The sequence below is a fragment of the Filicampus tigris genome, chromosome 2 (genome assembly GCF_054856515.1).
Source record: "Filicampus tigris isolate MCC_2025a chromosome 2, RoL_Ftig_1.0, whole genome shotgun sequence".
NCBI classification, from domain to species: Eukaryota; Metazoa; Chordata; class Actinopteri; order Syngnathiformes; family Syngnathidae; genus Filicampus; species Filicampus tigris.
In genome coordinates this window covers 9490331-9562419 of record NC_141218.1, presented here as the reverse complement: position 1 = coordinate 9562419, position 72089 = coordinate 9490331, and the positions used below count along the sequence as shown (strand labels likewise).

At 39.8% G+C, this 72089-nt stretch overlaps 4 protein-coding genes across 10 annotated transcripts in view; 1 reads left to right on the top strand and 3 right to left on the bottom strand.

Annotated features, from left to right (window-relative positions):
- The window catches only part of LOC147151305 (UDP-N-acetylglucosamine transferase subunit ALG13), a 5952-nt gene extending 4930 nt beyond the window's left edge, over positions 1-1022 (bottom strand). For both annotated transcript variants that reach the window (XM_086024219.1, XM_086024220.1), the window contains exon 1: positions 797-1022. In XM_086024219.1, coding sequence (XP_085880345.1) covers positions 797-877 — 81 coding nt within the window. In that variant the 5' untranslated portion in view covers positions 878-1022. The remainder of the gene's footprint in view (positions 1-796) is intronic.
- A 591-nt stretch (positions 1023-1613) lies between these two features.
- rap2c (RAP2C, member of RAS oncogene family) lies at positions 1614-9324 on the bottom strand. The gene is made up of 3 exons (XM_086018329.1): positions 8182-9324; positions 6922-7207; positions 1614-3041 (listed from the first exon to the last, which is right to left on the bottom strand). Exons 1-2 carry the CDS (start codon positions 8452-8454, stop codon positions 6929-6931), a joined length of 552 nt encoding a protein of 183 aa, XP_085874455.1. The 5' UTR covers positions 8455-9324; the 3' UTR covers positions 1614-3041; positions 6922-6928.
- A 9852-nt stretch (positions 9325-19176) lies between these two features.
- Positions 19177-41766, bottom strand: mbnl3 (muscleblind-like splicing regulator 3). 6 transcript variants are annotated; one of them, XM_086024053.1, is made up of 7 exons: positions 41544-41766; positions 37227-37249; positions 36529-37130; positions 26538-26702; positions 25123-25326; positions 24826-25050; positions 22958-23106 (listed from the first exon to the last, which is right to left on the bottom strand). In XM_086024053.1, exons 3-7 carry the CDS (start codon positions 36700-36702, stop codon positions 23080-23082), a joined length of 795 nt encoding a protein of 264 aa, XP_085880179.1. In that variant the 5' UTR covers positions 36703-37130; positions 37227-37249; positions 41544-41766; the 3' UTR covers positions 22958-23079. The 6 variants fall into 6 exon arrangements, 4 of the variants coding, with proteins under 4 accessions (XP_085880180.1, XP_085880182.1, XP_085880183.1 ...); XR_015085761.1 differs by lacking the exons at positions 22958-23106; positions 41544-41766 and adding exons at positions 21415-21456; positions 22812-22912 and having other exon boundaries at positions 36529-37563; XR_015085762.1 differs by lacking the exons at positions 22958-23106; positions 41544-41766 and adding exons at positions 21435-21453; positions 22812-22912 and having other exon boundaries at positions 36529-37563.
- A 2858-nt stretch (positions 41767-44624) lies between these two features.
- Positions 44625-48401, top strand: atox1 (antioxidant 1 copper chaperone). The gene is made up of 4 exons (XM_086024618.1): positions 44625-44739; positions 46203-46278; positions 46921-47051; positions 48067-48401. The coding sequence occupies exons 1-3, from the start codon at positions 44734-44736 to the stop codon at positions 47043-47045; spliced, it is 207 nt and encodes a 68-aa protein (XP_085880744.1). The 5' UTR covers positions 44625-44733; the 3' UTR covers positions 47046-47051; positions 48067-48401.
- Positions 48402-72089: the final 23688 nt, after the last annotated feature.

Here is a 72089-nt window from a genome sequence, read left to right as displayed (position 1 = left end):
ACCCCAGCATAGTCGCAGAATTTTCATAATAGACAAAGCCATGTCTAATATAAAACTACAGCTTGATTTGGCATTATCTTGTGGCATCTTTAGGGAATAGATGTTTATTTTTTGTTTTATTTTGGTCCTCCTTAGTTTGTCCAAACAGGTTCGTTACTTTTTTTTCCACTCAGCCATAAGGTGAGTTAAAAAAAAAACACTGACAGCCGTTACATGGAGGAATGTAAATTTGGGAGCATTAAAAGTACAACAGATTACCATTCACTTCCTTATTTAAGAGAACGGTTTGATGTTATCAGCTACGAACGATTAACAGAAAATACAGTCTTGTGCCAGCTTCTGGCGTTGAAAATTCTTTGTCTAACCTGAATAAACAAACACTTAAGTGTACTTTTTTTTTTAAGTTATCATTAGCTAATTTAGCTTTTGTTGTTGTATTGTTTTTAATCACGCAGCTGCCTGTTGTCAGTTCGGTCCTGTTTAACAACCCCGTCAGAAATTTGCGTTGTCCACTAGTGACTTTATTTTCCTCATGGGAAACTAGTTTGTGTGCAGAGAAGTTCATTTGTCCATTGCGCCAAGTTATAAAAACATTTTTTTCATGATATCATCTGAGAATATGTCTCACACGTACCTGTACTTCTACTTAAGTACGGGGTGAAAGTACTTATCCCACTTGTGATTAGTCCTAGTTAAACCTGCAAAAATACACTTAATGTATTGAATATTGCACTGTTCATGTAACATACGTTCTCAATAAATGACCATTGGGTCTACAGTCGCCAGGTGAAATCACCTTAACCGCATCGGCGGACGTGATTTCCTCGATGAGATCGTCAAAGCTTGTAGTACCCACGGTAACAAACACAGTCTTCATCGCAGCTCACGCTGATTTGCTCATTCCAACACCTTATCTTTCCTGCCTTTTATATCTCAAACAGTCACCGAAGCAGGGCTCATCTCACTGCGCACATCTGGCAGTCACTTCCGGATATGCCTGACGTCACAATTTAAAATCTAGAACAATGTGCTGCCTCAAATGGTTGGAGGCTAAACTGCAACGTTTTGAATACGAAGTTGAATCCAATTTCATTGCTAATTAGGATGGAAAGCAGGTTGTGCATTTACGAGAGGCACAGATGTCAACAGGTTCAGTTTTGCATAACTAGTAAAAAAGTTGCCCTACTAGTGATGATGGAGCATACTAGTACACTGACCTGATATTGAATATCCTTTACACGGAGGATACTGAGTGACATACTGAGTAGGCAGAATTTTACTACCGCTGCAGAGGTTTATAGTAAGTTTTAATAGTATATTACTAGGCCAAAACTGTCACGAGCAGTGGTAAAGAACATTATAAGCATAGTAATTCTAGTAGTTCGGCGAGTTGTCTTAATAAGGACAACCGCCCTGAGAAGGAAGATCTGAGCCTAGATTCGAACAGTAAACCTCGACTGTGAAGTTGATGTACTGCGCTGTTTTGTTCTCGCGAATATTTTCACTGTATGCCAACGTTATCATCTGAGGGTGTAGGCAGATTTACAAAAAATAAATGTAAAACTAATTTAAAAATGATGCATGTTAGTGGAAGAAGAAACAAGACACCAGGATGCACCAGAAATTATTTTAAGGCTCTGTTAAATTCTCATTGTAATATAAAAACAAACACAATATATACCTTTGTAGCCGTATGTCACCAAAGCAGAAAACTAGTATAAAATTAACTGTTTAAAACTGGATACTCACATCGTTAGTTTTTAATAAATATGATACTATCAAAAAAGAAAAAACAGAAAGCAATGTTAAATCCAATTAACACGCTGTAGCTTTTTTTTTAAACAACAAATGGCCAAGTTGAAACGCTGAAAAGACTAAATGTATATGTGGACGTGCGCGCTTGCTTCGGTCCCTCCGCAATCCTTCCATCGCTGCCGAGACGTCGGGAGAAAAGCACACAATGAAGACGTATGTCCATGTGATCCATGCGCTCGTGTATCCAAGGCTGTGTAGAATTTGTTCAAAAAGTGGATCCTTTTACCACCTCAAAATGATCGCTTTAAACATTTTCAATATTAGGCATGTGGATTTGAACATGTGACAATGGCCTTTACTGCAAAAAAGAGGAGTTGGTTCAATACAGTCGAACATCATGTCAGTGTCAACATTTCCTGAAACTAAAAAAAAAAAGGAACATCTAAAAAAAAATAAAAAATAAAATGAGCAGTGTACAGGAAGCGCAACTTATGTGTGCATGCTTAAAATTCAAAACATTTCCACAAGATGGAATACTTCAAACTCCGAAAAAACGGTGAAGTACGGAAACACATTTTGAGCATTCCCCCCATATCCTTCATACCCAGCTAAAGGTCCATGTACGAGTACACAATTAAACCTTACTATTAAACTACTGCACTTTTAACACTTCTAGGCCCAGTGGAAGGCAGTAGTTGTTCTCCTAGTGTACCGAATAGTCACTAGTAAGGACAAAGAGTATACAGTACTAGTACAGGGACCTCAAGGATATAAAAAAATATGCTAAAACGGTTTTATGTAAAGCCATAATAAATGCCCAAACAGCTTTCCATAGTGGTGTAATACAAGTCTTAATAATAAGAAAGTATAGAACGGTGATTAAAGCAGCTTTAAAAAGGAGCTGCGACCTCACAAACACTCTTGTTGTTTATTACACTTATGGGGTAGAGGTGTTCAGACTAAAAGGAAGGAGGGGAAGGGGATTTAGGGTGTGGTTCTGGGGTTACGGCGAGGCGAAATTCAAGAGTAGTTGACTCCGTGTCAAGTCTCTCTGCGTCCCTTTCAAGGCTCTTCAAGTGGTGGCAGAAACCAAACGTCCCCCTGACAGTCGGGATATCAAAAATAGGGGCCACGTCTCGGCTGGCAGACGCGCGTGCAATAAGACGCTCTGGAACCATCAAAGTTAGCAGGGCGGCCATGTTGTGCGGGGGAGGGCGCAAGTCGGGATAAACCCCTCACCCCCGTCCCCTCCCTCTTGCTCCTGCTGATCCCGGCAAACACTGCAACTGGAAAGAAACACACAACACCACCTTAGTGCTACTTGCGAAAACACACCATTTAGCATGTTTGAAAAGCATGTTTGCTCACACATTTTAATTAAATTTAAATATATTACAAAACACTTCTTAAGTGCAAGTACAGTGGGCCTTGACATACTTGTACAGTTAAAATTTTCCTGTGACAGTGGAACTCTCTGAAAACATCTTTCCCCATTGAAATGAATGTAAATGCCATTAGTCCATACTAGATTCTCAAAGAAACCCCTGCATGTAAAATATAAATATATATATATATATATATATATATATATATATATATCTCTCTCTCTCTCTCTCTCTCTCTCTCTCTCTCTCTCAGTCAAATTGCTTAACTAGTTATGTGGCCCAGCACAACTGATTGTGAAGTCACTGGGCAGATTAGATTCACACGGCAACACTGAGGCTGAAATATGATTGGACCAAAATACTAAAAAAATAATCTAGCCACACAGACATAACTGGATGCAGCATAGACAAACTAAACTCTACCAAATAAAGAAAATAAACCGTTGGGAAGAAATTAATACAATTTCCTGTAATAAATATCGGAATTGATGTTGATTATGCTTTGGTTTCAGAAAAGTGATGGCTGGCGTTCTGCAACAATGACATACTAACTTCCTGTTGTGGAACATAAATTCTCATTCAGGATGTGGCGTTTTCCTCTGTACAGTCTGTCTCGCTCTTTCGCTCGAACCGCCGAGTGGTATTGTTTATGGCTCGTCCTCGTTGAACATCCAGCTTAAATGTCGCTGCCCACTCATCCTTCACGCTACATCTCCTGTCGCTTATAGACACACGACGTTGTGCTGCCGCAGTCACCAGACTGTCTCATTTCTACTTTTGATAAAGAGCAAAGGTAACATCCTTGTTTTTTTTTTTTAAATACAGTGAACCTACACATTCACAGTTTGGCCAAAGCCATGTCTAATATAAAAGTATTGCTTTGGCACCATCTTGTAGCCAAGGAACTATGTTGAAGTGAGAGGAGTTCTAATCAGGCCATATTCTAGTGGAATAACAATTGACGCAAAATTTTAGAGTTGACAGTTCACCTAATATTAAGGATGCTGCAATATTGATCATGTACGTTTGTACTTGACGAACATGTAAAACGGCTCCAATACTGTGACACTGATACTCTACTAGCCTGACATTTCTCTTCTGGTCAGGTGGAATAGGAGCCATGTGGAGATACTTTTAGGTAGGGGTGGGCGATATGACGATATTAGATTGTTAAGCGGTTCAACGTGTTCACGATCTCATAAAGCCGAAAGATCGTTTGATGGTCTACATGGCATATTCCATACAGTTTAGCTCTATGGCGGCGCAAAGCCGCTAACGCGTACACCCAACCATCCCAATCACAGCACGCATAGTGCACCGTACGTGACACCCCCCGCCTCCCTGTTTGTTTGTACAGCGGGAAGCTAGAGCGGAAAGTCACCACGAAGCAGAGTCGGTCCTGAAAAGAAACTCCACATCAACAATGTCGATTTGGTTTGTCTTTTCCTCGGAGGAGAAAGCGGAAACCAGTTATTTGCAAAGTTTGCAGAGACTCGGTTCGGATGTCAGCGCCGACAGCCAAAGCAAACGGAGATCAGACACATGGTAGCCAGAGGCAGCCGCTAGCTCCCAAGCTAACGCAACCCACGGTAACACACACGGTAACACGGTCATTTATTAACTAACTTAAGGGCACTCCATTTAAAAAAACAAGCAAGCAGTGTAAAGAAGTAACTGAGGCAGTGACTTCTTACCTTGCTGAAGACATGACTCCCATTAAAACAGCGGAAAACGAGGGGTTTAAAAGACTCTTCAAAGTACGAGACCCGCGTTACGAGCTGTGTTTTTATGTTTACGTTATGTTTACATTCACTGTACATTGATAAAAATTGTCACTATTCAAATTAAAACCTGTTCAGAAAGCTTAGCTGTCCTAAAATGTCATTTTTTTTCTTTTAGAGTTTTATATACATTTTAAATATGTTTTATGTTTAACATGAGGAAAATGGTCAGACGTGCAAATTAGTCAAAAAAAAAAAAAACAATGTAAAAAAAAGAATCATGATAAAATCCTGATTGTGATTTTATTTTTTTTAAATCGTGATATGATATTTTTGCCATATCGCCCACCCCTACTTTTAGGTAAACAAGGAAAAGGTATGGTCCATACCTCAATCGTTGATACATTCTCTGTATTTCTTTTGAGGCTAAATAAAGCAACTTTTGTCTGTCTCTCAAAATGTCTTTATTTTGCCTGCAAAAACTGCATTTTGTAGTGTAGTGAATATTCCAACTTTTTTTTACAAGTTGAAATGGTAAACTGCCACTTATGCCTTGACTAATTGTATTCACATCATGGTTTTTCCTGGCTCAAATTGAGGCAGAGGTTGTGCCATCCTGACCATGCGCCATGATGTGCATGTATTCCGTAAATTAAATTGACTCACATTCTTTTACAGGGAACATACTTTAAAAGTTCCAATAAGAATGACTATTATCACGTTAAAGCATTCATTCATCAAAACTAGAGCACAATTTTAAAAGTGTCACTGCAAAGAGTCACATTACCAATATGAGTGTACATAAACTGCCCCATCCCGCCCCCTCACGCCCTAGCTCTCTTGCATATTTTTGACAAACTCCGCTTCTTTGTTTTAGCTTATGAAGTGTTCAAAGGTCTTTGTCTGTGTCTACTTTTCTACCTGACCTTTCAAAGAGAACAACTTGTGCTTGCAAAAAAAATCCTGGTTGATGTTTGCATGGAGGGAATTGAAGTAGCGCTGAAGGTGTGAAGCCTAGCTCAAATGATGCCAAACATATGAAGCCGAATGACCCTACAGAAAACCCCCCAGCATAGAACGGCATATGAGCTCACAAGATATGCTAGTTTTGCTGTGCATTTGTGCTTGTGTTGCTGTTTTGTTTTTGTTGTTTTTAGTGGGGTTGGTATTGCATTCAACAAAAACTGTGTTAAAACATCCTGTGTTGTACTTCATATTTTTGTTCTGTTCTGATTTTTTCCCCTCCCATTTTGAAAGTGAACTTGGTAGGCAACACTACTCAACATTTTTTCCCTCCATCCCATTTGCGGTGAAGTGCATGCGTGAGATGCACGTACCTAGTACCTCACATGCCGAATGTCATCTGCTCAATCGCCGAGTTCGGACAAGCTCTTTATCATCCGGGCAACACTGTGCCCATATTTGGAAGTGCTGACGTAGCAGCCGACCAGGAAGTAAAAAATGAGGCTTTTCCCACTGGTTTACAAAATGTATCTTTCATTGTTACAAAATAAAGCCTAGTCTTTACTCATTTTAAAAAGGAAACTCAAGAGGGGACAAGATGCACTTCATTTATCAAGGCTTCCTCTATTGTCCTCATGCCGTTACTTGTAAATAAGTCGCCAGCCCCTCTCCTACTGGAAACGTTTTCTGACGTCACGACGGCACCGCCGTAAAGTAGAATGTTTCAATCCGAGGGGATTTGCCGTTGTGACAGACGTCCGAGTACGTGCAGCGCCGCCCCACAAGGCTCAATTCTGTGGTGCTGCCCCTCACTACATACACAATGAATGGGATTGACAATGGGTTTTGGAACGTGAGAGGAAGCCGTACTGGACCGGTTGCCACCCAATCACGAGATACATAAAGAAAGACCATTCATACTTGGACAATTCAGAGTGTTCAATAAAACTAAAATACAGATTTTGGGAAGGGGAGGATGCCAGAGTAATTCAGAAAGGCTGGACCAGTGATTCAAACAGAACCCCAGAACTGTGAGGTGGATGTGCCAATCACCCCTCCACCGTCCAACGGGGATGTGCCCGCATGAGTATACGTACCTCTTGTTCACTGTACCACACAGGCGGTGCAGCACTGCTCCTGCTTCTCAGGCAGCGTGGAATAGTTCATCTGGCGCACGATCTCGGCGAACAGCTCGTCCACCATGGTCTTGCTCTTGGCCGAGGTCTCAATGAAGGGGCAGCCCCACTCTTGGGCCAGGGCGCGGCCGTCCGAGCCCGCCACCTCGCGCTCCGACTCCAGGTCCACCTTGTTGCCCACCAGGATCAGCGGCACCTTCTCGAAGCGCTTCACTCGCACTATTTGGTCTCGCATGGGTCGGATGTCCTCAAAGAGGAGAAGGAGGAAATAAATATTGTATTGGGGAAATTTTGGACAATATAAAAAGAGAATACACAGCAGAAAGGAAGAGCAAGCATGAACATATTTATGCAGAAATCAGTAAAAACCTGTAATTGACCCTTGCCATTTCATTTTTTTTAATCAAGAAGTGTGTTTGAAACATTCAAGTACATTTATAAGAGTAAATGTGTTTTAAGCATGTGAATGGGGTAAAACAAAATTTTTCATCTGGTCATTTATCATGCATTTTCACCTACCTGAAATGTATCCTCCACAATAAACAGTGATTCACTGTACAGTCAAATACAAAATGGTTGCATTCGTAACCAGTAACACAATTTGTCGGGGCACTTTGAGCATAATTAGCAGAGATGGGCACATTACCCTTTTTGACGGTCTGTCCTCCGTCCGTGACCAGGGTACCCTTCCGTCCTCGCTCCCTCCGTCCTTACTCATAAAAATAATCGTCCTATGCCTGTGCAATGTTACTGCATGGAAGGCATAGGAAAAGTGTTGAGCACACAGTTAATTAATCTGTGGTATTGCAGAAGAGAACAGTGGTCTTGCTTTTTAAAAGAACCCAACAACACGTAAGTCAGTACTTGACCCGGTTAGGGACGAATAGAGGGACGGACGAAAACCCACTTCCGTCCTTTTTAAAAGACTTTTCATCCTCTGTCCAGAAAATGGGCATCCATCCGGGATGGACAGACGGACCGTTCCGTCCCTGGGACGGCATGCCTATCTCTGATAGTAAGTACATTGGAGGTAGGACTATGTCTGGTGGTGCTCTTTAGGTTGACATAGTAGTCTATTTCCACGTTTTGATGGTCTCTCTATCTTGCGGTTTTTCACCAATCATGAATGGGCCTGAATGTATAACCGCGATAAACGGGGGTTAATTGTATTGAATTTTAAGTGAAGGTACTGGGTGTAAAAATCTGCTGTTTTTTTCTTACCTGGAAAGACTGCTGGTTAACCAGGCTGTAGACCAGGATGAATCCCTGTCCGTTCTTGATGTACAAGTCCCGCATGGAGGCGAATTGTTCCGTGCCAGCCGTGTCCAGGATCTCCAACACGGACGGCGACGAGTCCACCTCGATCTCTTTCCTGTAAAAGTCCTCGATGGTGGGGTCGTACTTCTCGATGAAGGTGCCGGTGACGAACTGGACGGTCAGCGCCGACTTGCCGACGCCGCCGCTGCCCAGCACGACCACTTTGTACTCCTTCATTGATGGTGGACTGAGGCGAAGCTAACTTGGAGCGGCTAACGGATTAGCTTCACGGCGCCCCGAAACATTTACGGGCCTTTTCTTATCTCCAAAGCCAGGCCGAGACAACGATACAAAACGCCGTCTACTTGCTGGTATAATCAACTCGACATAGTTGCCAAAAGCCCAGGTTGAAAAACTCGGCGAGTAAAGTGTGAGAAAGTTGCTATTCACTCCGCCTGTTGGTTAGCTCGACGGTGGCTAAATCTCCGCGGTCCCATACCCGAGCTCGTCAAGGGTCCGACCCGGTTACGAAGAGGCACTGTCGGGGAACGTGTCGTCGAGTGACGCACGCGGCGTACCGCATACTATTTCGCCGTCACCATTCGGACGCAAACAGCGCGCTGGCGGCGGTGCCCCTCGCCCTTGTGGGTCCGTCTGTCCGGCGACCGGGGCCTGCTTGTGTTTCCGGGGCTGCCTTCCACCTTTGACGGACTCCGTATGTGCTCTCGACGGACGCGCTCCCGGCCGATTTAGCAATGGGGAGCTAACACGGCGACCCCGGGAGGCAGTCGACGACACACCGGGTTACGATTTAGAGCGGAAAGCCATGCATCCGTCCATTGCGTTCATCCTCATGAGGTCGGCGGGCAAGCTGGAGCCGATCCCGGCTGACTCTGGGCCGGAGGCGGGGTACACCCTGGGGTGGTCGGCAGCCAATCAGGGCGCATCAATCATTTCCACTTAACAGAGACACCCCGACGTTGTGCAGGGGTCACCAACCTGTTTGTTGGCAGAGTGCTACCACACAGCGCTAGTTTTGCGTTCTACTATTTCTAGGATCAACAAATCATAGCTATAATGATGGAGGAATAACTACACACAACGTGCCTCTCTGACAGAGCAGAATAATTAAGAATTGTTTTTTTTCAACAAGGCAACAAAGACTCAAAGGAACACTGTTATGCATGCAACACAAGTACGAGGGATGTTTTAAGCATAAGATAAACTAAAAGGGATAAGGGATTTTTGATCATTTATTTTTCAACATAGCCCCCCTCAAGGGATGAACACTTGCACCAACGGCGCTGAAGCGCTTTTATCTCGGTATAGAAGAACTCTTTTGTTTGGGACTTAAGAAACCCCTCAACTGCAGCTAAGACATCATCAACACTGGCATAATGCCGACCAGCCAAGGCTTTTTTTTTTCATTTGGGGGGGAAAAGATGCAGCTTGGTGTCTGGCGAATAAGGTGAATGGGGAACAAGTTTGAATTTGCCCGAATTTCTGTTTTCTCTGTTTTTCACAGAATCGTTGACTCTATTAAAAAATCTGCAAAAAATGTAAGAAGCATGTTGGAGTCTTAAAATTTGGCGGCACAGTTTTTACATTTCTCCTCCTCTAAGCAAGCTAAAGTGATGCATCACTAAAATAAGCAAATTTCCCATTAATGTAGGATGTTTCATAAGAATGGAAATGATCAGAATGTATGCTGGACTAAAGACAGTGAAAATATGATTGTTTAAAAAAAAAGTAGTTAAGTGTTGCATTTTACCCCAGCTACGGGGTAAACAAAAGCCCAGATTTCAAGGGGGTAAAGTGATCCTGCTAGGGGTAAAATGACCCACTTATGTTTTCCACGATGAATCAACACCAAACAACACTTGATGTAAGTCAGAATCTTGAAAACTAGTTTGAGAACCACTAATTATGGAAATAACATTGGAATAATGTAAAATCATGGAGACTGGTCGATTCAAACCATTATTACCTAAACATATGAAGGTGACTGAACAAAAACACATACAACAAAATGTCATTCAAATTGTATTATTTACCTTTCAAAAGACAGAAAGAACTATTTTCACTGTTGGGGTCAGAACTCAGTACCCTTAGAGCCATTTATGGTCTGCAAATCAGTGCAAAGCACAAACTGGAACAAGTAGAGCATCAAGATTATTCCAGTGGCAGGCTGCAGCCCAGGATGATAAAATGTTGCCTTTTGGGAAGATTAGCCTTTAGTCAACTTATTGTACAAAATCATATGATCTCTTGCACACCCTGACTTACCTGCACACTGTGTCTCTTTCCAATTGGCAGGGATAAAGACGTTGTTTTTTTCCCTCCCTGCATATTCAAATGCAAGTTGACCGCACTTAGCTGGAGAGAGGACATGGAACTGTTCAGCAAATTCTTTTGGGTGTTTGGAAAGTTCTTCCTCCATCTCATCTGTTATAATTCTCTTTGCCTGAGCCACTGCGCCTCAGACTACTGATTTAACTTTCCCTTTCTCCTTTTTCTTTATACATCTTTGGAGGCGTGACTTTTCAATATTTCGATCCCTTGACGCTGCTATAAAGACTTCTTTCCTTCCTTGACCTCTGTGGTTGCAATTTTCATCTCTTCAAGGGAGGTTTTGCCCAAGATGTCTTCCTGTTGTATTTCCTTGGCATGATGGCTTTTTAAAACTGTTTTTGACATGAAAAAACAAACATTAACCTATATATGAAAAGGGGTAAAGTGCCTCTTGCTTTGGCCCATAGCACTTGTCTCACTTAAACCCACCACCACCATACAACTTCTCTTCACAATTCAGGCTAATCTTTAGGTAGCATTGTCACATGATTTTATAATTTGATAATTCAACAATATGTGGGATATACGTTTTTCCACTTGAGTCAAATAGATTTAGCGCAACAGTTGATTAAGTTGAAAGCAATAAAAGTACTTTTACAACCCCAAAATATATTTTTGGACAAAACACATGCTTACCTCAGCACAAGCCAGTCATCCGTTTGAAGACATTTCTATTCTTTGGCTTTTGATCCGATCTGAGACTGACCGTTTTCGGCTGTTTTTCGGTGTCTATTGTCTAGTGTTTTGTGTTAATTTATTGCTTTCACTTGTTATATTATGGCTATTTTGTTGTTGTATGTAAAGTGCTTTGTTACAGCTGTAGCTGTTGTGAAATGCGCTATATAAATACAATTGTATTGATTACTGACGACAAGCCTCAACATTCAAATGTGCTGAAAGGCAATTTTGCTACTTTGGCGCTTAAAGGGTTTTCATAATTAATACACATCACACCACAGGATAATCACCTAGTATAATCTTTTTGAGACATCCCAGAATCAGGCATTTGCTGATTTTTGATTGAAAGGTGATAATTGGGCTTAAAATAAATCAGATTATCCATATGTCTTAATATTTTGTTGACATTTGTTGTCAGTCAGGAATGAATTGCAAAAATACAAAAGAATTGCCGCAAACAATGAAAACACCACAGTAAGATCACAATGTGTTTTTATTAAAGGTCAAACATAAAGGGCAGAATAATAGGCACGGTATCTTACTCATAATAACAATCATAATGATCATGTATACGATAATTGGTAAGTAGCGCGGCACGTGAAAAAGCACAAGAAGAAGGAAACGAGGAAAACAATTAACAGCAGTTTTTACCTTATATGGCTTATTCTCAAACTCCCCAACTACAATTTGGACTTTTTCTTGAACATTTTGGACACAAGTATCAAATTAAATGTGAAACATGAACAGAAAATCACATTTGTGTCCTAAAGGCACACACAGTCATGCGCACTAGTAAAATGTCTTTCTCAGTAGTAGGACAAGTTTGGCACACTAGTAGGATGACTAAATGTTACCAGTGAGCCAAAACCGCACTAGTTGACATCTGCGTACTTCGAATACTACTACAGTAGTGAAGCACAGGAAGTTCATAGTAATCTTAATAATACTAATAGTAGAATTTTATAATGTCAGTAGTAGTACTAGTAGCACACAGTGCTCAACTAGCACAGTTTTGCTTCACTTTTGTAGCATGTACTGTAGACCTACTAGTATTCCAAAGTTGTACTACTAGTTAAATTCCATGTACTGGTACGCCCTCACTAGTCAGACAATTTATCACAATAGTAGAATAACTTTATCTCACTCGTAACATTTTTTTCCCCCACGACTCTATGACATTTCTTTACACTTGTAGAACAACTAAGACACACTAGTAAAACGACTGTGTTACTGCTAATAATTTGTTTAACTACTAGTGCCACTTTTGGCCTACTAGTATGTGAACTTTAAGTTGATATCAAGTATATCAAGACAATTCAGCGAACTAGTAGAATAAATGTCTTACCAGTAGCATTTTTCCACCGCTATATGATTTTTCCGCACACAAACACGACAAGTTTTGCATACTAGTACCGTAGTTCATTAGTATTTTTAATTGCATATTCGATGTGGCACTAGCAGTTGGGGAAAAAACATTAGACACTGTCATTGTACTAGTTCACTAAATTCTTTTAATACTAGGACAGAGAGCATACTGGTACATGGACCTTAACTTTGGCGTAGTAATATAGCAACTATATGTTATTAATGAGGAGGAAACTACTAGTGGGCAAATAGGAGGCTACTAGTGTGTGACACATGACGGATAGTCAGGCCTAGCAGTGTTACTAAGGCAGCACAGTAGTTTACTTGTAAGGTTTAATAGTGTACTGGTAGGCCAAAAGTGGCATTAGTCATGAAAAAAAAAGTAAGCCAATCATTGTACTAGTTCACTAGGTTGTGTTACTAGTGAGGACAAGCAGCTTACTGGTACATAGACCTTAAGCTGGATATGAAGTGTACGTAAGAAATGCTCAAATGGCTTTCCATCCCCTCCCCCGTGTGCACTCTTATTCATATGAGCGAGTTGGAGAGCTGTGAAACAATTTGTCAGGATGACTCACTCCAGCTGGGAGCAGCGCTATGGCAACAAGACGGCAGGCTGGAAGAGCAAAAAAAAAAAAAAAAAAGAGCACAACGCACGTCCAAACCGGCCACGCACAAACGATGTGACCCACAAAAACAAACACGTGGTGAAAATGGGAGGAAAATATAATGTTTTAACGACGGGGGAGGTTCTCGTTTTTCCATGCGACTTAGAGGTTACGAACTGTGCGGGATTTGGTGTTTCTGACCCCCCCAGGAAAGGAAATAAGCAAACACCAGGATTCAAGCGGTGTCATTGATATAGACTAATATCAAACGACTCTCGTGGGGGGGTCCATACTAGCCACCAGCCAGCAACGGCTAGTAAGGGGCCCTTACGCGGAGATTCACGAATCCCGATACGTTGTCGTTGGAGTGTCTAAAGCTGGGTCGTTATTTTGTCACTGATAAGAGCCAATAGTTAGTCAGTCCTAAGGGCCTCCCTTAGCTCATGGCCCTGCATGCAGTAAACTAGTTTGCAGGCGACTTTATGGCCTAGAGATGTTTTTAACTCATTCACTGCCAGACATTTTCAGACCCTCTTTTGCCCTAACATTTGAAAAAAATTGAAAACATATCCATAAATTCCTGGGATTGAATGGCTGAACTGTGAAAAGACAAATACATTTGGCAGTGAATGAGTTACTACAACGAATTCTGACTTAAAGTTAGAATAAGTAAGCGAGAGGCTACCGAATAAACTACAAATTCGGGTTGCCATTGTAGAATGGACAACGGCCATAGAGCGAAGACCTCCCTGTACGTATGAAATATTTTATAATCATATTCTTATCGAAGTAGTTCATTTTATAAGCAGGGCATTAAAGAAAAGGACATGAATCACAGTTACCGTCGTAGTATTTAATATTTTTCATTAGACTGTTTTATGTTTATGCCCAACAAGTGTTTAACATACAAATATATACTGTAATTATGACTTTACTACTGCGCTAGCATAGGTTAGTGCTACGATGCCTTCTGATTTAGACAATTTAGTCATATTGCTAGAGAAGTACCCTAGTTAAATTTTTCCATTCCTTCCGATTATAGTCAAATGAAATGGCTACTTTAAATTAAAAAGGTATTTGGTGACGTGCTCGCGGACGTCGCCCGTGGGAGTATAAAGAAGCCTTTACACTGTACCCAAATAATAGACATACAGTAGTCATATTATTAACAATCCACTGGTTAGACATTCTAAGCAACTCATTTGCCTAGATTTATTCAAAATAAACATTTTTGGGGGAGTATTTAGACATAGTTCTATAATATGTACATAAGTGCAAACAAGGTGAAGGTCACACATTCGTAGGATGGACATCACGTCAGCCAGCAAAGCTGGACTCCCCCACAAAAAGGAGACTTGGGGACTGTCTGTCAACACTTCTTGTATGAGATTTTTTTTTTTCTAACCAAAATAACACAAAGTATTCAGTCCAAAAACTCCTTTACCTATCTGATAGCCCATTGCTTTACACGCCCAAATCACTTGATTTTATATGGAAGTGTAGCTGCACCATCACTTTGTGTAAATCTTTGACACTGAATTATTTCACCATAAAAAAGGGTCAAAAATTCAGTTTAAAAAAAACAAAAATGACGCTGAAGTTATGACCCAGGATTTAGATTTTTGAAATAACATTTTGACACTGAATTAAAAAATAAAAATAAAAAAAACAGTTGGAAATGCAATTGGAAATTCAGTTTTAAAAAGTTACTTTTTGATGAATTTTGGATGGTAAAAAAATAAGTGAGAAAACTGATGGTAAAAAAGATATCACTGTCAGAAACTCATTATAAAGACATGACAGTGATTTTGACACTGAAATTGTGAATTTTTGATACAGAATTTTTAATTTTTGAAACTAAATTTATGACAGAATTTGTTTTTACCATCAGTGTTCAAAATTCTTTTAAAAACATGACACTGAATTTTTAACAGTATTTCACAATTATTAAAACTGAATTTTTGACAGAATTTCTAGATTGTTAATAAAAAGTCCAGTGTCAGAAATGAATGGTTAAAAAAAAAAAAATCTGTGATAGAAATTCAGTTTAAAAAAATTGATGTGGAATATGACACCGTATTTAACATTTTTTACACTGATTTTAAAATTTCTGACACAGAATTTGGAATTGCTGAAACACATTAAATTTGTTTATGCTAAAACATTCAGTGTTGGAAATATAATTTGAAATGAGTGTGCAAAATCCAAATTTGAACTCTGATGGCACAGCTATGATTCCTCACTTTCTAATCCAAACACAGGATATACAGTAGAACAATTCCCCAAACAAAACAAAAACAAAAGTGGACTCAATAAACACCTGATCTCTTCAAAAGACTTTTGGATTTCGCAATAATTCAACAATAAAATCATTTACACATTTCAACCTTTTTTTGAGTAAGTTATTGATGCCTGTCACTCGGTTCATAAGTTGGATACTAGAAAGGTAGCCATGTTGTCATTTTGTTGCCATAGCAACTATTAGCCTCAGCAATGACTCCATCATTGTGTACAACTATCAAATATTTGATATCATACATTTCTTGTTGCTATAAATATTTTTTGTATTTTCATGCTGTTTTCCAAATGAAAGAAAAATAATGAATACATTTTTATACATCCATACATACTATGTTTTTACAGTGAAGAAAATATGGCCTTCTTTATTTGAGGCAGGACTAAAGCGCAGTACACACATACCGATAATCGGTAATTGATCAAATTTCCCCATTCCGATCAAAGTCAGCCAAGGCCCGATCATCGGATGCCTGTAGATTATCCAAAGTGATGATCGGGTGGGATGGGGTATGTGTGTACCTCACTCTAGTTCTCCTGCAAACAGCACAGATTAGTTTTCTCACCTCATACAGATACACACAAAAAAAAAATCATTCTTGGTGAAAACATTTTTTAAAAATGTTTGCGCAATTACTTGATATCTTTGATAACCATCTTAAGATCCATGTACCAGTACTAGTATCATTTTTGTCCTCGCTAGTAGGACAACCTTTGCATACTAGCTGGACAGCAACAGTACATTAGTAGTGATCCAAAACTGTGCACTAGTTGACAACAGTGTGTTACTAGTACTGCTATTGACTGATTATAAAATGCTACTATGTATATGCAAATGCAGATGTCAAGTAGTGCACACTTTAGCTTCACTAGTAACAGCAGGTATTTAGTCGTTTCACTAGTGGGCAGAAATGTCATGAGGACAGAAGTGGGGAAACAAACGTTAATGGTAAGGCAGTCATTCCACTAGTACGCCCTTTGTCCTCACAAGTAGTGCAACTTTGGCATACAGCACTAGTAGGACGACTACATGTTCCGAATGAGGCAAAACTGCTTGTGAGAAAATACCCTCTATGAGTAGGGTCCTGAAGGTAACTAATTTGTGACACGTCTACTAGCTGGGCCTGGATAGCTAGGAAGGAGTACGTAATTACTTGCTAGTAGGCCAAAAGTGGCAAAGGTTAAGGGAAAAAACATTACGACTACGACAGTTATTCTACTAGTGGACTATTTGTCTTCACTAGTATTACAACTTTAAAAGGTAGTAGGACAACTACATGTTAATAATGAGGCAAAACTACTAGCAGGCAATTTGGTGCAACTCGTAGCATCCCAAAGTTTGCTAGCACGTGACAAGTTGGGCTTAGTCGTGTTATTATTGGAGCATGATATTTTACTTGGAAGGTTCAATTGTGTACTAGTAGTCCAAAAATGGTAATTGTAGTGGATAAAAATGTTACTTGTAAGACTAGTAGTTACTATTGCTCTCAATTATAAGGCGACAGAATACTAGCACACAGACCTTAAGATGGATATGAAGGTTATGTGATGATTGCTCAAATGGATAGTCCACAGACAGAAGTAAAAATAAAGAGGAGACCAAGGCGAAATAAAGGGACGTGTTTTTTTGGAGGGATTTGTTTCTGGACAAAGCTTGTAGTGCAAAGGTTGGATAAAACGATATTATGAAAAAAAGTTCAAAATGATTCATCAGAAGAAATGAGAGAAAAAACCAAGGTAGCTTGGATACCTCAAGCAGGGAAACGACATTTTGCTTCAGATTTGTGCTCAAGATGATGCAAGTACATTTCTAAATGCTGCACATCAAAAGCGCTAACATGCTGATTGTAATTTGTCTATAAGTACTTTGAAGGGAGGTTTTTTTTTTTTTTTTAATTGAACACACTTAATTTTCTATGTCTTGACATGGTATGAGTATTAGGGCCACATTGAAAAGAAAAAAAAACATTCAGTTTTGATTGAAAATGTTCATTCAAAAATTGGATTTCTTGAAAAATAAAATCATATTTTCAAGATAAGTCATAATCTTACAAGAAATAAGTAAAATGTTTTCAAGAAAAAAAACACATTGAGACAGATATTGATATTTCTTTTAGATTAAAGTCACAATTTTATGACAAAGTTGCACATTTTCAAGAAAAAAGACATATGTGACTCATGATATATTTTCTCTATTTTCTGTGTGGCACGAACACTCATAGCACGTTATCTAAGTGATTTCATGACGAATGAATCCATGTCAACATAGTTCTCTTTTACAGGGCTACTACACTATTAGCGCCCGAACCTTGGATACATTCACAAAACCGTGACATGATTTTTTAAAACAGCAACCAAATACACATTTCACACAATTTCCCGTCTTTACCACACTTGACACTAAATAAGCCAGCACAGCTGCCTCAGAGAGTGTTCATGGACTGCACAAAATTCAACACTTCATCTTTTAATTGTAAGGACAGTGACGGAATTTGAAAGAGGCACGTTAGAATTTGGATCAAAGGGATTTCGCAACACACGATTGACACCGCCAAATGTCCGCCAACCTAAAACGATTCCCTCCTGAACTTTGACCATCTTAGAGTCTGTCGACTTTGACCACCACAAAACAATCTGAACTTTTCTTCAAGTTTCAGTTGCCCTTCAAGAGCCATCAAACACAGGAATCGATTTTATAGCGTCAAACATTCAAGCCGAAAGGCTTCAAAACAGAATAAAAACATGACATTTAAAAAGTTGACGTGTACATTAGAATCCAGCATTGCATTAAATGGTGCAGCTCTTTGCATATAACAGTAGACGACTTTGGCCCAATTGAAATGTTCGCATTCATTTCATAAAGTCACTTTTGTGTTTTGAGACCAAAATGAAGCTTCTATTAACTTCATGTTTTTTTTTTTTTTTATCTCCCACAATCACTAAACACTCCTCATTGAACACACAAAAACAACCCAAGTGTCATAATTTCACCCGTCTGTTCATTTAGTTATGATTCAATATTCTACTGTTGCGTATATAGTAGGATATGTTTATAGATAGACTTTCAGTTAAACACAAACGTTTCTGTAAATGGCTTTTTTTCTTTTCTTTTTTTTTTGTACTGTACATAACTACAGTGGACACTTTTTCAATGTACCTTTCCCATAGGAATCATGGAAATTGAGCTGATCCACTCAAACTGGTCACACTGTCCAGGCAATGTTTGAAGTAACAATTCAACATTCTTAACTGCCTTACAAGTGTAGAAAATAATAATAATACATAAAAGTTCAACACAATCATTTGTGCACCTGCCCTCATTTCAACAATGACGAGTGAATGGAATTACAGATGTTATCATTTTTATAACGACAAGTGTGATCTTATGATCTTCCAATTTTCTATTCACCTTCATTTTTATACAGCAGGGGTTTGAAGAACAACTGTCATACAGGAGAAAGATTTATTGGTGATTTATTCATTATTATAATCCCTCTATCATGGATTTTCACCAATGTACTTTTTTTTTTTAATTTAATATATATATAATATATATATATATATATTATATATATAATATATATATATATATATATTAATTATATATATATATATATATATATATATATATATATATATATATATATATATATACGGTATAATTATAATTACAGTGAGTGTATGTTCCCTGAACTTTTTAAGTTTGTGTGAAGTCTCTCCTCTAGCTAAAGCAAAAATCCCAAACAAGTCAACATTGTGAGCACGAGCCAATGTCACACAAATGAAACGTGATCGGACTTACACGCTAGGCCATCTGCAAACACGTCGTGATCGTTTGTCACAAGTCTGTCATTCCACTGGTCTCCATCTCCACTCCGTTGGTTGTCAACAGTCCAAAGGTTGACCTGCTGCCCTCTGAGATAAATCCACCCCATAAAAGGGGGCTTTCGTTTTCTCCTTGTATGTGTCTTACATTTGATAAGTTGAGCTATCGAGAACTAGAGTGGGCTAATTCTATTATTGTCATATTCAGATGAATACTGGTCGAAATCAAGGTTTCGGGTCCATGATTGCGATAAGCACGTTTCTGGAGTCACCAGTTGCAACACTGGGCCAACTCCGCGTCCCGCAGCTTCCCAAGTAAGCTTCAGAAATTAATAGAAAACTCAAAAAGAAAGTAGTGCTTTAGCTTGGGTGCTAGTGAATCTGCATGTTAATAGAACTGAATTTTATTTATCGTCATTTTTGAAATATTGACAGATTTAATGGATGCTTGGGATTTATTTTTATAATCCCAATTTTTTTATTTTCTTTCAGTCAATCTAGATGAGGGATGGGCGACTTAAATGCTGGAAGGGATGTAAGACAAAAATGCTATTTTAGAGATGTAATAAAATACATGCATATGTGCAAAATATATGCTCTTAATAAATTATAGAATTAAGTATATTTTGCTTCAAATATTGTTCTAATATTTTCTTTGATCCTTGAATACGGTACGATTCTTTTCCTGTAAAATAAAACGCCGGTTGAACGATACGCCAAAGACGTACAACTAATATGGTCTTTGAATTTGGCTTTGCAAAGCGCACAAATGATTTGGGATTTCTCCAATGAGCTGTCGAGCAATATTTTAAAAGTAACACTACACAAAAGTCCATTTTTGTCTGTCTTTGCGCCAGGGACTCTCCTCTAAGTTTGGCTGCAAAGTGAGCAGAGGACAGCTGCCAAGAGAAGTAAATAAAACTGAGCAAACTGAGTTAATTATATTTTTTAAACCTTATAAATTTTTAATTAATCTCTTAGTTAACGTTTTAACTTTGACAGCCCTAATATATTTCATTTCTCAATACATGTAATACCTGTATATAAAATATCCACTATCCTAACCAAAGAACAAGAACAAGAACAAAGCAAAACAACAAAAGAACCACATTCTGTGATTATTTTCCTTTCCAGTGCAAAGGGCCACCACTCACGCAAAATTTTTATTGGAGTTCTATGTTTGTCCTGTATATCGCTACAAATCCGAAAAAAATTATTAAGTTTCCTCTTGGTGTAGTATTGGACCCGATTTAAGCACAACTAAGCCATGCCTGCCATCTAGTGGTGAAAGGTGATATTACATCTTCACATTACATGCATGTCGATGCATATTCGCATTTCAGCACCAACAAATATTCACAGATCTTTTTTGCCCTTTTAGGGTTTCTCCCCCCCCCAAGATTTTCTTCCCCATGTATATTGAATGTTAATCAGCATTTTTTCATGAATTTGTTGGGTTTGTAAAGAAAAAAAAATCCTCAATTTTTTATTTATTTATGTTTTTATTAAATAATCAGGGGGCCACTCAGAGTGCGGTGGAGGGCTGAATGCAGCCCCTGGGCCGCCACTTGCCCATCACTGATGTAGATGATACTGACCAGGATCCAACCTATGAAACTGAAGATGATGACAGTACCTCAGTTATGGTTAAAGTGCCAGCAATATGATCCAATATCAATATTCAAAATGATCCAAGATGAAAATAATTATATTTGGCCAAATCTGGTAGAAAAAAAAAAAATGACAGTTGCCATAAAACTTTAAGTCTCTCCTGCAAAATGGCAAAAATTGATTTAGCCCACTCTAATTCTCAGCGGCTCTGTTCGTATGCACGTCTTGTGCACTTTTAAGGTGTCGGTTTTTATGGCTGACAAGAAGGTGGCGTCTCTTGGGCGCAGCCTCTTAAGTTGGCGTGCAGATGATGAGGCACACATCTGTTTTGAGACGTGGGGGGGCGGGGGTGTACCTTAAGTTGCATTCGGAGAAAGGCTTACTGAATCGAGGGCCACGGGAGTTGCCATCAGCAGTTTGGGAATAGGACACAGGTGGGTCTCCATATCCACGGGGACGCACTGGAGCTCCACCGGATCTGGAGTCACAAGCTCGGAAGGTTCTACTGGGAGACACAGGAGAAGAGAGGACTGGGTCGTCATCGTTTGTACTTAATTATAGAGGGAGAACAACAAGGCACAACCGAAGAGCCACCTGTTGCCCTTCATATAACACAATAATAGATTTGTGTTCAGCTAAACAGGCGCACATCCATGGTCAGTGGTTTTCTAACATTAGCGTGGGTTGCTAAAAATTTAGCGTTGCCAAGATGAGCATGTTTTCTGCAATAACGTATGATCTAAATAATAAATAATGGCTGAGGACAAAGGCAAGGAAACAAGCCCGGATGTGTCATCGAAACCCCCACAAGTGCTCATGTGATCACGTGACACGTTAATGGCACGTCAAGTGGATAAACAAGAACGGATATTTGACCAAAATGCTAATGCGGCTAACGTTTTGTCCCAAACCACTTTGTGTAACTTCAACTCAGTATTGTGTTCTCACTAAATGACGTCATAGCGAGAGATGATTTGACGTGAACATAACTTATCGTCTAACTCTCTATGTGAAAGCGGAACCATAGAAACGGTTTCACGGTTGTTGCGCTAATGGCTGACATCACTGCTTGTTGGACTATTTGTGATGGCAGAGTCGAACTGATTAAATAAACAAACAAATCATCATTTGTTGCCACTTATTACCGTAAACTAATGAATGCTGCTTGTGGAAATGTCTTACAAAAATATTTAACACACTCAAGGTCATAATGTTGCATTGTGAATATATAGTATATTGCTAAAATGCATACTTTTTGTGACACTCTTGTTTGGTCGTGTGCTATGAGACTTTCTTACCTTAAAAATTCAGCAAGGGATCACATAATTATTTCCCCCCACTGTAGTTATTTAACCCGTGCGCTCATTTGCTCTTATGCTCAATGCACTGGACAAGTGTAGAAGATGAAGGAAAGATAGAAAGCGACCACAACACACAACACACATGACACAATTCCAATGATGAAGCCTAGAATATGGAAAGCAGTTTAAGCAATTATTCCTTATCCTTATTATTCAGTTAGTTTTCATTCGTTTTTTGGGGCAGGTTTGTTAGTCTATTCGTGTTTTATTTTTTTTTAGAAATGCTTTGTTTTAGTTTAGTTTTAATTAGCTAGTTTTAGTTTTTTTTATAAGGTCTATTTGTCTAGTGCAAAAGTACTAAAAAAAAGGTAAGCACAAAATTACGATTAGTATTGCACAATAAAAAGTATAGTAAACTATGATTCCCAGATGACTGTTTGACCTTTCTTCTTCTGTATGGCCATACAGTAAATAAATATGAAGATATGATATAAGGAATAAATGCTTGAGCGTCTTTCCGTACTAGAGAGCTGAATCAAAAGACAAGATGAGAGCAAACCTGATCGGAGGCGGCGGATTCGGCGAAAGGAACATCGGCGACTGCGCTGGAGGCCGACGAAACGGCAGAGGAGGAGGCGGGGGCGCCGTGCATCATGGCAACTTTTATTCAGGCAGACAAGAGGACGACGATGAGGGGAGGGGGGACAGGAATGAGATGGTTACCATGGCAACAGGTCAAGCCACATCGGCCAGATGATTTACCGCCGAACATGCAAACAAAATAAAAGACGAACGTATTAAATTTAGCAACAAACAGCCGACAAGGGTCATACAATGTGATCAGACGGCAATATCTGACCATTGTATTCAAAATGGACATGGACATGAAGAGAGCAAATGATCAGTAATGATTGCACTTTACAAATTAAATTCACTGAAAATACATTTACAAGCTAATTTTTTATTTTGTTCCATGTTCCATGATTTGGCAGCGTTCATCTCAGCTGCACTGCTTCAAGGACCTTTTTTTGTCTAATCAGATTTTTTTGTTATGTGTTGCCATATATCAATGCAATCTGCCCAGCGACTTCACAGTTGCTCATTTTTCTGGTTTTATTTAGACGAAATACGTCTTTGTTCTTGGAAACACCATTAGCTTTTTTTTCTTGAACCTTAAAGCGTTTTTCTCCCCCCCAAAATCTGAATTGATAGTAATAATATTGACTTTTTTTGCCCCTAAAAACAGGCAACTTTTTGATTTCTGTGGCATTTATGATTTTTACAAACAGAGGATGCCTTTTTCAAAACCATAGTCCCTTTTTTGAGGGTGAGAATTTAAATTGTATTTTTTCAATTCACTTATTAAAATATCACTTTTTTCCCTTGTAAAAGTTTGATTTTAATGCCATATGTAATGACTCTAAAAAATCAAAAATCAAAATAAAATAAAAAAAGATTGTCAAATATAACTTTTATTCCCAACAAAATACACCTTTTTTCTTAATATTACAACTTTCCAAAAAAGAATTTGTTACTGTAACATTGCGACTTTTTCTTAAAATTAGGCAACTTTTGAACTCTTATTGTAATTTTTTTTAACACAAGGCATTTTTTCCCCCAAGGATATGGTCCATGTTTTACCAGACTAAAAACTGTACGGTCAACAAAAAGAATATTTTTTTTTAATTCACCTTGTTGAATTTCGGAAATATTACGACTTTATCTTGAAAAAATACGATTTTGTTTCTCGAAAAAAAACCAAAAAACTTTTTGATTCCTTTGGCACTTGGGTGAACACATCACACACATCACATGTTTGATTGGCATTGGGATTAAGAGGGGTAAAATTGTGCGTGTGGGGGCCTGCTCATAATTCGATTTCGCATGTATGTCAGTGAGTTAAAGATGCAAATGAGTCCAACTTTACCAGAGATTAAGTATTCACTTTTGCAGGGTACTGAAAATGAACTGTCCGGTAAGTAAACAAAATGAAGGAAAAAAAGTCTTCCTCTCAAGACCAAAATAACAAGGGGTTACTGTTTTCCATTTGTTTTATATTTATGGCCTAGAAGTGTGTGTTGTATAATATTTACTATAACTCTAACTTTCCTACTATTTTAGCATTGATTATTGCTAGATTACAACACGTTCTGATTTACGTAAACAAAGAGGTCATGCTAGTAGCAATGTTGTAATGGAACTGCATTGTAAACCATGCATCAGAGTACAGCATAGTTGATTTTTACAGACATTCCTAATGATTGCCACCAGGGGACGCTGCAGTATGCAACAAGAGCTCAAGTGATGTCAGCCCACTTGGGTTAGGCTAGGTGCAAATCAGAACATCAAAAAACATCAAAACATCACCTTTTCCTGGGATGTTTTTAAAGGGCTTCTTGCAATTTTCTGTCTGTTCAGGGTTCAAATTTTACCTCAGGCATACCAACCAAGTACCTATCTACCTCTCGTATCTACCTACCAACCATCCTACCTACCTAGTATCTACTTTCCTAGCCGTTGAATATCTACCTAGTATTCAACACTTCCTACCTGTGAAGTGAAGTGTGACTCACCAATGCGGCAGAAGCCGTGTTGTGTCCGGCCTTGATCCTGGCCTGCAGGTGAGTAGGAGGGTGGAAGTATTTGCACTTGTCCCGGCCGCAGCGTCCCTTCACGTAGTCCATGCAAACGATCACACAGTTCTCATTGCAGTCCACCATGCCGGCCTCCAGTGGGTGCGCGTAGCGACAGTCGCTCTCCCCGCGTGTGCAGTTCCCACGCTGGAACTCGCGACAAACCTGCGAGAGCCGCGACCCACGTTTTACCTTTCTGCGTATGCAGCATTAACACAAAATGCGCACACGCCATACCTCCAGCTTGTCGGTGCGTGAGTGCTTGGGTGCGGCTGAGCTGTTACCCGTGGCCGCCAAGCCGGTGGGACTTCCGGGGACCAGCAGGGGAGTACTGGGCAGCAGATCAGGCATCAAGCCCATGCTTGGGCCCATGTGGCCTAGGTACGGACTGAATGCCATACTGGGATTGGTTGCCAGGGATGGCGTCACGGGGAATGTTGTCTGTGGGTTTTGGAAAATGGAGTTCATTACATCAGTGCCTCCCAACATTTATTGATCCAAGGTACATATTTTATATCAGGAAATCTCCTGGCATTAACACCAAACGAAAATATTACAAAACGTATATACTATATATATAACGACCAATCACCTGTTTTCTGAAGCTGAGCCGTGATTGGCCATTACCTGAGTCCTGAGCAGTTGTGATGTCATTTTCAGTCGACAGATGGCTAAAAACGGGTGGATTTTGCTGCTTAACTCATATTCCACAAACGCAATATTAATCAGAATTCCGTGTTTCAACTAGTGGGCCTGCTGGGTGCATATTCTTGAAAAAAATATGTTTGGGTTGTTTAAGGCTTTTTCTGTCAGATGGTCGCCAAGGTACAGCAAACCCCTGCTGCAGTATATGCAGATTTTTAAGCAATCTCTTTAATAGCTAAAAAAAATACAAAGAATTGCACACCTTCAGTATAGTACCATGTTGTGCCACAACGTGCCAGGCAGCACAGTGCCTGATTGAAAGACATGAGGCGTGACTCCAAGAAAGGAGAGGATGAACTTTCAGTGTAATATTCAGTAGTACAACCATTTGCCAATTTAGCAGCCATTATTCCCACAGAAAATTAAGAATATAATCAATGTAATAGTGATGCTAATATCCATTAGTTCATCTATAGTCCATCCATTATCTATACCGCTTTTATCCTCACGAGGGTCGGGGAAGGGGCTGGAGACTATCCCAGCCGTCTTCGGGCAATAGGCGGGGTACACCCTGAACTGGTTGCCAGTCAATCGCAGGGCACACAGAGACAAACAAGCATTCGCACTCACAATCACACCGAGGGGCAATTTAGAGTGCCCACTTAACCTACCATGCATATTTTTGGACTGTGGGAGGAAAACGGAGTACCCAGAGAAAACCCACGCAGGCACTGGGAGAACATGCAAACTCCACACAGGAAGGCCGGAGCTGGAATTGAACCCACGACTTCTGAACTGTGAGGCGGACATGCTAACAAGTCGACCACCGTGCCGCCTCATCTGTAGTGTTTTGCATTATATGTTAGCATTAAGCTCACAGACTTTATTTTCAGAATTCAAATTTTCATCTATGTCAGGTGGGTTTACAACATATCCAGTGAGATAAAAGGGGCTGACTGTGCCACTGTATTTTAAGAATTGAGAATGTATCTCATTGGTGGACTCACGATGGGCTGCAGCTGCGCTCCAGGCAGCATGAAGTGCATCTGTTGAGCCAACATGGCAGCGGCGGCCTTCTGCTGGATCAGGTTGTTCCTGCCGTTAATCTCCAGCTGTGTTTTGAGGTGTGGAGGAGGATGCAGGTATTTGCAATTCTCTCGCACGCACCGGCCCTGAAGAAAAGACCAGGAAAGGTGACACACTGCAGTGGCTCCAAACACAAGACCATACAGTGAATTCCCCGTCAAACATTGGGAGAATTTCGTGTAACATCACTTTGAGGATTCAAAAAGAAGACTCTCTTGCTCTGAGTTGTCCAAATAAGAGGCAGTGTGTGCTAGCATCAAGTTTGTTACTCCCAGCTAAAGTTTACAGTAAAACTCACACAAATTAAATTTAACATTTAAACAACCAAATGTTCAACCAAACAATTTCATTTTGTCTAACAAAAGTCCGCTAGCTTAATGCTAACATATACTGTAATGTGAAACACCACTGATGGCTAACATTAATGAGCACAGATGGTAATTGTAAACCTTCAAACTGCTACTTTTCCACACACACCACATTGACAAAAACAGAATAAAAAAAACAACAACAAAATAAATCTGCGGCTCAGCTCTACATCAATAATTACAAAACATTTTTCCCATGATCATTGAAAAACAGCATCATTTGTTAGCTAAGCTTCAAGTGGGCTTTAGATACAGAGCTGCATTTTGTAAGTTCTGGTGAAATGAAGCACTAATGATGTCTCCAAGGACCATGTGCTGGGTAATTTATGAGTAATGCGCCAGCCGTCTCGAAAATTGTACATGGTCAGTGACGCAATTGGCAATGTTATGTCTGAATAAAGCACAATTCCAACTGCAATGTAACTGCAAGAAAATTGTGCAATAAAAAAAAAAAAATCTCTCCATTTTCTGAAGCACTTACCCTCACTGGCATCACTAGTGAGCTGAAGTCTACCTCAGCTGACTTTGGGTGAGAGGCATGGTACGCAATGGATTGGCCGCCAGCCAATCTCAGGGCACATATAGACAAACATGCATTCGTACTCATGGGAACTCTGCCGTAAACGGTCGACCCCTTATATGTGCATAATACAATGCCGTAAATACCCCTCACAATTTTAGGCCAATAAAACTTTACGGACAATTACAGAACAAAGGATCTGAGAGTCGAACACAGAATTTAAGAACTGCGAGGCAGGAAAATCACAATTCAAGAAATGTAATTTCAATAAAATAGTGCAATAAAGATTCTTGACTCAAATACAACTGCTGTTTTTGAACGATGCAAAATATTTGCTGCAGTTTGTGAATTTTCCCCGGTGGCAAACAACAAGTTGAACAAACAAGACTGATGTGATAAAGTTGGAGATTGGAAACAGATGGTCAAGTCTCACCGTGTTGCCAAATCATCTTTTATTGACCTCAAGTTCAATATATGCAACATATTTGAAAGTTGGGGCACAATGTACCAGTGGAGTTGCATGAAATCTGGTTGTTTTATACTAAAATATATTTTCCCAACTGAATTTAAGTTCTATATTAAGAGCCAACCTTCAGGTTAGTAAATTCCTCATTCCTTCTCTTTATTTTCCTTAGAAAGTTTCCTTTTTTTGAAAATGAACAAAATTGTTTGTGTTTTTCGATTAAAAAAAAGGGGACAGTACAATATACATATACGGACATACCTTACCGCATCTCAGTAAGGTGCAGTAATGCTAGTTGTTTTTCACAGAGGATAAAGAATATATGCTTGTGAGTATTATATTCTGTATACTGTATATGTTATATTCTGTAGACTCAAAAAATTTAATTAAGTTAAAATAGCCACTGCTTAAGGGTTACAAAACTGCAAAACCAATGGTAGTCACTAGCCTGTCGATGGCAATTTCCCATTATGTATAGCATTAAGCTAGCCGAGGTTATGCGGTTGTTTAAAATACGCCTTGTCTTTGTTTTATGTGTCCGTTGGACTGCAAACTTCAATTGGGAGTGGCAATAAACAGCGTGAAGCCTTTTTAAAGGATTCTTCATTTTGTGCCAAACCGCTGCTTGTTGTGAAGTGAGTTGAGTTTACACAAAAAAAATATATAAATAATAAGTAAATGTTATTACTTGTGCGGTAACGTCCTAAAAGGAGGCTCCTGGCAGCTTTTTGGTGCAGTAGCACTGCAGGTCAGCAAGGGGGAAGAAACTGCAGTTGCCCTTAACCCCCTTACAGAGAGGCTGTTCAAAATGACCTCAGTCCCTTGACCCTTCCACTTGGTCAGCAAGCTACACATAATTTTCCAGAAAAGCATCCACAGTGCAAAATGTGGTGTAGCATCTTTAACATCACATCACAACACAGAAACTGTGATGGATAATGTGCTACCTAGTAGTTTTATTTTTATTTTATTTTTTTAAACTATGTTAAAAACTAGGAGAGCTATCAAAGATGGTTTCACAAAGCTTAAGTACAATGTTACCCCATTCTATTTCCTTTAATACTACTTACAAACATTTACTTTATGAACACTATGGGCAATGAACACTTTTGTTTAAGAGAAAGCATTTTTTGATATACTTAGACAAGTCTGAATTTAGAGTTGTGCGCCTTGAGTGTAGTACCATGTTGTGCCACAACATACCAGGCAGCACTGAGCCTTATAGAAGAAGCAGAAGCAGAAAAGCGTGTGTGCTCTATTTATACGTGTTACCGCTCTGTGCATGTTCAAGTGGCAGTCATTTGGAGGTTTAGGATTACTGTAACATCTATGCTAACTGCTGTTGGCCAATATATAGTGTTTTACATATTAAGTTAGCATTAAGCTAGCAGATGTCAGATGAAACTATTGTTTGATGGAACATTTTGGTAATGTGTTGACATTTGGTGTTTAACAATGTTTGACACTATTTTATTTTAATTTCAGTTTTAACAGTAACCTACCACTAGAAGTGTCAAACATCTTGGGGACTGTGAGAGCCAGACAGTCTTCTTTTCTTTTTCCAAGTGATGTTTTGCGATAGCCTTTACAGTGAGAAAGTCAGATCAGGCACTAAGGACTACTTTAAAAAGCAAGTTTAAATTCAAACGGGTTTAAAGTGTGTGGAAGGGGTAAAACTTTATCATAAAACGTTTTTTATATGGTCTCTCAATAACAGAGATTTTTACCTATTATTGAGGGTGTTTCCTCCACATCCCCCACCATGAATCCAAATGTCATTAATCCATTACAGCCGTCCCATAAAATACAACGAACATTTTTGAAATCTGTGTTTTAATGAGAAAAATAGTACTAGTATAATATTTGACATATAAAAATATACATTAATGACATAATGAAGTAGAATGTAAAGAATCAAATATTCACACTTTTGGCTTTAATTCAATGGACATAGTCTTGCCCCCTTGTGGTGTGGCCACCTGAGGCATGTATAAAGATCCTGATACACCAAACCGATGTCGGAGGTCGCGAAGCGTCATGGCGTCTTTAAGCGCCGTCTGATTGGTGTAGTGACCACCGTCGTAGTGTCGTAACCCGTCTCCTAGCGTCTGGGGTTCGTTTACGTATGTTGAATCGGCGTCGTCAGTCGTGACATTTGGTTACTCTGATTGGCTGTTAGCTAGCAAATCAGCACGCGGAGCACCAACGGGAAGTGACAAAGGCGGAAAAACAGTGAGCACGCCTCCGCTGCCTTAATCTTCTTACAAGAGCGAGGGTTGACAATGTAAGTATTTCACAATACCGTGTCAAGAACGTGATTGTTTACTTCGCGTGGGAGTTCATCGTGAGCGAAGAATAGAGCTGAATGCATTGTTTACGTTTTTATAATCCGCCCCCCGGCCAACAGCTTTCCGGTTGGAGTTTACTAACCATGAGAAATGGTGACTACCGCCGCCGATGGTATGGAAGGGTATTGCATCTTATGCATGCGCAGAATGAACTTTAATGGTCAGTGTCGCTGTCTGTCGTTGCGGTGTATTCCTCCAGCGTGACATGCCGACAGCCGGCCGGACGCCACAGGGGGTAAGCATCTGTCACTGTGGGCCAGCGTCTTTTTGGTGTATCAGGGCCTTAATACAGACATACAGTATGGATAAACATGAAGACGATCACTCGTCAGCAAGCCGCAGTTATTTTAGCCACTCTTTGCAGAGGATAAAGAATATATACCTATGAGTACTGTTATACTGTCTGTTTAAATGTCTGGCTGTTTTTTGTGGACAAATGACACTGCTACATAAATGCTATTTGTTATCTTGTTTATCACATTTCCATTATCTGTTAGCATTAAGCTAACAGAGGCTATTTCATTGTTTTAAATACATCTGTAACTCTCATTGTCTTTCGTTTAGTTTGACGGTTAACATCAACTGGGAGTGGCAATAAAGAAGAATTGTTCACTATCAAAATTGTTGATTTGAGTCGCGTTCACTGCCACCATACAGTGCTAGTATCTTGCTTGCAAGTCAAAGCAAAAAAACAAAAAAACAAACTAATATATAAATTGGCTGAAAGATTGCTCGTTTCTCGGAAGACTTTGGTCACTCATATTTCAAGCCGGCAGCAACTTGAAGACCGTCTGGACCGGGGGGTTTGAAACAGTCACACGAGGCAACCAAGGCGTCATCCTGGCCTTTGGCACAAAACGGTAGCAGGCCTCTTGCTGCCCTCCACGCCAGCAATACCGAGGCAGACTGTTGCTCTGTGCTAAAAACAGCCTTGCCATTCAGGAAGATCAAACTATCCAATGGCTACGCACTCCTGTGCTGTTGCTAGGCCCCCCTCTACTCTCCCTATGCCCCCCTCTACTCTCCCTTCTCCATCTCCCTGCTGCTCTGGAGGACATAACGTGGAAAATGGACCAATAATACATTCAAACTCAATAAGCAAGGAGACGGCGGCTGCGGGCTGCTCTGGTACATGAAGCCAATCGTCTGGTTCGCACTTTCCTTTTGCAGCAGGCGCCGAACGTTTCGCAAAGCCACACTTTGAACAGCACAAGCTGGAAAAAAAAAAATCACATCACAGAGCACAGTGAATCTGTATTATATCGCAATTCCTCTTTCGTCTGTCGTGCCCGGGGCAGCACTGAGCTCTACTTGAAGTCAGCAGCGTAATATACGAGGAAGAAGAGGCAGAGAAGGTCCCCTACTAAACTGCAGTAATTGTCGTCGTTCCCACAGAGCAGAGAGAATGCGGAATATGGCTGTTAGTATTGTTGTATGATGTTTAAATGTCTTGTTGCTCCGTGTGTAAAGTAGCAGCTTTTGAAGGTTTACAATTACCGTACCATCTATGCTAATTTCCGTTAGCCTCATTACATTTAGACATAATTATATGGATTGGTTTGGTGTTTCGGTGTTTAAAGATACAATTTTTAATCCTCTTTGGTTGTGTGCTGGCTTTGTGTTGCTGCTCTGCATGTGTTAAAGTAGCACTTGTTGAGGTTTTATAATCACAGTAACATTGATGCTAATTTAAATTAGCCCATCTATGATATTTCGGCTTATATTTTAGTATTAAACTAGTGCCACTGATGGCAATAGGTGTCAAATATGCATTGTGACTAGAAGGGTTGACAGTGAATAAGTTTGTTTTTTAAATATATAACTAAATTAATCATTTGTTAATTGAATTGTTTTTCATGTTTTTTTATGTATGTTATAATTTCTAATTGATCAAATAATTAGTTAATAAATTCCAAATGTAAATTTAGCCGCTTTCTCCTAACATCATCAAAATATATTATTTTTTTCAATTTATTCATCTCACACATTAAATGTGTGTTTATTGTATATAATATAATAAAACAGTATTAATATTTTTTTCCATATATACCAATTTTTTTCATTAGAATCACTGCTAACATTAAAAAAGCTCTAAACAAACTTTTAAAAATGCTCATGAATTATTTTATTTTGAAACTAATGAGTATGAGTATTATATTAAGAATTATGTGCAATATTCACTGAACTTGGTGCTATTTGTAAATAACATTTTTCCCTTACCCCAGGTTTTGATAATACTTGTTCTTTACACAATATTGTATCTCATATGTTACTACTTTAACTAGTGAAATTGCCCGCTTTGGTCGTCTTCTTAAAAAACGTTTTACATATTTGACAGCTGTCAAAGTTAAAGGGTTAACCACTTCCTGTGGCAGCTGACCTCTGCTCACTTTGCAGCCAAACTTAGCGGAGAGTCGCAAAGATGGACTTTTACGAAGTTTTACTTTAAAAAGTTGTCAACAGCTCATTGGAGAAATCCAAAATAGTTTGTGCACTTTGTAAAGCCAAATTCAAATACCATATTAGTTGTAGGTCTGTTGTCTATCCTTCAACAGTAGTATTTTACAGGAAAACAATCGCATTCAAGGATCAATGAAAGCTATTAGAACAGTCTTTGAATTAAAATATACTTTTACTTTTTTTGCACATTAATTCCACTATTTTACTCAAGTAAACATTGGTTCCAAGCTACTTAAAAAATTGTAGTTAAAAAATATGATTAATCACGATCAATTATCGAAAATTTTGCGATGAATTAGTTCAAAAATTTTAATCGCTTGACAGCGCAAACATATTTACATTGGAACTACGGTTTGTTTTTTTACTTCATGACCTGGTCCATCTGTCCATTTTAAAATTCCAATGTGGCCCCTGAGCACTAAAGTTTGCACTCCCCTGCACCAACCTAATGAGCATGTTATGTTTTTACAGTATGTAATGTGGATGCATGCTTGTTTATAATGCTGCATGCAAATGAGGGAGAAAAATAAAGCGAAAGTTTGAATCTTTAACCCTGATGCGGCTGTTAGGCCCAAAGTCTCCAGTGGCTTGTCGGACATGTGACTTGTCGCACAACGCTTCATTGAAAGCCTGAAGGCAGTAAAGCAACATTTTCCGACGCTTTGGGTTGTGGTTGTGTTGTGAAGACGTGTGAGTCACAACTGCGAGTTCAGGACGCACCAGGCAGTGACCAGCCTATGTAAGGAGGTAACTTTTAGGGAATTCACGTATTAACAGACACCCCAAAATGTTTAAAATTGGCGCAATGAATAATTCAAACCGTGAATATACCACAAACTCATCCCAAAAAGCAATAACATCATTTCATAATCATTTTACAACATTATCCTTGAAAACGATTTGATTTCCAGCCATGAACTTGTTCATTCATATGCAGCAAAACCCCACTGTAACTTCTGCCAACGACCCTGTCTAACCATATACTATACAGGTTTTTGCTGAAAAAAAAAGTTATTTACATATTTTTGTGCGTCAAAGCCCTGTCTAATAAGAATGTAGTAATTGGTGTCAAAGAAGTATGTCGAAATTATGATTCTTGAGGAACTAAGTTTATCCTGGTTTGTTACAGAAAGTCTTTGTATTTAGATTTTTTTTTTTTTTTTAAATCCAACCCTCTGTAAGAAATTTATTTTCTAAAGTTAATATAAGTTGAGTTAGAAATAATACTGAAATATTTTGGGTTCATAGTTTGTGATCAATTTAAAGTTTAAAGCTGTGAGAGATCATCAGATGTGCTGTGGGCAATGATCTACTTTCACAATTTCACAAATAAACTAAAAAAGGTCACACACTAAATTATTTATTCACTACAAATGCATTATCTTAGTTCTATCATCCGGCCAAAGGACAATTTCCTGATGATATTAGCCTAAGGCCCTGTCTACACGTAGCCGGGGTTTTTGAAAACGCCGGATTAAGCCTGCAGTTAACCCAATCATTCCCCGGAGTTTTTTCAGTGAAAACGCAAAACTCCGGCCGCAGTGCAGATTTGTGGATGGTTACACCCGGAGACTTACGTCGTCACCGTGCGACAACAATGCTTTGACGTCATTGCGTGACTTGTGTTTTCATGCGAGTCAACATGGATTCTCGTGGCGCTGCGTTGGTTATAGCCATTCTCGATGCGCTTTTTGCTTAATTATTTGTCCGCAACCAACCACTTCTTCTCGTTGAAAGGTTTAAAAGCAATTCTGACCTCTTGTCGGTTCTCCCGAACGAGTTTGGCGCCGTGTTTTTGGTTTCGTAGAAGTGACGTCAAAGGATGGAAGTTCCTTCTGAATGGACAGTGTTTGGCTAACTACTGCTACCCAGAGGCTTGGCATGCAACGCACTTCCGGGGTTTCGTGTGGATGCGTTTTTTTAATGTGTATTCCAACGCATGCGGGTGGGGGTGGGGATATACGGTTGTTAAAAAACCCCGGCTACGTGAAGTGAAGAGCACTGGGTGTTTTCCAAAATGTGGTTTTGGCCGACGCCCACGCACATTTAAGGAGGGTCTCCTCAGCTCGTATGGCGCCAGGCACTAACGACTCGACGTGTGAACAAAAAGACACACCTGAAGCTGTCACTTCCTTGCAGGAGAGCCACACGCACACAAGCAGCCCAATGATTGTGGGAGGAACCTGTTTTATTGTACCGCTCATGATTGCAGTAGACAGGGAGTGGGTTAGTTATCACAATCAACACCACTAACTCAACTTACGAGTGCCGCGACTTGGGAGTTTTTCACGCTTAGAGCTTTCATTCGGTGGATTTTTGCTTTGTGCTGCCAGACAAAATTTGAGTCTCCTCCCAGTGAAAAGGAATCTTCTCAACTGACTTCAACATAGTTCCTTGTCAACATAATGCTTCAAGATGGTGAAAAAACACTATTTTTGTGTATATTGAAACTCCACAACTCATCTCAATGGTTCCTTGGTACCAAGATGGTGGCAGAGGACTATGTTTGCCTAAATAAAGCTCCTCAATTCATTTCAACATGGTTCCTTGCCACCCAAAATGCCACAAGATGCAGCAAAGCACTCCTTTTCAACAAAACTTCTCAACTCATGTCACACAAGATGATGGCAAAGCACTATTTCTGTCAAATGGAAACCCTCCACTCACCCCAACATTGGTACCCAAGGTGCCAAGGTGCGACAAAATGGTGGCAAATGACTACTTAAGGTCAATAGATATAGATAAGGTTAAAACAAAAATGTTGAAAGTTAGCGCTTTTCAAAGAATGTTCAAATTTAAAGTATTGACGAAATATATGAATGAAGTGTAAGCGTGTATAAAATTATGAATTTTGTTGGTTTGACAAGGGTGTTTAAAAAAAAAAATCTTTATTACCAAATTGAATTTTGTGAGATGTTCAATTTTGTGTTGGCATGTTGTGGCCACCGATTTTATTTGCTGAGGAATTTTGTTTGTGTTGGCGAGCTGTGGTCAATGATTTTATTTGCTGAAATGTGTTTTGTCATGTACAAAAGGCCTAGGCTTGATAAACTGAAGCTTCATTCTACGCCTTTTGAATTGGCTTGTTTTGATGTAAAACTGTATAGACTTTTCTGTTGTCTTCTATTGAAGCTGTATTGAATAAATAACCAAACAACCAATCAATATGATGCACCTCAATTTACTTCAACAAAGTTCTTTCATTCATGTCATTCCATGACATGGCGGCAAAGCACTACGATATGGAAATAAACGGACCTCCTCAACTCACTTCAACAAACAGTTTGGGATCGGGAATGGGCCTGACCGAAAATCTGTATCTAACTGACACCCACTGAAATGATTTGCCTTCCCACAATAAATGGGGGTAAAATGGAGGCAACCTCGCCTCAAAAACAAACAACCCCTCAAAATGTCAACAAAAAATAAAAAATTGCAATTGTAATTGCAAAAAAGCAAATATGCGACTCTCCGGGTCCACTTAATTCCTTGGCACCAAGGACCCAAAAGACTGTGGCAATTCACTATTTTTGTAGTAAAAATGGTTCGTATTTAATTGTGGTTTTATAATACAATCGTACAAGTCATTAAACTTGGAATGAATGAACCCGTACACCAACGCCCGATTTGTGTCATCAGCTAGCAAACCATTAGATGCTTCAACAGAAACCAGCTTCCCAAGGTAAGCAATGAGGCACCTGCAGCTCAACCTGGGCAACAACGCAAGTATTTTGCTGTTCGCCGCTCGCTTACCTTGAGCGAGTCGAAACAAGCGATGACTCTGCCGTTGTCCACATGGCAGCTGCGCGACGGGTGCGCAAACTTGCAGTCGGCGTCCGAGCGCGAGCAGGTGCCTCTCTGGTACTCGCGGCACACTTCCAGGGTCAGCCATTTGGTGTCACGGCCCACGCTCACGCTCACCGCCATGACCGACGTGACGCACTGGAGCAAATGGAAACGACGATGCGCGGATGGAAAACGGCCACGGGGGGGATTTCTGCAGAGGGGCGCTGTGCTTTATTGGCTCTTCCTGGGAAAAGTGGCAGCTGAAGTTGGACTGGGGTAAGATAGCACGGTTGACAGTCCATGGGATTTTTTTTAAAAACTAAACTACTCTGAGGACATCAGTGTGGCATGGTGGGGAGGGGAGGTGGAAGTGGGGTGCCAGTGCCAGGCCCACCCTGCGTCGCCGTTGGATTCACGTCAACATGCCGAAGGAAGAGGCAGTCACCGCAGTGCGCGTTTGTCCCAGGAAGAAGTCACTTAGCAGGTCGGCGTCCTTGAAACGTCCAAGACAAAAAGGTGCAGCTCGTTCAAATGGAGTCTGCATTCCAGGCCAGCGGGTACGGTGCCGCCTTCATCCAGGAAAAAAAAAAAGCGTCAGACGACTCCTCCTCACGTCCCACTCCCACTTCCTCTTATTCTTACTTTAGCCTCTTTAGCATCCTTACCTTCCACATCATCCTCGTCGAGGCTGGAAAAAGGCAGAAAAACACACAATGGTTGACAAAGGAAATGTAGTACTCCCGGCTAAAGATTGTGCGACGCTGAAGGCGGAGGAGGAAGAGGAGAAGGAAGAGAAGGAGGGTGCTGATGAGGACCACGAGGCAGGAAGGGAAGCAAAGAAACATGCGACGACAAACAAACTGGGAGGGGGGGACGAGGAAGAGAGGCAGTCATAAACCGGAACGGGCAAGCGACTGTATGGCTTCATTAAGTCAGAGAGAGAGGCAGAGAGAGAGGGAGGAGGAAGGAATGGAGAGAGATGGGCAGACACGTCATTTTAACTTCCCCACAAAGAGGAAAGACATTGGCTAGCTATATATATGTGTGTGTGTGTGTGTATCTATCTATCTATCTATCTATCTATCTCTCTCTCTCTCTCTCTCTCTCTCTCTCTCTCTCTCTCTCTCTCTCTCTCTATATATATATATATATATATATATATATATATATATATATATATATATATATATACATACAGAGAGAGAGAGAGAGAGAGCGAGAACACTGCCCTATCTCAATAAATTAACTATTGTTGCTCATTTTGTCCACCGGAGGGCGCAATGGCAACCACTTTAATCCATCCATCCATTATCCAAAAAGATTATCCAAAGAAATTGTCTGTTTCTTAGTGTTTGATACCCGATACTGATGCACTTGTGAATGCCAAGACATGCTAAGTCTCATGAGTAAAGTAAGTCTTCTTCAAATTAAATGCTGTGACATCTTTGCTTTAAGAAGTGTACACTTCTGTGAAAATGAATCGCTATAAAAAGTAGCTTGAAAACTAAAGTATTCTTAGACAATGATTCGTTTATTCGCTGCGTTCGGAATCATTCACTCATCCCAACAGAGCCACTGACTTCGTGAAACGAACCACACGAGAGCCCACGCTCATGATTAACACCCAAGCGGCCAGGCACACACTTGCCAGGCAGATGAATAAAAGGCGGGAAAAATGGAGGGACCCAATGGGACGCTTCAGTCAGCCGGAAGTGGCAAACGGGTTTGCCAATGGGTGCAGATGTTTCCACGGCGACTCCTCCTTTTCATTGAGAGACCCCCCCCTGCAGTGGCAAAGTACAGTCATGGCCAAGCCACATGCTGATTTTCCAATTGGTTTCCCCATGTAAATCGAGAAAACAGTTTTACTTCTACACTTTTTGTACACACAAAGATTTTGTATAGTAGCCCCGTTTATCACAGGGCATACGTCCCAGACCTGACACAATAGGTGAAAATTAACAATAATATACCCCTCCGCAAAATTTTTAAATTCACAAACGTAATAAATCACACTTTTAAACGTATTCCTTAATGGATGTTCTCAGTCTCCTGCTGTCAAAAAAAAATGGAAGACTACCATATAACATCACTTTGAGAAAAGGAAAAGAAGACTTGCTGGCACAGACAGTTCCCCAAATAAGATATATTATGTGCTTGCTTCAAGCAGTTTATTATAAAAGTCAATCTCAGTAAAACCGACACATAAAACACAAGAGCATTACGTAATGTGTATTTAAACACCACAATGTTCAAACAACCATAATTTTGTTGACTAGCTTTATGCTACCGTGTAATGCAAAACACCATAGATGGGCTAATAGAATTAGCATAGTTGTTATGATAATTGACTAGCTACTTTAATGCACATGGGGTAGTGACACATATAGACAGAACATAAAACAAAACAGAATTAAATAATGCTATCTAAATACCAATATGTTCAGCCAAACCATTTCCTGTGACGAAAGTCCCCCATCTTAATGCTAACATTGGTATCAGATGAAAATGACCAGACATTTTCTCAATTTCTACAGTACGGAATAAAATATTTGATTTGTTTACTTGGTTTGAACCTTTGCTGAATTATAGTCATGTGAAAACATAGCTGTATCATTGTTGGGAAGGTTTTATTTGACAGAGATAATTGATCATTGGATACGCTTGTTTTTTTCTTCTTATACTATTGCTGAGGTATCGGATCGGAACTCGATATACTGCCAGATGATCAAAATCAACTTGGACTCGGGTGCGAACAAATGTGATTGGGACATCCCTAACAGTAATCCTAAACGTTCATAGAACTGCTATACACACGGAGTAGCAACGCATACAAACAGCTTACACTAAAACTCACAGGCATATATTCTTTCTGCTCTATGGGAACAAGCACTATTACTGAGCTTGTTATATAGGGCCTTCTCTGCCTCTTCTTCTTCCTGCTATTAATTGCACGATATCTCTTCTAGAACAGCTCAGTGCTGACCCACAGGTTGTGGCACAACATGGTGCTACACTGAAGGTGTGCAACTCTGAATGCAGAGGGGCGGAGCCAGAAGGTGGCTAATGGGTGTGCCTGGGAAAATCAGGGTGAGCCTGAATATTTCCCTCACTGAGCACAATCCTCCTGTCCCAACACAAAGTATATTCAAATAAAATGACAAACTTAATCATATGAAGTTCAGATCATTCTTAAACAACCACAATTATGCCATTATTAATATTCGATACAGAAAAACACACATTCAAAAAATGTATAATGTATAATAATGTATAAATGTATAAAAAAAAATAATGTATAAAACCCAGTAACTCTAAAATAATCACTTTTCAGGATACCCCAAAATGACATGTTTGTTCCACAATTAGCATTGCATCGTGAAAGCCAGCAAGTAATTTGGCATGCAAAACATTCAAAATGGAGAGGATCATAAAGCATCATCAACTCCATGCATCTAGCATGTACACAATCATAAAGCCATGTTACATACATAAGCATCTGTATTCAGTAGCTAAGGATAACATCAATGACAGATGACTGATTCAGAAGGATGTGCTGAAAGATCCACGAATTATGAGTGAGAGTGTAAGTCAGTGCGGGAGCGAGGAAAATAATTAGGTTAAGTATCAGTAATCCTTTGCTCATTAAAGCAGCAGGTCTGGCTCGTTCACCGCAAACGACAACATATGAAGCCGTGACTCATCTGCACTTGGCCGACGAACACACGAGAGACTAATGAATAGTCGTTCGCTTGTTTTCACTTGTTAAACTTGAAGACTTCAAACGCAAAAGCAGACAACTCCTTTTTTGTGAATTAAGTAAAATATGTTTTTTTCCTAGTTCCTGGTTGAAGCTAATACCTCTTATTTACGGTATTCGAAGTTAACATACATGTATTATGTAAAAGAATCACCAACCAAGTTTATTTCAGTTGTATTTCACTTTTTAGTACATTTACAGTTACAGTGTTAATGTCCAAACTGTGCATAAAGAATGATCTAACGTCTAACAAAAATATGAACTTACACTTAGTTTAAAGCATTTGCAATACCCGTATAAAGCAAGCAGTAGAATGCTAATTTCTGCTAGCCCCTCTAAGGCGTTTCACATTATATATTAGCATTCGACTATCGGTAAGGTGTCGATTTTGGTGCTCATCTAAATTGAATTTGCTCAATGGACCATGCCCGCCAGAAAATATGTGTGCGTGTGCGTGTGCGTGTGTGTGTGAGCGGTTATCAAAGATGTGCATGTGTGTGTTGCCTGATCATCTGCGTCGATATTAATTCAAGACAAACTAGATAGACTGGTGCACAGTCCACAGCCTTTGGGGATAAATGTGAACTTGTCCTGACTGGTTTTAATGTTAAGTGAGCCGAAAGCACTGCCGTGCTTCCTTTGGGAATGTGTGTGTTCATGTGTGTGTGTGCAGGCAAATTGTGACAACACAGTGTGCCACGGAGGTGGAGTGCGTATCTTGGAAACAAGGATAAAAATGAATGAATCAATTGAAATGTTAGGTTCATTTTTGAAGTTGGAATTAACTTGCGTATTTCTAAATAAATCTCAAAATGTTGAATCGATGATCAAAAATAATTATCGATTAATTTGATGAATCCATTACTTGACGATTAAATGTCGCACCTCTACTTTACATTTTTTACATTATGCTTTACTGGAGTGGGGACAAGCGGTATAGATGATGGATCGATGGTACTTTATAAAGTACACTATCAAGTGATATTTGTCTTCAAGTGGCCACGGGAAAAGAACACATAGAAGAAGCACCAATTTAAACCGAATCCGCTCAGAATTCAGAGCAGTATTGCATGAATACGTTCATAACTGTAACAAAAGCACAAGCATCTCTAGCATGTCACAACACAGAGGAAGCTCAAAATGCAGCTGGTATCAACAGAGTCAGTAACATATACACTAAAAACGATACTCTCTCATGTACTCTCGATCTTCTGTTTCTTACTTGTTCGTATTGCAATCAAGTTCACAAATCAACGTGGTTGAAGGTAGCGAATTAGGAGTTAGTCATCAGCATCCAGGCGATGAAATCTGGTCAGCATCCACGCGACCGAGCAAAAAATACACAAACACAAAAAGGCTTGGAAGTTGCGATGACACATGCGCCGTTTGACAAAGGCAATATTTCTTATATTTTTTTCTTCGTGCGTCGCTATAAATGATTGCAAGGCAAGCGAGCAACAGATCTGGGATGTAGAAAAAAAACATGCGTGGGAGGGGATCGGCGCTGAGGGAGGAGCTGGAAAGAGAGGCGCGACAACACCTGTTGATGCGGATTGAAACATTTCACTTTTCCATTTCGAAGCTTCATTTTCCAACTATTTACTGTACTAGTACATGGTCAAAGTGTTGTTTTATTTGAATGTTATGTTAAAAACAGAGACCTAAACAACGATTGTGGCAATTAAGTACGCGTCAGTCCAAATCATCAAGCAGACGTATTTTATTGCAGCATTCACACGTCGACAATTTCAAAATAAGAGCATACATATTCGCCTCCAATTTCTACATTTCTTGACCTATTCAACGTGTATATAGTTTTGAATATTACTGGAGCATATTGTCACCAACCTAAAATAACAGCGTACAGTATTTTTTTTTATACAGCAAACAACCCCCCCGCCCCAAAAAACTGGATCATACACTGAAAATGTTGCATGAAATGTTACGTGAAGTGCCCGCACCCTCCTGTCATTCCATTGTTGTGTATGTTGCCCTCAGCAGCAAAACTTTGTACATCCCAGACATAAATCATAAAGAACTACCGAACATAGACTTTACAGTAAGAAAATGAACGTGTGCTACGCGGGCTCTCTCTAGTGGTAGATGTAGAAATAGCAGAATTGTTGGAAATTACATGTACAATAGAAGTTAAAAAAACCTGAAATACAATGAAATATATTGTAATAAATTGAAATATCAACTGATGACAGGAAAATTAAGAAAGTTCGAAGTTAAAACTTAAAAAAACGTTGACTTCGACACACAGTTGGGGTCAAATGTGACCCGTTTTAACATTTGACAGCAATCCTAATTGTCTTTATGTCATTTTTTCAAACAGAAATTTGAACCACAAAAACGTTGTCTTAGGTGACACACAAAACACGAAAATGAAATTTTTTGTCATTCCTTTTAATTGGATATATTTTTACTTCAACCAATAAAGCAGAAAACAGAAAAATGAAAAAAAGTTCACAAATTCATGAGAGTGCAGATGTGAATTTTGATCATTCAATTACATGGATCAATCAATCAATCAATCAATCAATCAATCAATCAATCAATCAATCAATCAATCAATCAATCAATCAATCAATCAATCAATCAATCAAATTTGATTTATATAGCACTTTTCTTACAGGATGCAACTCAAAGTGCTGTACATTAAAAACGTCAAAATACAACATAAAAAGAGAACCCACTCCCGCCGTCTCTCCCTCCCTCGCAATGGCGAGGCTGCATTCAGCCATTTTGGTCCTCACCTTTGGAATAGCCTGCCACAAAGGGCCGTCTTTGTAGGGGCTCCTTGGGTCCGGGTGGCCGGGGGCCTCTACACTTTGTGTGGGGTCCACCTGGCTGATCCGGGCCGGGGGTCTCTGTGGTGGTGGCTCCCCTGTGGCCCTGGGCTGTCATTCCCCTCAGCGTGGATGAGCTCCCCTTGGGTAGCCTTTCCTCATATGGTTTCTCTGTGTCTTGTCATGTCTTTCTAACACACCTTATCAGGTTGTATGCTTTGTGTGTGTGTGTGTGTGTGTGTGTGTGTGTGACGCACATATAACCCTAAAAAGCAACATGGCAAGGCAAAGAGAAACCATACGAGGAAAGAGTACCCAAGGGGAGCTTGTCCACGCTGAGAGGAATGATAGCCCATGGCCACGGGTATCACCACCACCAAAGGGACCCCCGGGGCAGACCCTAAACATAGCGCATGGAGGCCAGCCATAACTCCCAGCGCGGAGGCCCCCTTGAGGAAACGCTGGAGGTAAAAACTGGATGAAGCTAAAATACAATGACAATGAAGCTAAAAAGACAAAGCAATAAAAGAAGCTAAGAACTATAACACAATGAAATTGGATGAAAATAGTAAGAGACTAAGAACGATGATTTAAAAGCCAAACTAAAAAGGTATGTCTTGAGCTTCCCCTTAAAAATATCAACAGTCTGTGCGGAGCTGACGTCTTCTGGCAGGCTATTCCAAAATTGAGGACCAAAATGGCTGAATGCAGCCTCGCCATGCGTTTTGGTCCTCACCCTAAGATGTTGCACTGAAAAATTCAAAGCAAAGCAAAAATCAAATACATGGAATTTCAATATTTACATTGTAAGGAATAACAATAAGATAAGCAAAGTGATCTGCAGTGGTTTGAAAAGATCACATATTCTGAAGTTCCGATGTTACGTCACTCCACAGTTTAGTTATTTTCTACTGCGTCTTTCTGTTGTTTTGAATTGGTTGATTTGCCAAGAAGTAAAATTGTATTTGTTCCCTAAGTGCATGTTCTCTGGCATTTCTTCATTGAAATTTTTATTTTTAATTTAATTTAAAACATGTTCCCAGCCGGCCCGCTAGTTGAAACACGGCATCCTGATGAGTATTGCGTTTGTGAAATATGAGTTAAGCAGCAAAATCCACCCGTTTTTAGCCATCTTAAAGGGCGGCCATTTTGTCACTTCTGTCGACTGAAAATGACATCACAACTGCTCAGGGCTCAGGTAATGACCAATCACGGCTCAGCTTCAGAAAACAGGTAAGGACCCTGCCAACACAACATAAGGCACAGAGTCACAACCACGGACAACGTCAAGTGTTCCTCCATACCACCATAAAACAGGAAACTAAAAGAAAATCAACAAAATAAAAACTATACTATATCTCAAAATTATTTATGGTCGTGGTTTTAAATTGTAACTCACATGTTTGATGTAAACACATAAGCAAATAATGTACTTAAGATTGTATGTAGACGCAATCAGCTCGACAACTATGAAATGCTCAATAACCGGAACTGCTGTTCCTATTCCAGTTGGATGTGAGCTTGACTGGTCAACGTGAGTCAGGTGGTGGCTTGTATTTGTTTTTTTCGTCACTCGGTGGTAAAGGTTCATCTCCAGAGAGACGCCACGTCATCATAAACATGCCCGTGAGCTTTCTTGACATATTTATAACATAATGACAGCTTGATATGGAGCTTTTCTTTTGCATTAGCACGCCTCGGGGTTTAGAACTTAGCGGTGCCGTCGCTGCTAAGCTAGCAATCGATTGTTTGACACGTGAACACTTATTCAATGTTTTCGACATAAGGTAGTAAAAAAAAAAAGTCGCGTACGTATAATGTGCATCCATGTCGCCACAATTCACAATGGGTTAGAATTTACAAAGCGGACTCTGTGCGGGTAAATTAGTTTGCTTTTAACATGTCAAAATGCCAATTCACTACTCAGCTGTATTATATTTGGATCGTTCAAGAGCTGGACACTTTAGCTGAGCTCTTTTTGAAGCCTTTTGAATGAATTTGATTTGTCCAACTCAACCATCAACGATCGACTTTTATAAGATGCTTTCCTGACACACAGACGTTGGTAGACTCAGGTACCTACAAGACCTACGTTTAAAAAGATTGCTGAGTAAAATATTTACAATTAAAGTTTCTTCGAATACTAATGTAATTTCAATATTAGTCCAATTTAAAGGTGCAACAGTTTAACTGGTAAATAATTATTGTCAAATTCATCAACAACTATTTTGATAATCGATTAATTGTTTGGAGTAATTGTTTGACTAAAAGTTATCCAAATAGTCCTTCAGTTCCAGCCTATTAACATAACATTAAATATTCCTTGGTTTCTGTAGTCCTCCATGAAAGCAGACTGATTATCTTTTGTGTTTATTCAAAATACCTTTGCAAACATCTACTTTTATTTTAGAAAACTATTGTGAAACCAGTAAATGAATCATAATTAATGTAAAAAAAGTCACCTTAATCTATGACGAAATCATTCTTCATTTGCACCCATAGTATGAATAACCTGTGGTTGACATTAGGTGTTCCGAAAATAAATCGACTAAGTCTCATGAATTGACCGCAAAAATAGGTTGAAATTTTTTTTTTGCCCCAAAGCTTCGCTGGCACCAAGTCACTGCATGCACACAGACGTTTTCAGGCTACAAAACTGCATTGAACTGTATTCAAACAACTCACCCTCTATCGGTGTTAAATTGCACCAAATCCATCTGATTAATCGATTATTTGATGGAGTAATCGATCAAATAGTCAATTTGAAAAGATTAAGTAGTGACAAATGTTGCCATGTACTGTAGCTCTCAGTTTCAAAAACGTTGGTGAGTACATCGCTTCCTCTCATGTGATATTGCTTGATTGTCCTTTTGGTTTTGTCGAATAATTAAACAATACCTAATAAACAACAACAACAACAATCTGGGAAAAAAAAGATTTACCAATAGACTTGAAAAACATTTCCGTTTGTGACAGCCCCATCATGATGATGCAACAAACCAAGAACCGATGATTTATCACCGATTGGGACAAAAGTTCAATTAAATGTTTGTAATTTTTTGAACAGGAGTTCTTGTGTAATTTGACAGAAACACGAATTTGCGGTGGCCATGACGTGTGAAGGATGTTCTGGCGCTGTCAGCCGAATCCTCAGCAGGTTGGAAGGTGAGACGAAAACCTGTTACACCCATGCCGATGTTTAATATTTTAACCGATATTTCAAATGTAAAATCAGATTATCGGGGGGGGGGGGGGGGGGGCGGTTGTTTAAGATTATCCTAAATGATTAGCCTGTGGTAAATTTTCCTTTTTCCTTCTCACTCTCCTTGGAATAACGGTCGAGCCGACAGTCGTAAATGTAAATAATAGGAAAAGTCTACACACACCCTGTTCAAGTGCCAGTGTTTTTGTAATGTGAAAATATGAAACCAAGATAAATCATTAAAAAAAAAAATTCCCACCCACCATTAATCTGACCTCTAATTTGTAACGACTCAATTAAGAAAATGGAAACGTGAACAACTGGGATGATGTGGTTGCAAAAGTATGCATACTCTCTCATAACATGGATGAGATGTTCAGAATTAACCAATCACTTTGAAACTCATTTTAAATGCAAGTCAGAACTCACTTGCCACCATTTAAAGTGCCTCTGATTAACCCCCCAAAAAGTTCTGCTATTCTGGCATGTGTGCATAAAATAATCACTCGGGGTCATCTTTGAGAGCAGTGATTACCAAATAAATTCGTGAAAACAGAATGAAATGTCCAAACTGCCACAAAATGTCCAGTGGTTGCATTCCGTAGATGTCAAGTTTGAAATCGACCTCCCGAATCAGCTGGTGTGGATCGAGTCGGACAAGAACGCCGATGTTCTGCTGGAGACGCTAAAGAAGTGCGGCAAACAGGTCACCTACAAGGGCACCAAATAAAAAGAGGTGATGCCGCCATCATTTGATTACATCAACAAGTTCAACTTCTGTTATCCAGTGAACCTCTGTTTATCGCCGGGATACGTCTCAGACCCAACCGCGACAAGTGAAAATCTGCGATAGTGACTGACACTTTTAATGAATACTTTAGTGCCTGTTCTCAATCTGTCATTGTTAAGAAATGGGATAACATCACTTTAAGGAAGAGGGGGAAAAAAAGACTCTCTGGGTCGCGTGCTTGCTTCAAGCTGTTTGTCACTCCCACATGAAGTTTACTGTAAAACTGACACGTAAAACAACAAAAAAGAATGAAACATTTGTATATTTAATGACCAAAATGTTCAACCAAGCCATACAATAATGAAGGGTAATGAGTTAAATGTTAACGCCAATTAGCAGAGATTTGACAGCATTCATGAACCTTCAAGCAATTGCTGTTTTAGTAATTTCAAAAATAGAAAATAAACAGTATTTACACATCAAATGTTCAACCAAACTGTGTAATTTTGCCCAAGTGCGCTATCTTATACTTAAATATAATGCATAATGATGGGCTGATGGTACTTAGCATTATATGTTACCGTATTGATAAACCTTAAAATATCTGCAACACACACGGAGCAGCAACATATGAAAACTGAGCATGAGCATACATTGTCTCTGCTCTTTGCTAACAATTACTTTTACACGGGAGTGAAGTTAGGCACCTTCTCTGCCTTTTTCTTCTTGCTGTTAATCATGCTGCCTATCTTCCAGTAGAGCTCAGTGCTGCCTGCTATGTTGTGGCACAAAATGGTACTGCACTGAAGGTACACAACTCTAAATTTGGACGTGTCTGTGTACTTAAAAATCCGCAAACTTACAAATAGTCGTCAGGTAAGTCACACAATAAACATCACAAAAATATCTAAACATAGATGGAACCACACATGTGATCCACAAGCAAACTATACCCAAAGTCCAGCGACATGTGTGTCACTAACTGTGTGTCCTTTGTGCTGTGTGTTATTTCTTTCTCTAGGACGAGAACTTTTTGTGGTGCCAAATGAAGGAATGAGCTTCAATCGTGGATGTCATAGCAGTGACTCTGAATAACAATCTTTTATTGAAAGATCAATAATTACTTCCTGTACATCATGCATTCCGCACTAAATCTGTCAGAGAGATATGCTGATTTTTTTTTTTTTTTTTACTTTTTTTTTTTTACTGCACTTGATCTGACCTCTTTGACGCCATAGTGAACTTCTAACGCTAAAAAAATAAATAACAACACATTGACGCACTTTTGTAGCAAGGAAAAAAAAATCTGTAACTTGTGGATTGTATGTTCTCAATGCATTAAAGTTACAAGCTTCATTGTTCATGTTTTTTGCAAGTTCCCTTGTAGTTTGACACCAATTAGCTTGCAGGTGCTCATCTGTTCGTTGTCTTTCAACCACTCAAATCTCGACTAACCTCCGTTTACAAATGAGCATTTTACTAAAATCTCCCGGTCCGTTTATCGCCTTCCGCCGTCCGTCTATCCGCACTTTTGTCAAGCTGGAACAAATAGTAATCGCCTATAGGCTGGTCTGCCTATGATTTTAACGGGCTTCCGTTTGTTTCCGTCTACAAACTTAGAACAACTTTCACTCACCTTTTTGTCACTCCAACATCAGTAGTATATTGGGTGCTGTTGCGCTGATGCGCCGGCAGATGGCAGCAAAACTCTATCATGCATCAGTTTGGAATAATCCATAGCAAACAAATATTTGATATACCTACTGTTTATGTTTTGTTTCGTCATTAGAGAGCTCTATTAAATAGAGTCAACACCCAAAATATTTGTGGTTACATTTTAATATTCAGTTTTACATTTAATATATAATACAATTTACTATTGCTTTTGTATTATAAAAAATGTTGTTTTTAAAATTACCTTAAGTGACTATTATGATTGTTACTTTCCTAAATTACTGGTAATTTATTCATTTTACTTTCCAAAACTAAAACTAATTTTTCCATTTCGTTTCAGTGATCATAGTGAATCTGTTTCACATTATTTTTTAAATTCCTTTCAGGTCTCGTAATTTATCATTTGGATTGTTCAAAACTAATATGTAAATGTAACCCTATTTTTCATTTTCTTCTGTTACCTTCAGGGATAAGGAATAGTACAACATATAGGACTAACACGTTCTCCTTTTTGACCCAAAAAAATGCTTTTTAAAAGCAGCAGAAGTAAGGCCTTCGATTATTGAGCACCATTACAAGGTGTCAAACATTTTGTGTTGTCCGCATTTGCATGAATTATATCAACTTTTACGATAAACCAATCAACTGCATGGCACGGAGGAGGCGGCCAATCAGGAGCCTGCTGTGCATTTGGAGGACAGCTAGTGGGCGGGTCTTATCGGGAGCCTGATGGATGTGTGTCCGGGGCGTCTTGTGACAGGATGCAGAAAACGATGATTGAAGAGGCTCGCCGTTTATTCACACCGCGTCCCCACATGAACGCCGATCAAATTAGAGCTTTATGAGCTCGCCCGTCCACGCTGACATTTATATGAGCAAGCGCCGTGATTTATGTTTACGGGCCAGGCGCCGGCAATAAATAACAAATAAGTCAACAATAAACAAAGTAGCCTGCAATTGGATCGGAAGGGAGAGCCACGCTGGCTGTTGAGGTTCAGAGGTCAAAAGCAACTGCAACGCTGTGCGCATAATTTTAAGATAATAACAATGACACATGGACAAATAAATCAATTAATTCCTGCAAGCAGGAGGCAGCTGCTCATTTCCTATTTTCAACTGTTGTCGTTTGCAGCAAAAAAAAAAGAAAAAAAAAAGCTTTAGTGATTTAGTTCTTTCCTTCAATTTGAAAGTGTTTGACGTCAACGGTTGCCAAACTTTTTGGGTATTTTATGCCAGGACGAAAATTCGGAATAATTCTGATTTGGGCTGAACGATTTTAAAAGATTGCTATTTTTCAAATGTATTTCAAATGTAACATGGATTAATATGAAAGACAAGTTTATTTATTGACTTCAATTAGAGTTGTTAGTTTACAGAACCTTTTGACTTGCAGTCTTTTAACCGTTCAGTATACCACAATTTGACAAAATTGTACCAAACAAGTGTGCCGTCAACATAAGTCACTCAGTCCTAAGTCAGATGGCAAACAAATCTGGGGCTTTATCACTTCAACTTTGAATGAAACAAGACATGTTAACATGTGGACTGCACTTCTTAAGCACTCAACTTATCTAGACACTCTTGAAATAAATAATATCTAGATATTTCATACGCACACACCTATATACTCATTTTAAAAAAACATTTTACTATACGCACACACCTATATACTCATTTTACAAAAAATTCCCGGTCCGTTTATCGCCTTCTGCCTGCAGACCCTTCCACTGTCCGTCTTTCCGCCTTTTTGTCCGGCCAGAACGAATAGTAATCGCCTATAGGCCGGTCTGCCTATTATTTTAATCGTGCTTCCGTTTGCATTTCCGTCTACAAACTTCGCCCCCCCCCGCTGAGCAATATTTGAAACGAAAGACTCACTGTGGCATGTAAGCCTCACCGCGGCCGGACTAAATAGGTCTTCTTTTAGGACCCAGAAGCCTCGGCTGCGGGCAACGGGAAACAGAAATCACACTGCGGCCATTGAAGCCTCACCGCGAAAATAGACGATCGACAATGACATACAGTAGGTGGAAAAATTGTCTTATTTTAAGATTGCCGGCTATTTTCTAACGCCTACAAAATAGGCGTCCATCATAGGCGGCCAGACAGATTTCCTTCCTTTCAGCCTTGCCTTTTTCCTCCCTACCCCCTTTATTTTATTGTTCCTGTTCCTTCCATCGTTTTGCTGTGAGGGCGGGATTATGCAAATGAGCTGCATTGCAACGTCATAGTGATGATTTCATCTTTGGGCCAATTAAAACCTTTGATGTTACTACGATACAGCACCACATAAATCTGACATGTAATTGAATAGTCCATCCACCCATTATCCGAACCACTTAACCTCATGAGAGTCGTGGGCATGCTTGAGCCTATCCCAGCTGTCTTCGAGGCACACCCTGGCACATAAAGACGAGCAACCATTCACACCTAGGGACAATTAGTGTTCAATTAACCGACCAAGCATGTTTTTGGAGTGTTGGAGGAAACGGGAGTACCCAGAGAAAACCTACGCAGGCATGGCGGGGAGAACATGCAAAAGCCACACAGGAAGGCAGAAACCCATAATCGAACCTTTGGCCTCTGTGCTGTAAGGCAGATGCGCTAACCAGTCACTCACAGTGCCGCCCTAAATTAATAGTCATTAAAAAAACAACAAAAAAATCATTTTAAGTCTTTTTTAAAAGGTGTATTTTCTTGACAATATACTCCCAGTCGGCTTTGCGTTTCATAATGGAACACAATATGGAATACCCACTTGATGGCAGCAAAGTATCACTTTTTTTAAGATACAAGACCACGCGGAGGAAAAGCGAGGACGATTGCCATATTGAGGAGCAGGAAGAATGAGGATGAGGAGCATCCATAATGTATGTGCTCGCTGGGAGGAAGATGCAGACTGAGGCTAATGATGGCACACATGCTGAATTAAAAAAAGAAAAAAAAAAAAAAACTTTACAAATGACACACCTTCCTCATGGCCATCATGACAACTTCGATTACAAGTAATGCGATTATTAGTTGACTTGAGAAGAAAAATGCATTCATTCAAAGTTGATGGCGAGATATTCATTTGTCACAACTTCAGTCCACCCATGTGTAACCGGTTGTGTTCGGCGGCGTTGTGTTTCAGAGTAGTGATGACACACAGCAGGACTTCCTGTGTTGTTGCGTTTAATCGTCTCAATCACAAACCTGACGACAATAGCACAAATTAAAATCCTCCTGTCAAATGTGGCGATACAACGTGCCCCTCCCCATGGACATCAACAGAAAAAGGGGCGACAATTTAAAAGAGGCAGTGCCACATGAATTATTAATGTAGGGGAACACGTAAAAATATTTGTTCCACCCTTTGGTTATGGAGGGTAATAAAAGAATAAATACTAATAAAAGAACATCTCAGGTATCAATTCGCAGATTTTGTGTACTTCTAATGTACATTAAGTACTTCCAAGTTTTTTTCCCTGGCCCTATACAACATGTAAGCAAGGCAAACAGGAATAAAACCAGAAGTCGTACATGTGCGAAAAGAAGAGAACCACTATTCTTTGTAAAAAGTCTTGTTAAATTAGTATTCTTTTTAGTAGTTATTAGTGTTTTTATGAAGGAAAAAGTATTGAGAAGCCTGCATGCCTGAAAGGACACAGGAAGTCTAACAATTTGGTTCAAAGCTATGGTTTGAAAGGTCATTTTGACCATTTTGGAATTCTAAAATTCAGCCCACGAATCTTGTTTCACTTAGCAACATGGAATTATGTAAGCATGTCAATCATGAGTAGACCCACAGAAAAAGTCTCAACAAACCATGCCTGAAAAAACACAGTCTGCCCTTGTGGTTCATTTAGGCTATTATAGTTTTATTTTGGTCATTTCTAGGGGTCCTTCAAAGGCAAACTCCTGGAGATTTTGTCTGATTGCTACCAAATTTGACCCTTTTTGAAAAGCACATGGATGACATTAAATTGCGAATCATTTCAGTTCTTGTCATTGCTTGAATGAGGAGCATGCATGGCTCTCCTTTGCTGAAATGGCCTACCAGTTACCTGTATGGCATTACACATTCAAACTATACTTCCTCTGCAAATTCTTTGAAGGACGACTTTTTTTTTTTTGGAGTGCCTCAGATCTCTTTGTCTCTGGCCCCAGTTTGATCTTGATTCTCCGCTTTAGGAACCTCCAAAGTTTTGGGCCTTATTAAAAAACTTTGCTTCTTTTTTTACGGCGCACGGACGACGTGGTCTTTAAGATGGAGGCGACAAAGGCGGCAGGATTAAAAGCACCTGAGCGAGGCGGGAAAAGCAAGCGAGCGCTAACTGGCTGCTAATGCCTTCCTGTTTAATCACGGCAGGCCCTCACCTTCATGGAGAATATATATCGCAGACGCTTGTCAGCAAGACTTTAGTAGAAGGTTTACGATTCATCGAGCCACATTGGAATTTGTGTACATTAGTGTTAAAAGAAAAAGAAAAATGTCACTTATTGACACCGGGGAAGGATTGTTTTCCCACAGAGACGCCGTCTGTCGCTGCCGCACTGATTAAAGAACGTCATAATAGTCTAATTTATTCTTGTAAGGAAACAAGCATGATGTTAGGAAAGAAAAGGTTGGATTTTAACATTCATGAAAACAAGAGATTTACTTTAAAGACTTGGTGATGATGATAATTAAGCACACATAAAACATACAATTCATTTTGTTGTATAATGGATTACTTCTTTTAAGAGCCCTCATTCTACAATTGCCACTTCAAACCTAAATGGAAGACTTATGTATTTTCAGACATGACTTTTTGAGACATTTTTTGTGGGTCTACCCATGATAGACGTGTACCAAATTTGTAATAGCTAGATCAAAGAGGCTTTTCAGCCTCAATTTAAAACTGGCATTTCTTTTTGGCAGAAGGGAATTCATTGAGCCTAAAATGTATGCTTTAAACCAAAATGTCAGATTTCCTATATCTTTTCAGGCATGGCTTCTTGAGATTTCTTTTGTAGGTCTACTCATTATAGAGAGGTCTACCAAATTTCATGTTGCTAAATGAAACCTTCTTCAGGGGCTGAATTTCAAACCGGAAAAATCTGGTTAAATGCAATCGAGTCAACTGAGTTTGACATTTCAGCTTCACAGCAAAATGGCAGCCCTTCTCAGTCTTTTCGGGCATGGCGCTTTTAGACTTTTTTTGTAGGTATTCTCATGATTTACATGCCTACCAAATTTCATGTTGCTTAGAGAAACAGCATTTGGGGGCTGAATGTTTGAAATCTCTTGAATGGCCAGAATGAGCCTACAATGGCTGCTTCCACCCAAAATGCCTGAGTCTTTTTGGGCATGGCTTCTTGAGGCTTTTTTGTAGGTTTACTCATGTTGGACATATCTACCAAATTTCATGTTGCTTAGTGAAACAGGTTTTGGGGGCTGAATTGACAAAAAATACCAAGGGAGGGGGCGCTACTGAGCTGTTTTATTTTTAAAGTACACGTCTTTGACCCAAAGTGACATTACTGCACTGTCACTGTAGTTGGAAGAGGACACCTGAGATGAGCAAAACTCAGCAAAGTCACTGTTATATCCCACAGTCCCCGAACACATCGTGGCCTGACCCTGCAGGAAGAAAGTTCGCGCTGTAAAAAGTGAGCGCCGGCCCTTTTAAAGGCGCTGGCATGAATAATACAAAGCAGCCCTGAATTATTAATGCAGATTTTTGCACACAATCTGCGGCGGCCATTAGGGGGACGTGTGACGGATCTCATTTAATTTGACCGGATTAGATGGATGGGCCCACCTGCAGGGATTATTACACTCAGATTATTCAGTGTGTTTTAAAACATATTGGAGATCAGGAGTTTCTAAACTGGGAATCCGCGAGCCGTACCTCAGGGGTATGCAAAATAATAATAATGAAGCAATAATTGTTGTTGTATAAATAAAAAAAAAAAACCTACATAATGAACCAAAATATTGCATTGGAATGAATTACTAGCAACATATAATGCAATAATATAGACTTTTACTGTATTTTCGAGTCAAAACATGTAATATTTGTCCTTAATGTGACCTTTTTGTAAGTAAATATGGTGTTTTAAATTGTTTTCACGGCATAACTTGACTTTTTAAGCAAAAATCCATAATAAAAATGGTAACATATATAGCCTTTAACTACAAATATAGACTTTTCCCAAACAAGTGTTTTAGTGACTTTTTTTTATGCCTGTGTGAACCATTTGTGAGCAAATCTAATGTTTAAATGACAAACTATTATCTTTAAATGGGAAACTGAGATTTTATCATGCAAAATGTAATGCCTAGTATAGCTTGTTCTTAAAGAAATAGTGTTTTAGTGACAAAACACAAAATTTTCATGCCTAATATTAACTTTTTGTGACTCAATTTCATGTTACTATGGCAAATAATTTCATAAACATTAAGTGGAAACCTGGCTAGCCTATCGAAGGCAAAATAGGCGAAAATATTATGTATAACGCAACCTTTCCTTGAGCAAAAGTGTTTCAGTGGCCAAATAGATGACAATAGATCATGTTTTGAGGCAAATTTGGTGTCCGAGAAAAGAAGCGTAAATCGCTAGATGAAGAATTAAGATTCCTTTTGCTCACAATCACATCAGGAGACTATTGATAGGAGGGCTCACACTTGCACATGAATACATCTTTGCCTTCATAGGCTGTGATATGAATCACATTTGAATCATTTCATGGAGCCGCTTCACCCACACTACTTTTCCATGCTTGCATTAGTTCACCAGAGGTTTATTTTGGCCATCACTCTAAAACAAACGGCAAAATCAAAAGCATGGGAATTGGCATGCAAGATTAGGTCTTCGCTCATTAGTTGTATTAACACACATCTGCTGGACAACAACAATATATATATGTACATGTATATATATATATATATATATATATATATATATATATATATATATATATATATATATATATATATATATACATACATACATACATACATACATACATACATACATACATACATACATACATATATATATATATATATATATATATATATATGTATATATATATATATATATATATATATATATATATATATATATATATATATATATATATCCAGCATATATGTCGACTTTGTACCCCTCCAAAATTCAAATTCAGTTATTGTTTTATTATATTTATATGACTTAAAATATATTGAGTTCACAAAAGATCTCAATGCAATTCATGGGCACTTTTGTTTGAAAATACAGGTATCGATATAAAAATAAAAATAACAAAAATCCAGTTTGTCACAAAATAATGTGCTTATAATGTAATTCGGATAGATTCACTTTACATGGAGTTGAAATTTAAAATAGAGATTGATTTAGTTTTCATGGAGCTCAATGCAAATCACACATTTCATGCTAGAACATTGGCATATTAATTACGTATAATAAAAAAATTACATATTTTTAAACAAATTTTTCCCTTAAGACTTCAGATAAATTCAGTTGACAAGAAGTTCAATGCATGATTTTGTGTATTAACAAATTTAATTAAAATATTTTTTACTCATTTGAACCTGACATTTGTACTCCTCAAAACTTTTCTTTTTGAAAAATCACATTTAAAAAACATTTTAAAATGGTTAAGATATTTTTGGAATTCATAAATCTAATATTTTCAATTCTTCGGCAATTTTTGTGTAATGAATCAGTTAGTCAGAAGAAGTAATAAGTAAAATTATAATTGAAAGAAAATGCCTTTTTTAAGGTTCCAGGTGGAGAAATAGGAGGTGCTTCTTCCCTTTGAACCTGAACGTCTCCTCCTGATCATCTTCTCCATGTCATCGTAAAGCAGCTCTGATCACACAAGACGCCACACAAATCACAGCGAGGAGGAGGAGGAGAAGGATGCTCCCTGAAGAGCAGCGAGGGGAAAAAAAGTCTGCAAAGCATCAATTAACATGTCAACTCTTCTCCCCAAACACCCCCTGTGGAGGATGTGAGGACGACCGGGGGAAAAAAAAACATCTGTGATACGTCGAGAGGCTTGGTTCCTAACGGGCGTCAACTGTCATCAAAAGGGTGTGCAGGTGAAATATATACGAGGAAAAACGGAATAAATAAATCCACTAAAAGCCTGCTGGAGAGCTTCCACTCAATATTTGATGTTTTGAGGACAAACTTCCCCTTGGATTCAATCTGCACGCACAGGACAGTTCTTTAGGTACACCTGCAAGTGAGATCCAACAGTTAGGAAATGGAATATAATAAGATGAAATGCCAAACAGTCACCATTGCATGAGAGGCATTGAGTGACGAATGGTTAGTTTCATAAATATTGGGACATGGACACAATTGTCACATTTTTTCCTCTACACATGACCACAAGGGATTTGAAATGAAAGCAACAAGATGTCCTTCAACTGCAGACTTTCAGATTTCATTTGATGGTGTAGGATGGGACAAATTAATGACAAAAGCACCTTTAACTTTTGGAATACTTGTTTACAAATCATTTGCAGTCATTATGCTCCAGGTCATTGTCCATCTGTATTCGGAAGCACTGTCTGATGGGTTCTGAAGCATTTGTCTGAATATGAACGATAATCAGATTGCACTTGAGAATTCATCCTGCTACTTTTGTCAGCAATCACATCATCAAGAAATACAAATTGGCACCCATGCATGCTCAAGTGGCAATGGACTAGCTGAGCAGACAATTCTCCCATTACCTTTGCTCCTTACAAAAGTGGGAGGCACATTTACAAACTGTTGTCAGTCCAACAATCTTCATCTGATTTGGATGTAAATTCTCTCAAAGTCAAGATGAAATGAGATGAGATGCACTAACAGCACTTCTTACTTTTATTTCAAATCGTTGGACAACAATTGTGTCCATGTCCCAATAGTTATGGACCTACATGAAAAGTTAAAAAAAAAAAGTGGAGAAAAGTACTGAAATGCTTCAAAACCTTCATTCGAAACATGATGCAGCCAGTGCAGTGCACCAATGCATTGAGAATCTTCAATTAGAAGTTTAGGAGGAGCAAGGCTCATTTGTATCAGTAACTGGCTAAAATAATAGACAAGATAGTATTTTTCTTGAGTTAATGGTTAAAAAAACATTTATTTAATGTTTTTATAAATGGACATCTTTATTGGTTGTTCTGATGGCCTAGAAGAATCCATAGCATAACCTGACATGCTAGTCCCCTAAGTCATTCCCACTCCCAAGTCAGCCCTCCAACAAAAACAACAAAAAATTCTATTATGATTTATATAAGCTTCAGACAGAGAAAAATGACTGCACAACAAACAAAACAGGTCTAAATTCGCCAAAGCATGCAAACCATAAACCAAAATATCAACTACAACAGTCCTGTTGCGATCGTTTCAGTGCCCTGAGAATGAAACGACCTGGATGAATGGGAATATTCACATGTTCATAAGTCAAGGTATCACTGCAGTGTGCTCCCCTGGGCCCAGACAACGCTCGTAGAAAGCCGGGAACATTCTGACAGTGCAGCTTAAAGCGAGAAGGCTTTCGAGTCAACAAAAGCAGTGGGTTGCGTTTGGCTCCAAGCGTCCATGCGGGATGAAAGCGTCGCTTCTAAAGGTTAAACAAAAGCGCTGCGCCAACGTTCCTCTTGACACGCGCTGCCACCACCATTTCGGCAGATCAGTCGGAAACGCAACCGCCGCCACGGCCGCCGCCCGGTTGGCTCTATCACAGGAAATCATCAGGCTTTAATAGTTTTTTAATGAGTTTGCAGAATGCACTCTGGCGACAGGCCGTGCACGCCAGAGCCAGGCTGAATAATGTATAAGGGCAGAGGTAGCGCTAATGAAAAGATGATGAGAGGCATTCCTGAGAGACAGAATGAGCGGTCGGCAGGACGGCACGAGCTAAAAGTTGAAAGAAAGCACCAATTAATCTTAGTGTGCTTACTGGAGAAATTAAACAAAAGGAAAAAAAAATAACACAGGGGTAGAAGCGCAGGTTGAAGGAAAGAGCGGGAAGCGAACGTTCAGGTGAACAAAGAGATTCCGCAATGGCTCTTAATGATCGCCGTTTTCTTTAAAAAAAGTTTGGCAAAGACAGCTAGGAAAAAAAAGTCAACCCTAAACTTCGGTAAAACAAAGAAACTTGAAACACTCAGGATTTGAAGATTTTTTTTCAAAAGCAGGCTCACGCTTCTAAAGACACAAAGGTACCATATGACAGTAGCAACAAATAAAAAAATATGCATCAATAAGAGGAACCTTCATCTTCTTGGAGAACACCAGGCACCATCTAGCATCGGGACCCTTACAAGAACTCTGAAACAGTTGGTGCAAGAAACCTTAAAGCCACCAGAAACTCATTTGTTATTACAGATTGTGCAATACAAGGAAGAATTAAATCAGGTCCTGAGGAGAACACTAGGAGTCACTCGGTATGGGGAACCTCTAACACACAAGGAATTCTTTGGCTGAAGCAACCTGTAAGGCTCTGGGAACCACAATGATACTAAAACATTTATTTGGCAACAAAGAAACTCAAAATCGAAATTTGAGAACTCTGATCTAGAAGAACCAGGAACCACTATGAACAATCAGCCTCTAGGGACCATTAAACATTAGGAATCATCTGACTATAGGAACCTTTAAAGCGGAAATCAACCCAAACATACTTTTTTTCAAGAATATTTTCCCAGAAGGCCCACTAGTTGAAACACGGCATTGAGATTAATATTGCATTTGTGGAATATGAGTTAAGCAGCAAAATCCACCCGTTTTTAGCCATCCCGGGGGCAGCCATTTTGTCTTCTGTCAATTGAAAATGACATCACAACTGCTAATAACGACCAATCACGGCTGACCTGTTTTCTGAATCTGAGCTGAATCTGATTGGTCGTTGTGAGCAGTTGTGATGTCATTTTCAGTCGACAGAAGACAAAATGGCTGCCCCCGGGATGGCTAAAAATGGGTGGATTAACACTTATTCCACAAACACAATATTTATCAGAATGCCCTGTTTCAACTAGTGGGCTTGCATAGAACATATTCTTGAAAAAAAAATGTTTGGCGCTAGGAACCATGCTGACACGAGAAACTTTGGCAACAAAGAATTAGGCAAACTCAGACTTTCAAGATTTTGTGAAAGCCGTTTCTCACTTACTAACGATGCAAATGAACCACATGAATATGGGACCCATTAAGAAAATACATCCATCATTCTACATGCTTTTAATCATTTCTATTGTTTCAGTTATGGTCTGGTATCTTTTCAGCAAGCCAGTTATTCACGATAAGCTTTTTATGTGAGCAGACAGACAGAAGGAAGGAAAGATATTTTTACTCTGCGCAGATACACTGAAGTCATGCAGCTCTCTCGGGATACATGTTTTTGGTGTGAGTGGGATGAATCATTACTTGCTTTCTTTGTGATGCTCAACCAATTATCTTTGATTTGATTACAGTCCCATAATAAATGGTGGAGAGTTCCTTCATCAGCACTGCATTTACTACATTGACTGTCATCATTCAGGCCCATTTTATGGAGCTGTGATGGGATGTAATATATTCCGTTTAGAACCCCTCTCGCTCCTTCCTTCGCCTTTCTTCCTACTGCTCCCTCCTCTATCACCACTTTCTCTGGTTGAGGCAGACAGCCGCCCTACAACGAGGGACACCCGGTACTCGCGCGGTGTTCTGCCACAAGTTTTCAGCAGTGGCAGAGGCTCCGCCACTGGTTTTGCGGCGATTCCAAATTTGAGTCACATTTGTACGATGTGGCAACGTCGCAAGTTGTAGCTAATGAAAATATGCGGAAGTTTTCACGCGGGCGAAAAATCAATTTCCAAGTTATGAGCCAGCCAGACATAGCCGCCCACCACGTGAAAGAAATACAGTATATTCAGTACACATATTGTATGTACTACGCTAGTTACATTCAAATGAATGGTAATGAGTCCTAACTTTCAATCTCTCCCCGTTCTTTCATCTTTACTCTCGCCCATGTCCTCTTTCTGTAGCAACTTCTGTCTTCCGTGACTGACACCCCATCTTTTTATGGATTAAAAAAAGTAATATTGTACAACATATTGTATGAGGAGCCTCAGAACGCAATAAATGGGGGTCAGTGACCAATTTTTTGCGATGTTGGGGGACGTAATTGGAGTCGGAAGCATCGCGCACTGTGCGGCGATGCTGAATCTCAGGTCTGCCTGAGGTTACTTCCTTAGAGGTAGTTTTTGTGGGCCTCCGTCATCTCGTGCTTGCTTATGTGGGGTTAATTTGGGTTCAATTGATACAGTAAATTGAGGAGTATAGTACTAGACATGTTCTGCTTTGAGATAACTTTAAAATGATATAAATAAAATGGATTGTACCAAACAAACAGCCAACCAAGAATCAGGGAGCGGTAAGACATCATCGGAGACTTGGAAACTTTCTGACACTAGGAAGTATCTGGAAATGCGGAAGCAGTTAGACACCAGGAACAAACGTTAAGTCTCCTCAGACAGGAAAAAGTCTGTGGCCGTCAGTCATGAGTTGAGCCTGAGTTGTTTTGATCCGTCCCTGCGTTCAAACAATTATCCCCGGTTGTTAGCGCCCTTCTACATTTTCAATCCATCCTAAAAGTCCCCCAAATGTTTTATACCGGAGCTTTCATTAGCTTTATAAGTGGCCCCAAAAAAATCCCAGCAGGTCAGGACTGGTGTTTGCGTCATTCCGCCTGGGTTTAATATGAGCAAAATGAAAGTTCTTAGTCTCTGTCTTTGGGAGAGAAAATGTGATGGAAAACCTTCCCGTCTTGTCTGGTGGCAGCCAGATTAGCCTCATGCTAATTTCCACTTGAATCCTGAGCTGATTTAGCATCTGTGCAGACGGCACAGGTGGAGCGTTGGCACACTCTGGATAAATCCAGCTGGCTTAGTGTTAATATTGTTCTCTGTGACTTATCCTCCATCACTCGGGCCCGCTGCTCAGATGAGGCTGCTGCCGCGGCCCTGCCGGCCCGGCAGGCATCGCTATTGCTGCCGCCATCTTTTATTATTTATGAATCTGATTAATAATCTGCCGTCCTGCTGCAGGAGAGAATAAGATCCATAACTGCACCCAGAAGGAAAGCAGCGACTGATAATTCCAACCTCTGTGTGCACCAGAGAAAAGTATTGAAAAAAAACAAAGAATAATACGAGTCTCCAAAATCCCAGAGTCAGCTTGTTGAACTTGACTTTTCATGGGGGTTAAATTGCAAGAGCCACAGGTTAAACATTGGTGGGCAGGAGGTGGACCGATGCGCTGCTTTGCTAGCTAAAGAGAGAGAACCAACACAGCAGCAGGAGGAGCAGCAGCGAGAGTCCGTGGATCTCATTACCTGGAAAGAGATACTTGCATAAACATTATTTGGAGCATTTTGAGCTTCAGAACAAAGTCGGCAAAACAGAAACCCCTAATCCTTCCCTTGAACCTGTGTGCCAAAGTCCATATCAATAATCAGGAAAACCTTAATCCAAACCTGAAACCTTTGTATCAAAGTCAGCAAAACACTAACGACAAACCCCAAACTCTAAATTGGGAGTTTTCAAACTTAGACTAGTGCAATGGAATGCTACCCGAATTCAGAGTTTCCAACCCTAAACTTGGAATTTTCAACTCTTGACCAGGTAAGGTCCAATGGAACACTACTGGAATTCGGAGTTTACATGAGGTGGATGGATACAAACCCGAAACCTTAGTTTTAAAGCCGGCAAAACCCTAACGTTGAACTCTAAACTGAGATTTTCCAATCATGGCTCAGCTCCAGAAAACAGTTGAGCTGTGATTGGTCGTTACCTGAGCCCTGAACAACTATGATGTCATTTTTAGTCGACAGAAGTGACAAAATGGCCGCTCCCTGGGATGGCTAAAAATGGGTGGATTTTGCTGCTTAAATCATATTCCACAAACACAGTATTAATCAGAATGCCTTGTTTCAACTAGTGGGCCTGCATAGAACACATTCTTGAAAAAAATATGTTTGACTTGACTCAAAAAAGAAATCCCCTCCTTACTCTGACATATCTTTGCGTGAGGTGTGCGCGCTAATGGCCGACAGCAAGGCACTCTAAAGCAGCCAAGCTAACTCCCTCAACTTAGTTTTAGAAACTAAGTGCTTGCAACCAAGCTCATGATCAAACCATACGCTTAAATTAAAATCAACTAGTTTGATTGTTTTTCTCCTTTCCGTTTGAGCTGTGCTAATACATGCTAATCCCGTGGCGTTATAACCTCTTGGTGTGTAAATGTATGGAGGTTTTATGCTAATTATTCAAATCAATCTCTGAATAACCTTTGAAGCCGAGCAGATTGAACCTTATCCTTTGTACGCTGGTTAAACATTTTGAAGCACGCTATGTGTTTGTGGCCGACTTGGCGGCGGGGCCGAGCCCTCCGACCGCGTGAAAGAGTGGCGGCTGTTGTGATAAGAGCACCGGCTGTTACGGGGGAGGCAAAGGTGGCAAGCGGCGGGCCATGCAAATGAGCGCTGCTCTTTGCACCTGCGTCTGATAAGTGTGACGCTAATCCTTCACCTCCGCCCCGCCTCTTCCTTTCGTGCAATATCTTTCACCGTCACTTCATTTGCTTCCCACCTCGTGTCATACGTGTTTCCTGACACGCTCCTATTTTATTCCTATTACGACTAAAACACTTGACGTGTTTATAAAATGGAGCACTTGTCACAGAAACAGGAACGAGTCTCTAATGTAACATATTTACATCATATTTAAATGTCTATACACTACCAACCCCAATCCAGGCTTGAAACCTTACTTTGAAACCCACACCCAAATTTAAACACATCTTTGAATCCCTAATGCTTGTTTGAAACCGTAACCCTGTCTTGAAACTCAAATTAAAATCCCTCACCCTGTTTTGAAGCCCTAACAATGGCTTGAAACCCTACTTTAAACTCCTAACCTTTGGTTGAAACTTTAACCCAAGTTTTAAACCCTATTTTGAACCTATTTTGAAATGTTAACCTTACCATGAAACCCTTACACTGCCTTGAAACCCTACTTTGAAACCCTAAACCAACTTAAAATCCAACTTTCATCTTCTAACCCTTGTTTGAAACCTTAACCCTGGTTTGAAACCCTATTTTGAACCCCTTATCTTGACTTAAAAGCCTAATTTGAAAGCCTAATACTGTTTGAAAACCCAACTTTAAAACCTTGACTCTTGTTTGAAACCTTAACCCTGGCTTGAAACCCTGCTTTCAAACCCTGAACCACGCTTGAAACCCTCCTTTGGAATCCTTAACCCCGACTTCAAACCTCAATTGAATCCCTTCCTGTAGCTACACTTGAAAGCCTAATTTGAAACCGTAAACTGTCTCCAAATCCTAATTTTGAAGCCTGGCTTCTGTTTATCCCTATGTCAAAAGTGTTCTGGTGGCATGTTTCCAGCAGGATGCCTTGCAGGTGGTAACCTGAGCATCTCAGAGCATCATCTTTGACTTTTGCGTCTTATTTATTACGATGGTTTGTTGTCATCGCGACTCTCTGGTGCCTCGTTTGACACTTTGGAGCGCTTTGCTCTGCTCTCGTCCATCCTGCCCACGTCGCCTCGCTTCCCGCCTGCTGATTTACGGCCGGCTGCCAGTGACGCTGATGGATGTTTCTGTTTCCACGTCGCCGCCAATGGGAGTCACACGGCGACTGTCACCGTGCGACCCGACTTTACGTGATGGCAGGACGTCAATCCAAGTGCAGTGAATTTTGGGAACATAATGAGCAAAGGTTTACCAGAGTAACGTCCTGATGCAGCAGCATGTGGCTCATTACTCAAGGTTATTGTGCTGTTGTCATCAAGTGTGAGCAATTGTAATGTAACCCCAGCTTGAAACCGTAATGTGGAAGACAAACACTTTTTGAAACCCTAATTTGAAACCCTGACACTGGTTTGAAACACTCATTTGAAATGGTAACTCTCCTTTGGAACTCACACCCTACCCTCTTTTGAAACCCTACTTATAACCTTGTTTGCTTAAAGCCTTACTGAAACCCTACTGAAAAACCCAACCTTGTTTGAAACTGAACCACAGGCTTGAACCTCTAATGTGAACCCTAACTCTACTTTGAAATCCTACTCTCAACCTCTATTCTTTGTTTGCTCAAAACCTGACTTTGAAACCCCATTTTAAAACCCCAATAATTTGAAAACGACAACCTTGTTTGACACAAAATGTGTAATGCAATTACCGTCTGATCAACATATGGCTAATATATTGGCTAATATTCAGCCATCCATCTAGAATCAGCAATTACCAGCCTGATGCTAATATTGGACAAATCCTTCAATCCCTGACCCTGTCGTGAAAGCACCCTATCAAGACCCAGTCCTCGTTTAAAACCAACCCTCAGCTTGAAACCCTACTTCTTTTATCCAGTCCAACCAAAAATATGATGACAAAGAGTCTTAAAATCATGGCGCTAATATATTGAGGTGAGAGTGGTCATATTTAGTGGAGGCGAGGTGTTAAATCTTGCTTCCTGCAGATAAGGGCGTAGCTGTGCATACATTCAACAATCCATGAGGCAGGAAATTAAAGCGAGCCATTTTCTCCAATCCTCCTCCTCCTTTTTTTTTTCTTTATTCCTGCTGCCGCTTGCGAATCGCACTCATGAATCTCAAACAGCAGGTTTGCGTCGCACCTCCTGCGTCTGAATCACTTTGGACAATTTGTCTTTGATGGCACTAATATCGGCTCTGACCCAAATCCAGTTTGGACCCTGGACAGGTAGATGACACGCTTTCTCTTCTTGCCGCCGTCAATTAACTGCTGCTGCTGCAAAATAAGAAACAACAGACGGCCAGTGATTGTCCCCAAATAGCTGTTTCAAGATGAAATGGGCAACTTCCTGTTTAAAATCATGCATGGGTTATTGAGACTTTTACATGTATCCTGTTATGACAGACATGTCCACCAAGATTTGTGTTGATTGGTGAAACTAGTACTGAGGGTTAATATTTAAAACCTGCGTGAATGGCCAAATTGGCGGAAGAGGCTTCTTTCAAACCAAAATGGCCGACTTCCTGTTTAATTTCAAGCATGGATTCTTGAGACTTTATAGTCTATAGTATTATAGTCATGCCGAGTTATGTGCGGATCAGTGAAATTGGTGATGGGCCTAATTTTTCCAAATTCGACTTAATGGCCAAATTGACCCCAAAAATGTCAGTTTTAAACCAAAATGGCCGACTTCCTGTTCAATTTCAAGCATGTGTCCCTGAATCTTTCGTGCAAATTATTATAATAGATATTTCCACCCAATTTTGTGCTGATCAGTGAAACTGGTGTTGGGGGCTAATTTGTCAAATTAGTGTGACTAGTCAATTGACCCCAATATGTCTGTTTCGAAAGAAAATGGTTGACTTCTTGTTCAACGTCAAACTTGGGTCCTTGAGTTTTTCATGCATTCTGTTATGATAGACATGTCTACCAAATTTCAGGCTGATTGGCAAACACGGAGTTTGGGGCGGATTTTTTTTCAAACGTTCTAGGGTACACCACTGTGTTTTTAAATTTTCCCATGGGTACACAGGCTTGCCAAAATTGGTTTGTTTTTGAGCATGATGAGAATGACCCCCCCGCATCACCCCCAAAAATACAACAAAAATTATAAGAGGGTCTGTGCTTATAATATTAACAACAATCACACTAATCATTATATTAATATGAATAATATGAATAAAAAAGGATTCTGCCTGTGCACATGATGTGACTGCCAGCCGTTAAAGAACTGTTTTGAATTTGCAAGGCAGCGGCAGCGCTAAACTCCAGGAGAGCGACTCACCTTCGCTGATGCATCGCATGACAAAGTGGCTGCTTAATCACAAATCTGTCGCCATTTTACAGCGCCGGCGCAAGCGAAGGCGACATGGGCGTACCGGAAAAAAAGGCGAAATAGGCGGTGGCGGCGTGTTATAAAGACCGCATGAGTCAAGCGTGTAGCGCATAAATCACATGCCTGTGTCAGAGCATTACTCATAAAAATGGCCCGCATTTTTTGGGGTTTGTGTGTGTGTGAAAAAAAATCCCGTTCATTTATTGATGGGTTACACATAAAGTCATGTACAATTAATCATGGTAATTGTCATTTTGAGCCCCTAATTTGAAACACCAACCGTTGTATGAAAACCTGACAGTCTTGAAACCCTAATTTAAAACCCTAATCATTTCTTAAAATGACAATTTGAGACCCTAACCCTTGTTTAAAACCCTTCCCGTCTTGAAACCCTAATTTTGAGACCAGAAACCCAGGGTTGAAACACTAAATTGAAATCCTAGCCTGGGTTTGAAATTGTCATTGCCCCAATGTTGTCTTGAAACCCTAATACAGAATTTAACCCGTAATTTGCATCTTTAACCAATATTCAACACCCAAATCCTGTCTTGAAATCTTAACTTTTATCTCTAACTCTGTATTGGGACCATAATCCAGTTTTGAGAACTTTGTTTGGAACCCTTATCCAGATTTGAATCTTTAATGTGAAACCCTAATCCTGTTTTGAAGCCATGGTTTTAATCTCTAACTCCTGCAACCCCTAAATTAAATTCTTAACTTTGTCTTGAACACTAATTTGAAACCCTAAAGCAGGCTCCAAACCGCGGTTTGAAACTTAATCCAGATTAGAATTTTTAATTAGAAACCCTAATCCAGGTTTCAAACCTTGATTTTAAACCCTAATCCAGATTTGAATCTTTAATTTGAAGCCCTCACCTTGTCTTGAAATTTCAATTTGAATCCCTAACACTGTCCTGAAACCCTAATTTGAACCCTTAACTCTGTTTTAAATCCCTAATCCAGTTTTGAAAACCTTTTTCCAGATGTGAACCCTTAATAGAAAACACTAACCCTGCCCTGAAGTACTAAAGTGAAACCCTAACGCTGGTTTGCCATTGTGCGATGATCAAGTAGCTGCTGAATAGCAAACCTGTCAACATTTCACTGTAGCGCATTATTCCTGCAAATGGCGTAATTTTCCAAAATGTGGCGTCCTTTTATTGAAATTCTCACAAAGCGCCCGTTACCCACCAAGCTCAAGTCAATATACCAGCAAATGAACTGTGCTCATAAAAGACACCGTGTCAAATTAGATTAAACATGCAAGGCATTAGCTGGCCTACCTGCGGAGGCATTTTCATTTTCATGCCATTACGTGGCAATTATGAGTTATTATTTGTTAATTTTCTTGCCATGGCTAAACCAACAAAGCCAGCAGGACTAACAAGCAAGCAAACAAACGTGCCGAAACGCACACAAATGAGGCACAGGTGGGAAGGCAGGAGGCTAATTGGACACTCGGAAAAAGGGCAAAAAGAGGAGAGGACGCAGCTGGCTCACACAGGAGTGCAAGCAAGAAGGTGATTGGTCGCAAAGGGTACAACAAATTTTGTAGGCATGGTCACCCTGGTGAAAGCTATACCTGGAAAGACACAGGAAGGCTGCCATTTTGGTTTGAAGTGCCCATTTTATTCTCAAATATGTCAGTTGGCCCAACTCAATAAAAAAAAATAAATGCAGGCTAGGCAAATTTGCTTGTCAACATACAACTTCATAGATATATCCATCATGATAGACCCACCAAAAAGTCTCAAGAGGATATTCGAGAAATGACACAAGAAGGCTTTCATTATGGTTTGAAGTGGCTATTTTACACTCATTTGGGCAAGTTGAGCTAACTCGATCTGTAAAAAAAAAAAAAAAAAATTCACACCCAGAAGCCGGTTTCACATGACATTTGGTAGACTTGTCTGTCTTGAGTAGAAACACAAAACACAAGAACCCATGCCTGAAACCACAAAGGATGTCTGCCATTTTGGTTTGAAGTGGCTATTTTAGGCTCAGTTGACACAGATATAAATAACATGGAATTTAGTAGAGATTTTGTCTGATTGCTACCAAATTTGAACCTCATATACCAGACAAGGTTAAATAGTTCAACATTTTGTGGTCTTCACAGTTTGATGATTAGCAATGAAACCCAAAACTAACAAATCAACTCGGAGTTTGGCCCAAAGTCGAGACATGTAACATTTAGAAACATGACTTTTGTGACGTCTAACGTCCATCTTGAAACACTGATTCCTTTCAAACGTTTCACATTTCATAATCAAGTGGGCTGGATCCGGCCCCCGGGCCTGCAGTTTGGCTCCTGTGCGTTAGCTTAGGCTCATTGAAAAAACAAATACAAGAGCGCGCTCTAATTGGCCATCTTTAATTAGCCAGCTGAGGTCTCCCATCCCTGCGGTCTGAGCACAGTTGAAGACTTGTCGGAACGAGGCCTTTTCGCGGCTCAGCGCTGGGACCTCCTGATTGGGCCCTTAGCTTTTTTTCACTGACGTTGCAGAGAGTCGTTTGGTTGCACCTGAAAATGCGAGCAATGTTTTGCTCAGTGTGTGTGTGTTGTTTCCAGGTAACAGAGCGCCTCTCAGCCAACAGAGTGCCTCTCAGCCATTTCGACAGCTTGTTGTTTGTTTTCTTTCGCCGCCGCCTCTCGCCCTCCGAGGGCCGTTAAAATGAGCACTCTCTAATTTAACTTATTTGATTTAGCGGGCAAATTAAATGCGCTCGTCACGTAGCGCTTCTCGGCATGGCGGAAGCATTAGCACCCTGTGTTTGCTTTGATTCTTTTCTGAAAAGCAATCATTTCTCCCAAAGTGCATCTCTGTAACCGCATTTGCTCTGATTAGTGTCGTAAAAAGACGACTCGCCGATTGGCCTTTCCGAGAAATAGCCGAGCGACACAGCGCGCTCGGGTCAATCGTGGCGGGTGTTTTTTCGTCCTTGCCGCCGTGATGAGAAACAGCTTCTCATTTTGCAGAGGCGGGAATGAACACTCAGTCTCCAGCGTGATTATTTTTTTTCATGTGAGGATTGACAAGGCTGCTCACGTTTATGACCAACGTGCATCTTTAGACTTCAATACAGCATTATTGCATCTATATATTTCTGCCAGGAGAGAGGATATGACCCTCATCCCACACACAGTGTTTGGTCATAATTAAGTGTAGTCCATCTGTCTATTATTCAAGTTTTAAATTTGGTTGTGATCAGACAAAATCGGTGGTTGGAGTTTGTTTTTGAAGAGCCTCTGGAAATGGACAAACTGCCTAAAATTCTTGTCTCAAACCAAAATCTGAGACTATCTTTTCGGGCTTGCCTTCCTCATACTTTTTTGTGGGTCTACTCACTCCTGCCAAATATCATGTTGCTAAGTTTGAAAAAGAATTCCATGGACCAAGTTTCCCAGAAAATGACCTGTAAAATCGTCACTTCAAACCAATGTATTTTTTGGCATATATTTTTAGGCTTTGTTTGGGCCTACTCTTGATAAACATGCCAGCCAAATTTCATGATGCGAAGTGTAACTGGCTTTGAGGGCTGAATTTTCAAACTCAAACCTAGTCTTTTATGTTTTGTCGGGGGTCATCAAAATTTGCTGCCATGCTCTGTCCAAACGCAATTACATAAACTCAAACTCTACATAATTTAGCATTGTCTTTTTAGTATACTAGGTTTGGTAGCAAATGGACAAAAGCTCTGGGAGCAGTTTGTCCCTGGAAAAATTATGCCTAAAATTGTCACTTCAAACCAAAATGGCAGACTTCGTGTATATTTTCACAATTTGATTTCCTGACTTTTTTTTTTGTCTACTCATGTGTGCCAAATTCCCTGATGGTTAGTGTAAACTGGCTTCCAGGACTGAATTTTCCTGCTCAAACTTATTAAAGTTTTGTGTATTATGTGGAGTTATCAAACTTTGTCTCTTATGCTATGCCCACATGTAATGACAAAAACTCAAATTCTTTACAATTTATCATTGGCGATGTCGTAACAACAGAGTTTGAATTTGGCAGTAGTTGAATAAGCTCTCTCAGAGGAGTTGAATTTTGAAGAAGTCTTGGAAATTGTCAAAAGACCCTAAAATGGCTGCTTCTACTTATGATAGACATCACTACCAAATTTCATGTTGCGTCTTGAACCTGGCTTCTGGGCTCAATTTCAAACTGACATGGCATGTGGTCTCGTTTCAGGCACGGCGTTTTGAGTCTTTTTTGTGGCTCTATTCATGATAGACATTCCTGCGAAATTTCATGTTGCTTGGTGTAACTGGCCTTCGGGGCTGTGAGATGTAATGTTTTTCCACCATCATCACTGCTACTATTCAAAAAATGTGTTTGAATCTTAATGAAGCCCCCTCCATCTCCCCTGCCATTAGAGGCTCCTGGCGGCACTGATGCATGCTGGGAGAGGCGAGCGGGCGTGACGCGGGCCTGGCAGGCAGGCCTTAATGCAGCTGTCAGGTGTCCTCCAACACCCCCACAAGGCCCCCAACCCCACTACTCTGTCACAGACGAGATTAAACGAGTTTCAATGAGGAGAGGCCCATCGCTGTGACAACATCAGCCGTGAATAACATGATGTGTGAATGTTGGTGTCGAGGTGGGTAGGCCGCGCCCACAAAGTCATCAGCCAATCAGCAATCATGTAGACTTATCTCATATAAAAGCATCTTACAACATTTTGTCATTTTTCAAGCACGGCGGTGCGAGTGTGTAAAACTTCAGCCCCCAAAGCGGGTTACCGAGCTTAAATTTGATGGTTAAGTCTATTATGAGTAGACCAACCAAAAAGTCTCAAGAAGCCACACTCAAAAAGACAGATGTTTTCCATTTTGGTTTGAAGTGATCATTTTAGGCTCAATTTGGCCAACCAGATGAAAAAAACAACCAAAAAAAACAAAAAAAAACACAGCCACTGAAGCCAGTTTGACATCGCAACATGAAATTTGTAAGGTATGTCTGTCAAGAGTTGATCCACAAAAAAGGCTCAAGAAGCATGCTTGAAAAGTTTGGAGTTTGCTAATTGGGTTTGAAGCAGCTATGTTGAAGTAAGTTTTGAGCATTTCCACTGTCCCAACAAAAGACAAATTCGTTCTAGAGATCTTTTGTGATTGTTACCAAATTTCAACCTTATATACAATTGGTGAAAGCAGTATGTTGATTCGCCCACAAAACACAAAATTAAGTTTTAGTGAATTTGAATCCAGTCCATAAATGAAAGATATCCACAATAAAAACAGGCGGCAAGTGGCTCTAAGCTACATCAAAGTGATTCCAGATCAATTCTTTCCAGGAAAAGTTGTTTTTCCTCCCTATCTTGTATGCATGTTTCTTCTTCCCTTGCGTCTGATTTTCTGTCTTCCTTCTGTGGCGAGGAAGTAAATTTAGAACGCTGCAGTCGGGATTGGATTCCTGAAGAGAAAAAAGGCAAAGTTGCTTTTATAGGACAAGCGCTCCATGACGCTCCCACAGGCAAAGAAGCCAGCCTGCAGGCTTTGACTTATG

Bases quoted from the DNA above. Each gene is read 5' to 3' on its own strand.
- mbnl3 (XM_086024053.1), bottom strand. From the start codon at position 36,702: ATGGCGGTGAGCGTGAGCGTGGGCCGTGACACCAAATGGCTGACCCTG. The intron at 25,327-26,537 runs GTGAGTCCACCA...CAAAACCCACAG, and splicing joins GAGCGCAGCTGCAGCCCATC to ACAACATTCCCCGTGACGCC. The intron at 25,051-25,122 runs GTATGGCGTGTG...CGGCTCTCGCAG, and splicing joins CACGCACCGACAAGCTGGAG to GTTTGTCGCGAGTTCCAGCG.
- atox1 (XM_086024618.1), top strand. The intron at 46,279-46,920 runs GTGAGACGAAAA...TGCATTCCGTAG, and splicing joins AATCCTCAGCAGGTTGGAAG to ATGTCAAGTTTGAAATCGAC.
- rap2c (XM_086018329.1), bottom strand. From the start codon at position 8,454: ATGAAGGAGTACAAAGTGGTCGTGCTGGGCAGCGGCGGCGTCGGCAAG. The intron at 7,208-8,181 runs GTAAGAAAAAAA...CTCCTCTTTGAG, and splicing joins TTAACCAGCAGTCTTTCCAG to GACATCCGACCCATGCGAGA.